At 38.4% G+C, this 69353-nt stretch overlaps 8 protein-coding genes across 10 annotated transcripts; 5 read left to right on the top strand and 3 right to left on the bottom strand.

Annotated features, from left to right (window-relative positions):
- Positions 1–18916: 18916 nt before the first annotated feature.
- cdcp2 (CUB domain containing protein 2) lies at positions 18917–29831 on the top strand. The gene is made up of 7 exons (XM_059345280.1): positions 18917–19030; positions 24114–24285; positions 24540–24887; positions 26045–26386; positions 27969–28322; positions 29194–29372; positions 29502–29831. The coding sequence occupies exons 2-7, from the start codon at positions 24219–24221 to the stop codon at positions 29802–29804; spliced, it is 1593 nt and encodes a 530-aa protein (XP_059201263.1). The 5' UTR covers positions 18917–19030; positions 24114–24218; the 3' UTR covers positions 29805–29831.
- Positions 29832–30229: 398 nt separating this feature from the next.
- On the bottom strand, positions 30230–32305 carry tceanc2 (transcription elongation factor A (SII) N-terminal and central domain containing 2). The gene is made up of 4 exons (XM_059344879.1): positions 31938–32305; positions 31507–31648; positions 31021–31214; positions 30230–30754 (listed from the first exon to the last, which is right to left on the bottom strand). Exons 1-4 carry the CDS (start codon positions 32034–32036, stop codon positions 30566–30568), a joined length of 624 nt encoding a protein of 207 aa, XP_059200862.1. The 5' UTR covers positions 32037–32305; the 3' UTR covers positions 30230–30565.
- A 692-nt stretch (positions 32306–32997) lies between these two features.
- On the top strand, positions 32998–37291 carry tmem59 (transmembrane protein 59). The gene is made up of 8 exons (XM_059344520.1): positions 32998–33210; positions 33440–33545; positions 33743–33837; positions 33926–34078; positions 34188–34260; positions 35083–35203; positions 35323–35440; positions 36545–37291. Exons 1-8 carry the CDS (start codon positions 33055–33057, stop codon positions 36695–36697), a joined length of 975 nt encoding a protein of 324 aa, XP_059200503.1. The 5' UTR covers positions 32998–33054; the 3' UTR covers positions 36698–37291.
- Positions 37292–39261: 1970 nt separating this feature from the next.
- On the bottom strand, positions 39262–41728 carry lrrc42 (leucine rich repeat containing 42). Of its 2 annotated transcripts, none has more exons than XM_059344983.1 (7): positions 40899–41728; positions 40667–40798; positions 40464–40582; positions 40262–40347; positions 40068–40181; positions 39854–39938; positions 39262–39741 (listed from the first exon to the last, which is right to left on the bottom strand). In XM_059344983.1, the coding sequence occupies exons 1-7, from the start codon at positions 41285–41287 to the stop codon at positions 39446–39448; spliced, it is 1221 nt and encodes a 406-aa protein (XP_059200966.1). In that variant the 5' UTR covers positions 41288–41728; the 3' UTR covers positions 39262–39445. The 2 variants fall into 2 exon arrangements, with proteins under 2 accessions (XP_059200966.1, XP_059200965.1); XM_059344982.1 differs by having other exon boundaries at positions 40464–40585; positions 40899–41723.
- A 275-nt stretch (positions 41729–42003) lies between these two features.
- Positions 42004–47694, top strand: yipf1 (Yip1 domain family, member 1). 2 transcript variants are annotated; one of them, XM_059344985.1, is made up of 10 exons: positions 42004–42119; positions 42417–42541; positions 43868–44019; positions 44141–44221; positions 44336–44423; positions 44611–44727; positions 44825–44991; positions 45125–45307; positions 46021–46121; positions 46427–47694. In XM_059344985.1, exons 2-9 carry the CDS (start codon positions 42508–42510, stop codon positions 46099–46101), a joined length of 903 nt encoding a protein of 300 aa, XP_059200968.1. In that variant the 5' UTR covers positions 42004–42119; positions 42417–42507; the 3' UTR covers positions 46102–46121; positions 46427–47694. The 2 variants fall into 2 exon arrangements, with proteins under 2 accessions (XP_059200968.1, XP_059200967.1); XM_059344984.1 differs by having other exon boundaries at positions 46406–47691.
- A 535-nt stretch (positions 47695–48229) lies between these two features.
- zgc:113691 (uncharacterized protein LOC503529 homolog) lies at positions 48230–49221 on the top strand. Its single transcript, XM_059344986.1, has one exon. It carries the CDS (start codon positions 48455–48457, stop codon positions 49205–49207), a length of 753 nt encoding a protein of 250 aa, XP_059200969.1. The 5' UTR covers positions 48230–48454; the 3' UTR covers positions 49208–49221.
- A 334-nt stretch (positions 49222–49555) lies between these two features.
- ndc1 (NDC1 transmembrane nucleoporin) lies at positions 49556–58303 on the top strand. Its single transcript, XM_059345318.1, has 18 exons — positions 49556–49716; positions 50999–51119; positions 51205–51306; positions 51845–52019; positions 52101–52236; positions 52409–52517; positions 52651–52702; positions 52810–52942; positions 53336–53428; positions 53516–53597; positions 53723–53884; positions 53976–54236; positions 54523–54635; positions 55430–55480; positions 56092–56155; positions 56537–56637; positions 57184–57344; positions 57441–58303. The coding sequence occupies exons 1-18, from the start codon at positions 49678–49680 to the stop codon at positions 57502–57504; spliced, it is 2019 nt and encodes a 672-aa protein (XP_059201301.1). The 5' UTR covers positions 49556–49677; the 3' UTR covers positions 57505–58303.
- An 825-nt stretch (positions 58304–59128) lies between these two features.
- Positions 59129–69144, bottom strand: dcaf8 (DDB1 and CUL4 associated factor 8). The gene is made up of 13 exons (XM_059344997.1): positions 68896–69144; positions 68322–68395; positions 68122–68217; positions 67032–67678; positions 66163–66303; positions 65405–65499; positions 64837–64947; positions 64560–64690; positions 63883–63990; positions 63168–63298; positions 62767–62886; positions 62048–62164; positions 59129–61267 (listed from the first exon to the last, which is right to left on the bottom strand). Exons 2-13 carry the CDS (start codon positions 68356–68358, stop codon positions 61160–61162), a joined length of 1842 nt encoding a protein of 613 aa, XP_059200980.1. The 5' UTR covers positions 68359–68395; positions 68896–69144; the 3' UTR covers positions 59129–61159.
- Between the last annotated feature and the right edge of the window lie 209 nt (positions 69145–69353).

Below are 69353 nucleotides of genomic sequence, written 5' to 3'. Positions count from 1 at the left end.
ATTTCAATCCAATTTTGAGGTTAATAAGAAGAAAGCTTCACCCTTAATCCCTCCAACTGCCTTTCCAAAAAGGATTTAAGAATATAAGTTTTACAGCATCACCAGTGAATCACACGTTACAGCCCCAGTTGTCTGGTATAATTTGGCATGGATGGAGATAAGTAGGTGAATGATAAGTGAGATTCTTATCGCCATGTGTCCTTACCCAGGTCCTAGTTTTTGTTAGAGTGATGCCTGAAGGGAAACTGCCGAGGCTGTAAGGGCCCCCTGGTTATTCCTCATTTATGGGTGTTTATGGAGCAGTTTAAGCATGGTGGCTACCTTCCTGTCTCCCTCCACCAAATCCAGGTCTCTCTCCTGTGGCTAGTGATAATATTTAACTGCTGACCTTATCTTCTTTCCCACACATCTCCTCTCTGCCAGCGAATGGGGAGCATGTTAATGTCTGACACAGCTCTACATGTAGCATGCTAATCCATCTGTGGCCTTGGCTGATTAAAGATGAATATCTGTGGGATGGTAAACACAGGCATGCCCCAGGCAGCTTCACCGATGACTACATCTGCACAGGACCATGTAAACGGTTACACTCCAACCAGCATACAATATTACAGATCTTCGGGCCAGATGAATAAATCAAGGGTACCCACTTAAAAGCAAGCAAACAAGGTGCAAACTTTCATTGTCAAGTATGCATGTATGCAAGAAAACCTCACATCCACCACATTTTAACATAATGTTTATGATTGAAGGATCACATATTTTGCTTTTTTTAAAATGCCATTTCACACCGAATCTTATTATTGATAAGAAATAAATAAGAGGTCAAAAAGGCAACATAGATGGAATCACAAATGCTAGGGATGAATTTATTGAGGTAAACAGCTTAAGTTGGTGTTTGAGTAATGAGATGTCTAATGGGACAGCTCAATATAGGAGCATTGCAAAGTGTCTGTTAAATTAAATAAACCATCAAATACATATCAGCTGTGACAGTACAGTTTAAATGAAAACCAGCCATATTTATTTACTTTAATCCCATAAGGGCATGTACTGTGAATATAACACCTGAGCAGCAAGCTGGAAAATATGATGTAGGCTAGCTAAAAGCACTATCTCAATATTATGATGTATACATACATTTATAGAAATGATTTGTATATGTTATATGTTTTTTTTCCATTACAGTAACAGGAGCCCAGTGCAGTATACAATGTATATTTACTACATTACTTTATATTTAATGTAAAAAATCTAGAAAGACTTGTATTCAGTGGGTTGGCACAGAAATGTCTTGTTTTGTGGATCAACATGAATAAATGAATTTGGCCCCTCAGATAATAAAATGCCCTTTATTATTCCTGCATCCTGCTGAAAACTCATTGGTTACAGGATTCTCCAATTTGAGGAGATAAATGCTTATGACTTAAAAAAAAACAGTAGCAGATGAAACTACAGTAAGCCTTTCTTTCATGGTAATTGGATGTTTATTTAAAAGGGACAAGTGCTATATATTTGTCTAGAAAAAAACAGTATTTGTTCCCAGAGCAGCCACAGGTTCATTTGCATGCTGTTTCAAATGTATTTTTCAGCTGACAGAGACAGAATATGTGCCACTTTCAGCTGATCGATAGCGGACCACCTGAGAGTTGGGCACTTTCTCTGTGGGATGACTTGTCACCATTAGGTGGACGAGGAGCACAAAGTGTGGAGAAAAAAAAGATAATGCTGGTAGACATGCTGCAGAAAATACCTTTGAAAACAACAGAAGAGTGTGAAAACTGTGAACGATTCTGTGAAAGTGATGGTTTACTTTATAAATATCATCAGAAGCAATCATTATCTCTGTAGTGCCAGGAGGGAGAGCACAGTGCTCTGCTGGCATCATATCAGGTGTAGTTCTCTTCTCAGACAAGCCTGGGGTTGGCTAGACAGGAGAAACACAGTCTTACTCAACTAGACTACTGATGAATCTAGGGAGTTGTTTGCAATCACCCATATGACTAGTTGAGGCTCATGCCATCATCTTTCCCAACCACACATCATACTTTGCACTACAGAAATGAGACTTTGACAAGCATGCAACCCAAGCAAGACTGAACCTGAGGAGCAAACCTGCAGAATCATGCAGCAAATACTATATTGTATATATTAAATGTTGCTACCACACTGTAAAAAATGTTTGTAGAAATTACAGTAAAACACTATCAAATTACATCAGAAATAGGTCGTAAAATTGAACATTGTACATCACCGTAGTGATACTTTTAATTACTGTAAATCAAAGAATAGCATAAAACTTAACTAAACTAACTAACTAAAACTAAATTCTACTGCCATAAACTGTAGAAAACACACAGTTGTGCTGTAAAAATAAACAATTTTCATGTAAAATGAATGGAGAAATACCATGATGACACAATGATCCTGAAAGTAATGGGATTATTCAGTATAAATTGCAGTTTTTTTGCTGATATTTACATTTACATACACTCACTGTATTTCTTATGGTGAAGTTCTGGCAACCACAGCTGCCGGTACTTTACCGTAAATTAAACTGATTTTTTTTTACAGTGCACTGATATGCCATTATTGTGTACAAGCAAGCCAAAACACACCATGGCCACAATTCAGGCTAAATAAATAAGTACGCCTGCATAAATTGTATTCCTGCAAGATATTTGCACTCGAAAAAAAATCATTTTTCTCGACTGAGTTTGCAAATACTCTGTCAAGACTAGTTTACTCATCTTACATTCAAGGGCAAAACAATTTGACTGACATCTCAAAGCAAGCACAGATGCCGCAGTTTGGGAATTCTTCCAAGGAAACATGTAAAAAGTTCTTCACTACCAATTACCATTGCTGATTTTAAAGACAGCAAATAGTAAGAAACTGAATTACCTTCTCATGACAAAACCCTGAATCCACAAACAGTGTTTTTTAGTTTCAGTGTTTATTGTTTATTTAAAAAACAACTGTGAATTTAACTGTGTTAAATTAAAAAATGTCTTTTGTGGTTTTGTTTTAAGCTCGCTGTAGTGCATAATCCACATCTTATTTGCATCCTCTCCTCATATTTTTAAATTGCAAATAAAATCTCTGACTTAAACCTGTAACCCAAAGGATCTTTAGTGCAGTTTTTCTATGTTCATTGCTGGGTTTATGGGAACACAGAATGGGGGAAAAAAACACTTCCAGACTCACCATATATCATGAACTGAGCAAAGCTGTTCCATTCATCAGGTTTTTAACATTACATTATCAGACTAAAGATAGTCAGAAATTGTAATTTTTCATTTCCGCTGAGACACACATATCACCACAGGGAAAGGGAGGTGTTATACAGTTTTATTTATATGTCACGGACACTCCATATTAATCAACAATAGAATGTACATGTGCCAGAGGTAGCTAATATTAATTCATTGTTATCTGCAGTCTCTTTCCAGAATGTTAAAATGACTACATGAGAAGATGGAGTGTTTCCTATAGGCCTATTAATTGTAGGCAAATGAGCAGATAGGAATGCAGTGTTTCACTTAAAGGTTAGTCAAGTAAACAACATTAGGAGCCTTACTTTGTAATTAAAATGGTAGTTTAGCTCATCAAGTTACACTTCTTCACGCCCCAAGGGTTTTTTTCTGCATTTGTTCCATCCTAGCACAGGGCCAGCTCTTCTCTTTTGGCAGTGACAGCTCCTACTACATTTGTGTTTTCCAAGAGGAGTAAATGTTTGGTTTTGGATGGCAGTAGTGGTAATTTGATTGGTATAGTCTCGTCTCTGTGTAGGCAGGCACAAAAGTTCATAATATCACTTCAGTTCCAACGGCCACACTAGTTACCAGCTGGAGAGCTGATGTTGTTAGCCGTCATGTTGTCCCTTCTGATTTGAGCACTCTGTGTGCATTATTCAGTGAAAATCAAGGGGTAACTTAGACAGTGTGTAGGTTAGAGGATGACAGTCATACTGCATGTTGAGACCAAGCAGCAACCTCTAGGGCTGAAAATGAAGCTGTCATAGAAGTGCCAGAAACTCCAGTTCTTCGAGTGGCTACTTGAGGCTGGCTCCAAAAGCAAGTAAATCCCCATAGACCCCCATGTAAAAACGCTCAACTTTAAAGCAGAAAAAAGTTTACAGTCTGGTGCAAAAAAAAATGCAGTCTGGTGCAAAAAAAAATGTCCTGGTCTTTATAGCTAATTTTCCCATTCATGAAAATTGGATGATTTTAAAAGTTTATACAATTTACAAGTTTAAGATCAAAGTTATGCACAATAAGGCATGTGGCCACGTTGAGTGACAGGTGGTTGCAATCACAGTGAGCCAGTGACCAGGCTTCCAGCTCACACACACTCGACCTTTCTGCCCATTTTTGGATTAGCAGGGGGTTAGGAGGACTCAGGCGGTTGTGGCTCAGTTGGTAGAGTGGTCAATCCCTGACCATGGCAGCCTACATGTTGAAGTATCCTTGGGCAAGATACTGAAACCCAAATTGCTCCCGATGCTGCGTCCGTCGATGTGTGAATGAATTCCTGATGGTGGCACCGATCAGTAGCCTCAGCCACCATATGAGTTGCTGTCTGTCTGTAGTGTAAAACCCTTTCAATGGCCGCAAAGACTAGAATAACACTATGTAAGTGCAATCAATTTACCATTTACTCAGGCACTGCCAAAATGGCGATGGACGGAGCCAATATTACACTTTCTGGGTGGAAGATGGGTTAGCCTTGCTTGCGAACAGTATATTTTTCTGACACAAAAATTAGGAGAATTCCAATTTACAATTAATAATCTTCTTAGAATAAATAGGAGGTTTCTTGAGGAGGGTTACTTTGCTGCTGCCTGTTTGTACAAATGAAAAAACTACGAGCCCCTACAGCGGTACTTTTACAGTTTCCCCTCTACTATGTCCTCTCCATTAATCTAAAAGCAGTCACCCTCCAGATAGCAGCTGGCATCTGGAAGATGTCCTTCTGTTGGTGTTGGCAACCATAGCAGCAGGCTTTTGCTGTTAATTAGCCTCTCCACCACTAGGCCAATGAGCAGCATCCATGGCACAGCATTTGTGCACTCAGAGCAACAGATCACACTGGTCCATTTTCATTTTAGATTTCAGACCCTCCGTTGCCACACATAGGCATGTCAAAAAACCACCAGATGCCAATATCTTCATCCTCAGTTTAGGAGAAGAGGAAGGGGAGCAGCACATTAGCATAAATCAGGATTACTATGCATGACTGTCACTTCAAAGATAATCAAACAAATTAGAAAATTCTTCAAGTGTTCACGAATGTTGGAATGAGTCACAGATAATCCACTTTGCTTTTATTTATTTATTTATTTATTTTGTTTTTTAACCACTCAAGAGCATTTCACATGCTTATGTAACTGAGGCAGGGTACTTATACAGGGCAGCAGCTGCAAGACAGGAAAAATATATAATGAAGAAGGAGTTACAGAGGACAAACGGAAGGCAAGCACAGACAAGAGTCTAGACATAGTAATAGGTATGGTCAGAGCCGATAATCAATACCCTTCCACTGCCTAGTAATCATTATTAACACCTCCAGGTAGACCTCACTCAGAAATAGTTTCTTCAGACTGTGTGAAGATGAAGACAGACATCTTGTCCTCAACTTAAAGGTCAGTTTAATGCTGAAGCAATCGGTAACAGCTGGGCAAATAATCAGATTTCGTATTCAATTATGATTTTTGCTTTTCAAGATAATGAAAACAATATAAGCGAAAGTCCAGTGCAACTCTTTCCTTTACAATACACTTTCTTTTTACTCTTTTGCTCTTCAATCCATCCTTTTTTAAATCTCATTTAAAAATGTATCAAATTATTTTTTTTATATTTTATGTTTATATTAAATATTTAAATTGATATATATTTATAAATTACAAATTTTATATTTATTTTGTATTTGTTGTATTTTTTCTTAATTTATCTAATTTTATCTTTAATTTAATTTAATTTTCCTTGATCAATGACTTAAACAATTAATTGCATATCAAAATTCTGTTTATTTTAGTTTTCTGACAAATAATGGACTAATTGTTTCAGAATTACATGAAAATGAAATAACAAAGCAAACCAAATAAAAGCCAAATATTTATTTTCATCAGCTTCTCAAATGTGAGAATTCAGTGCCGTTTTCTGAATTATATTATTATAAATTAAATATTTTGGGGATTTGGGCTGTTGTTTATAAAAACAAGCAAGATAACCACTCTACCGCTCTGTATCTGAGAAATTGTGATGGACACTTTTTCTTACATTTTAGAGACCAAACAATCGACCAGTAAAAAAAAATGAAAGAAAAGAAAAAAGAAAAAATATCGATAATGAAAAAAATCATTAGTTGAACCACACAGAACTAATCCATTACAGGCAGGGGAAGACTGGAGATCAGAGCGTTATGAAAGATGGGTTTCCGTTAACATTGCTGGAAATAACTGGGTGGGAGAAGTTATTACTGATCCCTCATTCAATAACAGTTAACTGCTTGCCCTGCTGCCCCAATAAAGCCGCTCACTCGACTGTACAACACAGAATTGCTGGGATTTCTGTCAGTGCACATGTGAGTTTAACAGCTAAAGCTTCTGTCACAGCTTCCCCCGGGTTGTCACTGTAGACAACTTTCCCACTAAATGTTTACTGTATATGAAAATGAAGAAAAAAAACTTCCATCCCCCAACACTGTAAACTAATGACATCATATCTAAGAGCCATGGGCCTCATCAAGCTGCCATAAAGTTTAATAAAGCACAATGAAATGTGATTTTCACATTGTGCCATTCATTTCCATAAGCCCTGCCTTTACTACCCTCCCGTGTCGCCTCAGTGTCTCAGTGGGGTTGTAGAAAGTGGGGCTCGAGCAGGAGCGGAACACTTTCACAGCTCCATTTTCATTTAGTATCATTAGAAATTCAATTCCCAGCAAATGACTTTTTAGAATTTCACAGCAGTCCCTTAAGATGTTCTTGCATGACCCACTTTTGTCTCAAGCAGCAGAGCCTTCCCTTCATCACCACAGTTCACTATGTACATGCATATTCCTAAACTCCGTCTCCAAGTCCCAGTGTTCTTGTTTAAGTGTGGGTTTTTCAGACCGCTTGCAAGGACTGCTGGGGTCACTGCAGGGGAAACTGGTCATTTGTTTTAAAACTCCCAGGGTGATTCAGGACCACGGCAGCAGCTGGATATTTTCAGCTCGTACATAATGGCATCTGCAACCTAGTGACTGTGTCAAATATGCCTCCATCGCTTCAGAAAGAGAATATTAACAATGAGAATACAGTACATTTTTCCCCTAGAGTTCAGGTTATACCGATTCCACAGTGGTTTTATATTTCTCTGAAAAATTCCTAATCCCGCTCATACTGAGGTTGATCCATCAAGAGAACAGGGTTATTTTCACCAGTGTATCAACATAAATTCCTCTCTGGTTCTGTTGATTGCTGACTTCAGGTGCAAACACACTGTTCATCAACAGCTAAGCATGGTGAGATTATGTTCTCTGATCTGCCCCATCTGTTAAAAGGCCGCCGATGATAACAGCAGATCTGTCTCAGCTCCCCTTCGGAGTTAAGTAGGAAGTGGGTACAGCTGCCACTTGTAACTTTAAGCGTGAAATGAACACACTCACTTTTCTGTCTGTGCAAACAAGGCTTAATAAAGGTGATGGGCTATGAATCTGGTGCTCCACCTTTTTCAATTTCCTGCTTCACTGAGCATCCTATGGAAGCAAGGGACCACCTATCCCCAGGAAATACCCCTACAAAGTGACATCACATGTCTTGTAATGGGACACATATGAAATGTGTGGAAATAGTGATTTCACACAAAATGATTTGGGACACTGACCAAAAGCAAATTAAATCATGTCATAAAAGCAGATATGGGCCATCAGCTAAAAAGAAAGTTGACTAGTAGGACCCCAGAGGAAAGACTGCACTTCAGGACATTAAGTGAGTGATGATTCCAACAGAAATCGCTCTATTCAGGTCAATGACACTGTTACCCTTTGAAAGTTTAGGCCTAATGGAGCTAATGAATGCTCTACCATTGAGTTTATGAAGCGTACATCCTTGAAGTGAAGTCCACTGCCCCCAAGTTGATCTTAAACATCATCAGTTGTGAGCCTGCTGGCTCTGACAGGTGGTCCTGTGTTGGGGAGCAGGTGACCCCCTCCCCCGCTTCTCCTCACTGCTGTCAGTCACAGTGACAAAGGTGACATTAGGAGCGGATCCTGCCATGATGGAAAGGGCATCTGCACAGCATGTACATCTTTTAATAGCCTCTACCTAGATCAGACAGGCAGATAGAGACGCACGAAAATGTACCCACTTTTGAGTGAGTACACTCACGGTGAGATACAGGGTCCCTCTCTGGTCGGAAAACACACACACGGCACAGAGCTGTAATTTATGAGTACAAGGTGCCCTCCTGAGAAAGAGGACAAATAGTTTGTACTTGATGAAAAGTGATAAAAGTACCACAGGTGGCAGACCGCAATGTCCTCAGATCCCTTTTTTCCCTTGAAAAATAATTCCAGTTTATTACAGCTGACCTTATTTCTTGTACTTTTATATTCTATTTCTATCTGCAATAATAAAATTGCACTTAACAGAACAAGTGGAAACATGGCAATATCACTATAGCAAATAATAGGGCTGCAATTAATGATCCATTTAATCTTTGATTAATCTGTCAAATTATTTTCTTGATAAATGGCTTTGCATATAAAAATGTTTCTCCAGATCCCACAGTGCCAGCTCACCTTCAAATCGATAGATCTGCCTAATGGTGCAAAACCCCAAAATTATTTTATATCTAATGATGTAAGACAAAAAAAGTAACAAATCCTGAGATTTGGTATTTTTGCTGAAAAATGAAAAATAAACAACACATCCGACACAGCAAGGCAGAGTGATGGGACAAATTGTAAACAAGCAAAAGGTTTAGCCAATTTATTTGAAGCACTTTATTTGAAGGTAAAAGCAGAAGTTGTTGCAAGTAAGCAATGACATTTCTTACGAATGTTCACAACCAATAATAAAGGTGCTAAATTTACCTTTGCCTTGATTTTCTCCTCTGAATAAGTTTGGGGGATTGTTATTGGCTAATCTGGTGATTTATCTGAGAAATTGACTTGCCTGTGTTCCTTGTTCTGTCAGACTTTTTTCAAGAATGTGACTGTGTTCCAAGATCTCAGACTTTCCTGTTAGAAGTGATGACAAAAACTAGAAAATAACATCCTGGATGTAATAAACCAGAATCATTCTTTATAATATTACTAGTATGTTCCATTTTTCCTGTTGTTACGTGCCCTCTGCACGGTGTCGAGTACACACATAGAAGCAGAAATAGTGCACGCCAGTAAAGATGGATTGTGTACATGCTGAATCTTTCACAAGCTCGCTCTGAAAATAACAGCGTGCTTTGAGGAAATGTGAAATGGCTGATGTGTTGGGAAGCTCAAGAAGAGTTACTGTGCAAGTCTCCACCGCAAAACAAAATGGTCTCCCCAGAGTAACACTAGAGACAACAGCAATCACTTCCTGCTCTTGTTCTTCCTGTCTTCATACTTCAGATCTGCCACTGCTGAAAACATGCTGTGGGCTGTAATGGATGTCTTATCATCATTGTCTTTGTGCTAATTGAAACAGAATCTGTGGGTAGAGAGGTCCATTTGGTCAGGCTAGGCTTTTAACTCCAGTTAATGTACAGAGCTATTTGACTGAGCATGTGCTGGAATCGAAAATATAGTCACTGACTCAAGGGAGAAGGTTTCTTCAGTCATGGAAAGTGAAGATTCTCCTAAAAAAAAGCATAATAATGAATTTGCTTTAGGGAATATTCATGTTTGTTCTAACTACATTGGCAGACGTGACAAAAACCCAGAACTTTTTACGTTTGGGGACTGTTTTCACCTGAACTAGGGGTCAGAATATAACAGATGTTGGAGTTGTTAAACCCTGAAACGACAAACAGGTTTCATTAAACAGTTTTCAGCCTTGCGGTAATGTCAAATTTGTCTCAAACATATTTTACTTGATTAATACAGCAAAACCTTCCCCAGCAGCTCAGATTAGTGAAATGTGAAAATGGGAAGCAATGAGTGCAGCCCTAGAGAGTCATTTTTTTCCCAATCACGTAGAAAAACACCACAATTAATAAATAATAGATGTTGTCATGTATAAATGATTATTTGTGCATTATTCACCACTAATAATAGTTATAATATTCCACAGGTCCAATGTTTGTCGAGTGCAAATAACAAATCCGGCTGATAAATTTCTATGAATATTTCATAAGAGCAGAGCTGTGTCAATTATTCATGTTTATAGTAACGACGTCTTGACACGAAAGCCCGGACAGGGTGTGTAGAGTTTTTCTTGAATTTGAACCAAAGACTTGGGAAAAAAAATAATCTCTTCAGTAACAGATGTACAACAAAATCAGCTTCAGCAAAGCAAAGACAGGAGAGAGTATATTTACTGAGAAGATTTTTTAATTTAAACCTATAGGACTATACAGTAAAGGCCAAAAGTTTGGACACACCTTCTCATTCAATGTGTTTCCTTTTTTTTCAGGACTATTTACATTGTAGATTCATCAAAGCTATTAATGAACACATGTGGAATTATGTACTTAACAAAAAAGTGTGAAATAACTGAAAACATGTCTTATATTCTAGTAAGCAAAGGGTGGTTACTTTGAGGAATCTAAAATACAAGACATGTTTTCAGTTATTTCACACTTTTTTGTTAAGTACATAATTCCATATGTGTTCATTCATAGTTTTGATGCCGTCAGTGAGAATCTACAATGTAAATAGTCATGAAAATAAAGAAAACGCATTGAATGAGAAGGTGTGTCCAAACTTTTGGCCTGTACTGTATGTAACCACAAAAAATATATACACTACTGGTCAAAAGTTTTAGAACACACCAACTTTTCCAGAATTTATTTGAAAATTATGCAGTTTAATGTCTCAGTGTACTCTGAAATTAATGCACATTTGCAACATTTAGGAAAGGACAAAAAAAAGACACAAAATGACAAAAAAAGACACCAAAAGACACAAAATGACCAAAAAAAGACACAAAATGACTTACAAAGACATGAAAATAATTCAAAATTTGACAAAATAGCCCAAGACTCCATAGAGTTAAGTTGTTAACCCATTTCTTGTTCCCTGAAAAAGGCCTACCGTACTTGTATAATTCTGAAATGTACATTATTTTTCATTTTTGGTAAAGCTTACCTTTTTTTATTTACCTCTGGCAGTTCACCACTTACTTTTGTACCCTTTCAAGCTGTTCATTTGACTTGAACTGCTTGAATTTCAATAAAAAACTGGAAAAATTGGGGTGTTCTAAAACTTTTGACCGGTAGTGTATTCATTTACTCTTGTTCAAAAAATGTTTCAAAAAACTACAAGGTCAAGCAACAATACATTTGAAAAATGTTTATGATGAAGTTTTAGAATTTCATCCTTCTTAGAAAAAAATGGGGTTGGCGCTGAGTGCCACATACAGGGTAGGGAAGTCTGAAAATCATGACAGACAAACCAATGTATTATTGGTTATGGTCTTCCCATTGGATTTGTTGATACTTCAGAAATGAAGAATAATGCCAGCTTTATCTTGAAAGGACCTGCACACACATCAACTTCTAAACTCAAATGACCGGGACATCATCCTCTGGGAATTGATGTAAAATTACACACAATAAAAGGCAAATGTGAATGAAAGAGAAAATAAATGAGGTTCATGACACCCTTATTTTCACTTTTTACTCCCCTATACATGTAATCTCTGGTTCAGATCTTCCCTTCGTCCCAATTTAACCACAGAGGACCAGCTGAGAAAACACATGCGAACCAAGGACATGCACACAAGCTGCCCTGGTGGGAAGTTGATGAATTGGTTATACGATACAGTGAAACATCATCCACACATAAGCTAAAACACATTTCCATATTCCATTCGTGGAGAAAAAACACATTTGAATGAGGAAGGGACACGTGGGGCATTAGATGTAGAGCAGGGAATGGAATAATCTAAGCTCAGTGACCGTACAACCTTTCGAAAATAATAAGGTGACTGGAGTTGTAGGTAGGCAGGGAGGGAGATTCGCAAGATTTTATCACATGAGGGCAGAGGCATATTAATCATAGTCTGGGAACACATGAGCACAACGGTAAGGAAAGAACTCTGGAAAGGTTAATGTGTGGAAACGGGTGTAATAATGTGCGGCGTTGGAATACTAAAATGGTCCGTTCAATATGCAGCAAAGCAATCACTGCACTTTGTCACATGTCATTGTACATAAGGCAATGCTACGCATATATTGCCGGCAAAAAATATCATGAAAAAAATGTACACCATCTGCCAGAGAGCATGAATTTAACAATAAAAACAGAATTGTTTGTGTGTGGGAAGCTCAGCTAGTTAAGGCTGTCAGTTTGAATCTGTCTCAGCCTTTCCCGCATGTCATTCCCCCTTTCTTTCATATTTCCTGCATCTCTGTATAGACAAATAATCTCAAACATCATCTTAATCATCATCATCACCCACACTTTAGGAAAATAATCCTTCACAAAACCTCCTCAGACACAGAGAGACGAAAACATGTTAACTATTTTCGGTTCCATGTCTGACTCATTTATGACCTTGATAATGACAATAAAGAGCCACTGTAGACGGAACAAAAGCAATTCTGGCACAAAGTAAATCCAAACTTGAGTGATTCAGCTCAGCTTCTTTTTGACAGTCCAGCGGGCTACAAGCTTCACATCTCTGTTTCAAATGCAAAATCAAAGCGACTGTGTACTCATCAGCAGGCTACAGAGCCGGCGATCTCCCTCATTGTCTCGCGGCATGGATGTCTTGGCAGCTGGCCCTGGTACTCATGGTGCCATTGCTTTCCACTAATGAATGCAGACAAGAATTCAAAGGCCATATTGAAAGGTAGCAACATAACTCAAGCGTACATTTTTTTAAGACGTTCGATTTTGCTGACACAAACAGCACTAAAAGAGACTGAAAACACTGAGGGGAGCAGGAAGAGAGATCACATGGAGAAAGTTTGTTTTCATCTGGAAAACCGTATCGGTGTCTGATCTCATGAGCTAACCAGTTTTTGCTTTTTCACAGCTTTTCTTTTTAATAGCACCTATCTCTGTCATTTTCATGTGATCAAGGATGTTCTACACAGACATGGAAATTTTCTTGCCGTTTGATCAGTGGCCTTTTGGGTTGCCGGTTTTCATTTCATTCGAAAAAGAAAAAAATAATCTGCTTTTATGTTGTTTCAGTTAGCTTATAAGTGGGATCATAAGGTGACTGGACCTTGACTGTCACAGCTCTCACAGTAACTGCTTAAATCCTTCCAATCAAGCAGGTTTGCAGCATTTCAACCGACACACTGGCTCAAATGTAACCACTTAGCAGCTCTGAATCATCAGAATCAGAGGAGCTTCTGCAGGTTGTCAGTCCGGGTCTAGAACCGTTCCACATGAAAGAACTTAGTTCTTCAAATTCATTCAAGAAACACCCTATTTTCTCAACTTCCACTATTTTCAAAAACATTATTCTTACTCCAAGACATGGTACATTGCAAACAAATTCCTGAAAAGCAGATAATCTAAGACATTCGCTGAGCTCACCATCAATGCAAATCTGAGCCGCACGACAGGATAGTAATTTCCGTTTTTTGCGGTGAAAAGGTGTTGTAATAAGCATGTCGCTGGTTCAGAGCAACAATCCTAGCCTTCCAACACAGTATTGTGCAACATCAATCAGGACTGTGGGTGCTAATGGAGCTTCAGTGGCCATCAGAGAAGGGCAGCTTCTGATAGATGAGGGAACACGGCGCAAACAACCCCGCGTACACACAGAAATACACAAACAGACTCCCATCAGTCTGCATGCAAGTAATGATAATGTCTTATGAGAGGCATTGACGATCTACCCACAACACTGAGATTCACAGATATGGACAGCACAGGAGTGATAAAATATGAGAAAGAACCAGCAGTATCTCCCTGCTGTTTTATTATAGTGAAAACATTCTTCGGGAGTAAGACTATTTAATTAGACCCCTATTAATCACAGTAATTGGCCATTCTACATCCCAGGAGTGTAACTGGCCAATAGCTGTTAACCTCCTGTCTCTATCGCTGCTGTTGTCCCCCAAACTATTAATATACTGGTGGGCATCATTTCCAAACGACTCCTGGGGAGAATTTTCATTGGTTCACAATAAGGGGTTGATTATCTCCAACTGTTTATTCATGCAAGGTGGATTATTCCGAGAGTACTTTGAATTGGTATCTCGCACAAACACACATTTTGTTTTGTCGTAAACGCAAGTATCTCGTGGATTATACTTTTCATTGCTGCATAAAGCTACGTCTAATATTAAAAACAGAAATGTCACGGAATAATTAGGTTGTTCTGTGTTTTTACCACCTTGTTTTGTCAGATTACTGCAACATTATGTAAACTGTTCAGATGGAACACCAGCGACGTGGCCTTTGTCAAGTTCTACGCCTGGTGAAATTGGTTTTCATATTGTGGTGCAATGCAAGACTTCACATTATTTGCAACTAAATATAGTGTGAATGTTGAATTAGAGGTAGAGTGTGAATTTTCTGCATGCGGCCAGGCTGCGCATACAGCTGGTGCCCCCAACAGACCGGGAAATTACTGGTACACTAGGCCATCTGTCAGGAAGCAATGAGCAGATTCAGACCCAAAAGGCCAAGGAGGCCAAAAGGGTCAACAGTAGGGAGGAAAACTGTGGCCAGCGACTGGCCTTTATGCTGTTCATACAATTAAAAACACAGTAGAATGAAAAACACTGCTGCTGAATGTGTGCTTTTGGGTTGTGCTCCAATAAGGCAAGTTATATCAATAGCACAGCAAGGGGGTATTAAATGTTTGACCTTGAGTCACATGTTCTCAGTATGCTGTATTATGCTGCCACAGCAGGATAGTGCCACTTTGTACATATCAAGCAGAAAACACATGGCATGAGTAGTGCACTCAAAGCATGAGTATATTAGGATATTGTTAGCCTCATAGCATATTTGCCTAAGTCGTATTTGAACGTTTCCGGGAAACAAGAAAAAACACAATTTTTAGTAAGCCCATTGGTATTTTTAATTGATATTGTAACAGTAAGTTCAAATAGAAATGTGAACAAGTTTGCATAAAAAATTAAACACATCGATTTCATAACAGATAAAAGTGACTTAGGCAGAATATGCCCTGACTAAGGCAATTTTTCTCTTACATATAAATAATGTAGTTTGGTTTGTATGTAGCGGCAAAAATGCCTAAGTCAAGGAGATGACTAAGGCAGAAAGTGATTTTGGACTCTAACAAGTGTTCTGATAGGTTGAGAACATGGGCAATAAGGCTGAAAGATGCAGCAGTGGTAGGAGAGTAAAGTTAGGCAGATATCACAATTTGGCCAAAAAATGACTTAGGCAATTATGCTATGAGGCTAACGATATGTTCAATAAAGGTTTGGTCAAGTCTAGGGAAACATCTTTATTTGGTTTTGGAACGGTTGTGGTCAGGGTTTGAAGAGACAAAAGTTCGGCAGGAAACAACAACAAACTCGCCCCCCTCCCTCTACAGACTTTGTGGCTCTATTACAACCAAACGCTATTTCATCTCTTTCTCCTGAAGAGACATAACTGCTGCGAGAGGACTTTGTCACTTGTACGCAAACATGTTTCTTTTTGGGCGTCTGCTGAAAGGACCAGTGCTTTCATTTTTTTCCTTGGGAGGACAGTCTCAATATGTTAAACCAACAGATTACAAGATTCACTTCAAAACATCAAAAAATGCAGCACACATAACAACTCTAATATTTTCAAGCCACTGCACTCATATTTGTCATCGAGTAACTGAGCTGTTTTTTGCGTCACTGATTCTTGTCCCCATCCTCTTCATCATTCCATTCCTTTAATTACTTGTGTGAATATTCATGCAAGATCATAGCAAGAGCAATCTTCTGATATAGCTGATGCATTATGAGTCAGATGTTTAGTACCCAGTGAGTAAAGGGTACTAAAACAGCTTAATCAAGTGCTCTTGCTAAGGGCCATAATTGTACTCTGTTTATATGCCAGGGTGCTCTTCTCCCCCACCCCCCTTTGAGTTCCTGTTATCTGGAGTATTTACACTGCAGCATCGCTATGTGAGTGATTAATTAAAAAGCTGTCGCTTTTTGCCCAAAACAACACAGCCGTCTAGACGCCTCAGTTGGAATTGATTTATAGAGCTCAGCTTTGATGCTATACTTTTGTGTGTTTGCTCTATGAAAAGCTGAGATAGATATATATTATCATTATGCAAAAACATTCCACTTGTCACAGATGAAAGTACATCTCAAACTGTGCCTTTCAAAATAACTTGCACAATTAGCAATGCTGAACTGATTAATATTGAAGTCACTGATGTAAACAAACAGCATCAGCAAATACTAGAAACGTGCCTAGTGCTTATGCTTGTCAATCAATTTGAGCAGGGTATCAGGTTCCAACCTGTTGTTTTGGTTTTGATAGAACGGCTGTCATTTAGTTTACAACAGAACTATAAGCAAAATAAAGATGACAGCTTAATTGCAGGGCTAAACTTCACCACAATCAACAGCAAAGATTGGGGAAACTAAATAAAAAATGCATTAAATACTGAACCCAAAGCCAACTATTGCAAGAAATACAATGTGATTTTCTTGTACCCATTGCATAAGCATGTCATTTTGAGCTTGGAGAAAATATTCCTGACCACCTACCCTATGTGTTACAAAGGCCATGTTGATCTTCCAATGACATCGATATTACAGGGAAATAACTATGTGAATGTTCTGTGCGCCAGACAACATGATGTTGAAAGCCAACATACAATTTAACCACCTGAGATGTGGTTTTAAGTAAGCAAAAGGAAAAACAAGCCAAATGAATGGCTTTCTAAATCCACCAATCCATCGCACATGCAGCAGCAAGCTGTCATGTTAGTACCATGTGGTAACGCAGCCCCATTATTTCTTTGAATGAGACTATGTCATTGACCAAGCAGAGTGCAGAGGAAAGGGGCTATAGCAGAAAGACATCCTGTCACATGGCAAAAATGTTCAACCTCACTGGCCAGTTATTTATATGGAAAGCACACTGATGGAAATCTGAATAAGCAATCAGTAGCTTACTCTTATTAAGACAATAGATGAGACCATCATGAGGATATTTCAGAGTTAAACCATCTTTATATCTCAATGTGCTGTAAACTATGGTGTGGTGTTTTGGCATCTAGCCTCCAAACCTTCAAACTCACAAATCTATTACTCAGGCCGACTTTACTGGATCATATTTCATCATCTCGCAGCTACCTGCAGCAACATGCCGTTTTCAATCTGACCACCTAACACTTGAGCTATGCAGCAGGTTTATTATATTGAGCATATAGAAATCAAATCTATTCATATATGGAAGGGGACAATTTAATCTATGAAAGGTGATGGCGGAATGATAAGTAGCATGACCAACATGTACGTCAAAACACATCCACTGTGATATAAAAGCCTCCTATGAAGCCAATATTGCTTGGAAATGATTATGTGAAGAGGCTGTGTGCAAGCTAACAATCATGTTTACATCCCTACAGCAACACAATCTAAGCCTCTAGTAGGACCCAGGTGTAACCTGAGGCAATAGGAAGCAACTTGCACAACCCATCCAATGCATTCTTCATCTTCGAATAAAACAATAGCATGAAACAAAACAAAAATGCACAGCCACATGAGGTAAATAGCTCACAACTGCACATTCATTGCAGCAAAATATCAAGAAACACCATACACATGACACTTTGTGTTAGCAGTGTTGTTACCTGCATTGCACAGAAACAAGACTTTGGCTTAATATGTATGACAACAAGCACTTACCTTAGCTTGGCCATTGTTGGGAAAGAGTCGTCAATGTCGTCCAACGTCTCAGACAGGAAACCCCCACTTGAAGCACATCTTTTTGTTCTTCACAAAGGCGTCCTGAAAGTGATATTTTGGGGCAGTTAACAAGCTAGCTTTCTTAAATGAAATGCTACATGATGAGTTAGCACAGTGGTTCCCAAACTGGGGGGCGTGACCCCTAGGGGGGGCCCAGGGTTAAAAAAAAAAAAGGGGGGGGGGGGGGGGCTAAATTTAGGCTAAATTTAAATAATTTAATTGTTCTCCAATGCTGCACTGTAAAAAATAAAATGTTTAATTTACGGTAACATACCGGCAGCTCACCGTAAAAATTACAGTGAGTGGGTTTTCTACTGTAAATTTAAATGTAAATATCAGCAAAAACTTTAATTTAGACTGAATATTCCAGTTATTTTTAGGGTAATTGTGTCATTCATTCACACATCATGGTATGTCTCCATACAACTTGCATGAAAATGTTATATTTTTACAGAAAAACTGAACTAAAAGTTAAAGTTTTGTGCTATGCTTTGATTAACGGTAATTAAAAGTGTCTAATAGGCCTACGGTGATATACATTTTTTTTTTCTGATGTAATTTGACAGTTTTATTGTTATTTCTATAAACATTTTTTACAGTTTGGTAAAAGCTAAATCAGATCATGACTCTACTCGAAATATTACAAATACAAAAAACAAGGATGAAAAAAAAAGACAAGACCATACTTGCTTGTTGTTTGGAGGGGGGGCTTGAAAGTATTTTTAGATAGAAAAAGGGGGGCCCAGTAGAAACACTTTCGGAACCACTGAGTTAGCAAATTATCAATATAGCAAACCAGGGGCATTGCTCTGACAGCTTAAAACTGCAACTGTTTGTTGTGGCCAACTTGGGGCTGCAAAAGCAATTTGGGAACGCTTCATTGACATGTCATCAGATTTTAAGTTGAAATGGCTGCCTTTTTAGCAGTTGCTCACCTACATATCCAGCAGATATGGAGCAGCATTCATTTGGGTCGTACCTTTGTGTACCTGGCGAATGTAAGTCCAATAATAGCCTACTGCTTTTGGCTTTTTAGCTCTGTTTTTTTTTTTTTTTTTTTTACCTACTCCTAAGGGAAATATCTGGCACTTCAGCCGGCTAGTCGCTAATTTCGTTTGTCTGTTTTTGGTGCTGGTCAGGTAAAACAGCGTAGCCTACTGTGATTAGAGACAGCTAACAGGTGTGCCTAAAAAGTGACAGTCCGCGGGAACGCGCACGTTTAAGCGTTACCGTTTATTACGTCTATTGCTGCTTTATCTGGATCCAGCAGCCATAACCTTCAAATACACATAACTCTAAGTCCGTCGTAACAGTAAAGATGTGTCTTTATCACCGTGTTATCACAACTTAAGAATTGGTAACATAAAATAGCTTTTTCAGGTATGATAGTTAGTGATTATAGAAAATAAGATAGTATTGTTTCATGTGTTTGTATGTGTTTGGTGTCTATATGTGTAATGCCCTTGTTTATATTAGACTACACTTTAAAAATTGTGGTTTTGTATAGTGCACTGAAAAATGCTCACTACCTTCTGTATGAAAAATGTTGCAGATTGTTGTTCATTAACAATGTGTCCTCATAATGCTGGTTTAAAAAACTTTATTTAGGTTATGTTTTTCTCTAAGTTGCTGTGGCCTATAAGTAATATATAAACTTAATTTCTAGGAGATTGAGTTGGGCGATAGGAGATTAAGGGAAAAGTATCAAACTTAACTGTATAATTGTTTTCAATTTTAATTATATAACAGTACTGTTTGTTGATGGAATTAGTCATATTTCTGACTCATCTAATTATCTTTTTGTCAGTTTTGGGGGCTTCAAAGTCAGAGGTGTACTATGTGTTCATTTTCAATTTTGTACTGTTCTATTGTAAGGTATAATTGGGTTAATTAAAATTATTTTTTCTTAGTTGTAACAGTAATGATCAAAATGTGTATAAGATTATCTAATACAGTGCAAAGTTTTGAGGAGAGAAGTCCCAATTATAACAGCTAAATCTTCAGTGTAAGCCTCTGAGCAGTGACTTACAATGTCTCATTATTTGCATTTTACTTTGTTTATGTGGTCATTTTCTGCAATTATTTTGGTACACCCTCACTATATGCCATTAAATGTGTTTTAAGAAGAAAAACAACCAGCAAAATAACACAATGTAGCAGAGTGGAGGTAGTAGTAGAACTTCTCAAGCGAAGTCGATTCTTTCTCCTCTCTGTTGCTTAGCCTAGATAACGGATTTCATTGCCCTCATAACCATAGAGGGAGGCTTAGCTCATTATGGTCCATAATCCAATCTGTGAGCTCTCTGATTTGGAGGTGCAATGACATATCAATATTGTCCTTGGTGGGGAGAGAGGATGGAAAATTTAACAAAGTGGCGAGAAAAAAAATGTTAACAAAATCACTGCAAGGAAGAAAAAACATCTCTGGCTGTAAGTGAGCACCAGCTGGGAATACAAGGTACAAGGTTGTAATGTTTTCTCTGTATTCATGCAGTTTGGCTGCACTCCTGCATAAAATGCCACCACTGCTATAGCAAGTTGATTGTGATGCTGAATACTCTGGGTGTCATTAAGTTGAGATCTGTTGCTACAAAATAAGCTTTTAGTGCAAAAATCCAACCTAAAAAACTGATGAAAAACTGTGCTGTCTGTGTACATCTAAACAGCATACAGCATACATTTATTCAGGGTTATCCTTAGGCACAAATACACCATGCATTAAAAAATATTAAAAGACAAATCATGCTAACCAAGACTCTATATCATCCTGAATACACTTGGAGATGGCATGGAGAGGTTCTGCCAGGCTGCAGGCTGTGTCAGAAACATTAACTTTTTATTGTCCTGTGACATTATGTGCTTATATATTCATATCATTTCCCCCTGACTGTCAGGAGCTTGAGAGAGCATTCGTCAGAGTGAGAAGTTACCAGCAGTCTCTGTAAAGATGTACCAGAATGTATCATAATCTGATTTGATGCGGAAAAAAAATATTTTGTAAACAGATTACGTTTTATTCAAATTTTTACTAAATGCCCACAAATATTAAGATTCCCATCATATGCGTTTGTGCTATTTGGATCAAAAGATGACAGATGCCATTGCTGTCAAGTGTCCCCGCCCACAACAACAACACACATATATAAATACTCCTCTCACTTGCCAACCAGTAAATCCTATCCACCTATGATTCAGTGTTAATAATAGATTTTGTTCAACTGCTGAATATAGCTAATTGTAACAAAATGCTCATTTCATGTGTTTTTGGAGAAAAATCATTCAATTAGGCTCTAAGAGGTATTCCAGTTCAAAAGGCTGCTTTTTGTTTGACTGACATTCTCCTTTATTCTCTTGGAATTTTCTTATACTTTCAGCCTTGTTTGTTTTTTGAGTATTTACTTGCTAATAGGTGATTTAATTGCTCTAAACAAACGATATCTTTCTGAAACACATTTCAGCACTGCCCAGTGCTCACATCCTTGAACAATGACAAGCTTTCAGAGAGGACAGAATTAAAATTCAAAGGCAAGGCGGTTCATTTTAGTTCCAGGAACCGCTGTGTGAAAAACACTTGACTGATTTTAATCACATTCTTATTTATTTCAGCTTAGAGCTCGGCATGGCTTTTTAAAAGCCAGTGGTGATTTTTCACTGTGTTTTCATAGTGCAACAGCACCATCTAGCAGGTCTCTGTGTACATTAGCTCTGCTAACTGAAGCCATTAGATATTCACTCTAAAAGCCCTGGCCTTCACGGCACTGCTGGAATAGCAAACATTCATTTGCAGAATAGGTTCTTTCTAAGAGTACTTTATCTCCCTGTCTATTATACACTCCACTGAGTGAGGATTATTGTTGCTTACATGTGTCTGCACTGTTCAGTTAAAAGACTACCAAACCAGGAGGAATGACTCACAGGATATGACTGGCATTTGGCAAATACAACAAAACGTCTCCGTCTGAGAGTGATTGCAGAATTTATCTAAGAAACAGAAAATAGAGTATAAACAAGCTTGCATCTTATTTTTAGAAATTATATTGTTTTGAAGTCACTATTCAGTGACTTATACTCTCTGTAGCTCAATTGGTTTGTAATGAAGCATTTCAAATTGATATAAGAATGTTTAAAAAATCATTTAAAAGCTTTATTAGATAAAGTAATGGGACAGAGGGGATTAAATTACTGAAAAAAATGTTGGAGTACTGAACTTTAGTTCATAGAACTGTACTTTTTGCTGAAATACATTTATTAGATTGCTGCAAATAGGTACTTTACTGTTAAAAAAGTTTTGTTTGCAAAATATGATGGGCTAATTAGATACCCAGTATGATGCACCACTAAAAATTTAGACAGCCCAGGATGTAGGATGTAATTTTCTTCTACTTAAATGCGATCTGCAGGTGTGAGCCACAGCAGCAACAGAAGCAGGACAGAGGCAGGAAGCATTCCTCGCAGCAGGTGCTTTTGTTTTTGATTACATTAAAATGCAAATGCTTAAACACTTTTACTTAAGCGAGATTTGAATGCAAGATGACTGCTTAAAGTGGAATATTAAAGTGGTGTTGATACTTAAAGGAACAGCAGGTGATACATCATTGGAGAGTTAGATGAGAAGGTCAATAACACTTTGTCCGTTAAATATGAAGCTACTGTTAGGAGACAGTTGGCTTAGGTTAGCATTAGGGGAGACTCGAGGACGCCACTGCTCCTGTACAAGAGATATTTACCCACATAACTCCAACTCCAATTACAATAATTACATGCAACATGTTCATTAGTGGCAGCAGGTTTTTTTTCATCCTTTGGACAACTGCTGCATCCATTTTCCAATTTTTGTGCAGAGCTAAGCTAACAGTCTTCTGGCTGAGGAGTAATGATCTTTTCATCTAACGTTCTCAAAGATAGCAAATAAGCCTATTTCCCCAAATGTTGAGAATTATATGAGGGATTTATGAATGTCTGCATGCACTCTGTTATTTGTATATCTGTTATTTGTCCACTTACTGGTGCATCTCAATGAATTAGAATATCATAGAAAAGTTTATTTATGTCAGTAATTAAATTCAATAAGTGAAAATAACACATTATATAGATCCATTACACACAGAATATAACATTTCATGTCTTAATTTATTTAATTTCTTCTAATTATAATGATTGTGGCTTACATTTAATGAAGACCTAAAATTCAGTGTCTCAAAAAAAAAAATGAATATTACAAAAGACCAATTCTAAAAAGTATGTTTAATATGGAAATGTTGGCCTCTGAAAGTATGTCCATCTATATGACTCAATAATTGGTTGGGGCTGTTTGACTTGATCTACTGGAAATGGACTTTTCCATCATATTCCAATGTATTGAGATGCACCTGTATTAGGTTATTCTGGAACTTTCAACCGCATATCATGGTGTTCCCTCATCTAAAGCAACTCAGAATACATTTTTCTTTTTTTTAATTATTATTTACAAGATCAAAAATGAACTTTTGTTCTCACTTATATGCTGTATTTCTCAGTATGACTCAGTAGTAGCAGCTATTATAACAGCAACATAGCATTTGATGCCACCATCCAATAAACCAGCTAATATTAAGCCTCATCTTTATTTTCATACTCGACACATCTAACGCGCCGGTGCATTTCTCCATAAACTCACATTTCCAATCAAAGTTCAAAAGATGTTGATGTCTTTTTGTGTCGTTCTGAAGCTGCTTTTACACGAGAAAAACAAAGTCTACACCGTGCCCCTTACTCCACAACATCAATAGTTCTGAGTTCTTCTCTTCCTCACGTCGCTCTAATGAAGCCATTTATACTAGTGACAAATGTGATCATTCTCCTCTCTTTCTTCCTGTCTCTCTTATCAACTCCACTTGCAGCTTGTGTGCAGTGTGTGTGTGTGTGACCATCATTAAAAATGTATAGCATCTCTCCAAACAGTGTCCTGACAAGCCACTCACGCTTATTGGATACCAGTCATTAAAATTTAGCGAAGAGGCCAAAGCGCGGCCTATGTAGGTATCAGGTTTCTCATTCAGGCTGGCTGCAGATGAATTTTTCAAAGTCCTATTACCTCTACAGGCTCCGCTGCTGATGTCTCAAGGCTGTGCGCTCTGACACTGCTGTTGTTTGTCTCTGCTGGTATTGTAGCTAAAGCGTGACAAAAGCCGAATCAACAATAACAACATGAGTCTCAGGGTGGCCATACTGACTCATTTACTACTGCTTGTTGACAAGGCTGATTCTAAAAAAGGTGAGTTGCCATTTGTTATCTTGATGGAGCAAAGCTTTAATTTGATGGAAGTGCTTTATCTTGCAGCTACTGTATATATAGAGAAAGTTGGGCCTCAATTGTTCAATGTCAGCTTGTAATACACTTTCAGAGGTAGTCCCAGGTCGCAAGAAAAAAAGTAAAATAAGTAAGAAAGTAAAGAAAGAGCCATCAATCTCATTTGTAATCTTTTTCCACCTGAGTTGTAACTGAGTCTTTGTTTTTGTAATTTTAAGGTGTTAAATGTGGAGGAATCCTCTCAGCTCCATCTGGCAATATCTCCAGTCCAAACTTCCCAGGCCTGTATCCCTACAACATTGACTGTTCCTGGCTAATTGTGGTGGCAGAAGGCTCCTCAGTCCTCCTCACTTTTCACCACTTTGAACTGGAGTACCATGCCAACTGCGCTTACGACTACATCAAGATCTACAATGGCATATCTGCAGATGAGGGCAACCTCCTCGGGACATTTTGCGGTGACATCTCCCCTCCACAGTTCACCTCCTCTTGGAATGTCATGTCCATCATCTTCCATTCGGACCGCTATGTGGCCTACAGGGGCTTCAGTGTTGGCTACAGAAAAGGTAACTCGTTATATTTGATGCAATATGACAGGGGTCAATGAGCTACTGCCAAAAAACTTGAGTTGATTTTTTTTGGCAATGCCAGATTTTCATGGCTTTTCGCTAAAACTTGTTGACCTTAAACTCACTGGTGAACTTAGATCTCACCAAAGCATTATACAGAAACAGGAGTCTGCAGACATGCTAATGCAAGCACATTTAGGTGTTTAGATAATATCCCATATTTGTTATAGATAATGTGGCATTTAAAGTTATTGTGTTAGCATGCAACATTTGTTAGCATTTAGTAGCATTAGCACTTAGTCTCACATAGCCAGACCTAGCCCCACAGTGCTAGAGATGGGTCTGGCTCCACATCTTATTCCGAGAAGAGGGGAAAACACCATCCAGTGTTTGTATTTCTTTAAACCAATCACAATCATCTTCACTGTGGTGCTACGCCCAGGTAGAGTGATGGTGCTCTGCAAAATAGGTAGCTCAGGTAGCAGGCATTTAGTCATGAAGTAAAATATTTAGCAAACATTTCAGTGCTTGATGAAAGGTTACAGTTCATCTTCTGGGGATCATGAATGTGGAAAGCCAATTTCACAGCAATCCCTTCAGTACTTTTAGTAAAAATAACTTAAATGTTAATCTGGAGGAGAAGTATTTATCATCTTGGGAACTTGTATACAGTACAGGCCAAAAGTTTGGACACACCTTCTCATTCAATGTTTTTCCTTTATTTTCATGACTACTGACATTGTAAATTCATCAAAACTATTAATGAACACATGTGGAATTATGTACTTAACAAAAAAGTGTGAAATAACTGAAAACATGTCTTATATTCTAGTAAGCAAAGTTAGTGGCTACATTGAGGAATCTAAAATACATGTTTTCAGTTATTTCACACTTTTTTTGTTAAGTACATAATTCCATATGTGTTTATTCATAGTTTTGATGCCTTCAGTGAGAATCTACAATGTAAATAGTCATGAAAATAAAGAAAAACGCATTGAATGAGAAGGTGTGTCCAAACTTTTGGCCTGTACTGTACCTCTGCAATCTTTACAACCCTCCCTTGAAGATTTTGCACCCATTTACTGCCATCTGTAGTGTTGCTCATTTTCAAAAAACAAAACTGTGAGATGCATGTGGTTTTCCTTGCCCTCTAGATATGTGCGGTGGAGTCCTAACTGGCCTATCAGGTGTGATCTCGAGTCCAGGGTACCCTCAGGAGTACAGCAACGATGCCGACTGCTCTTGGGCAATCCATGTTTCCAACACCAGCGTGGTCACCTTGGTCTTCTTGGACTTCCAGCTAGAAAACAACGAGGGATGTAATTTTGACTTTGTCGCGCTGTTTGATGGCCCAACAGTCACTCATCGCCACCTGGGCAAGTACTGCGGGGCGGATAAACCCCCCATCATAGTCACCACCTCCAACCACCTCCTGGTGATCTTCAAGTCTGACTTCAACATTGGTGGACGTGGGTTCAAGGCTTACTATTACTCAGGTAGGAAAGTTTGATGTAAACAGTTGTATTCCAAACTCTTCACACCAGTGTGCAACATAAACTTCTTTCATTTTTAATAACCCCCTTGCCTTTCCGTGTTTTTTGGTGTAACTGCAGGAATTTGGAAATGTAAAAAGGACACTTATCAACGTGACATGCTATTACTCTGTCAAACTTTTGGGTTTACATAAAGCATCCTTTTCATTCGCCTATTCATAACAGAAAAGCTTCCATGAAATCCAAGGGAGAAGTAAAGAAAAAAACACATTATGTCATACTGAAAGTCTGAAACAAGGCACATGAAAGACCTAGAACTTGACACAAAAGATCCTGTCATCTGATGAAATGAAAATTGAACACCTCTGCTACAATGCAAAGCACTTTCTCTGAATAGAGCAGAGCTCATCACCCGTCTCACACCACCCTTAATACGAACAAGAAAAAATGTACCCAAAGTAAAGTCCTTGAGAGTTCAAGCCGAAGCCCAGACTTGAATCCAATTGAAACACTGCAGAATAACTTTCAGACAGCTGATCACAGACTGTCCCCATTTGACCTTGTTGAGCATAAACCAAATGGCAAGAAGGTGAAAATCCTTGAAAAACACAGTTGCAAAGGAACACTGACACATATTTAATTTTACCATATCATTACTCTGCATTTTTATATGAATAGTGTTTGAAATCCTTAAATGTCATGCTTTTAAAGGAATAGGGGGGTTTATGCTTTTGGGGGAATTTTTTTTGAAGAGTTATATGAGAAAATTGATACAATTCTCATGTCCAATGAATACAGAGAGTTGTTGGTAAGTATAGCTTAGCCTGGCTCTGTCTGAAGATAACAAAATGTGCACCCCTCTCATGCTCGCTACCTCACATTCAATTATATTATTTTGTTTGTTTGATATGTTCAAAACCTTGGATCTAAACCCCCCCACCCCCCAAAAAAACCCACTTTGGTACTTGGCTATTTCTTGGTCTGGTGCAGTAACCAGGCTATCTTTTCCCCCTTTGTTTCTTGTCTTCATTAGATTAGATTAGATTAGATTAGATAAAATTATACTTAATTGATCCCACATTGGGGAAATTTACTCATCACAGCAGCAAAAACAGAAGCAAAAGTTGTGAATATAAATTACAGGGGAAAAAATGAAAGAATTAAAAAGGGCAAACACAACAGACAGAAAAGTCCTTAAACATGTACAATAAACAAAGACAAATAACAAACAAGTGCAAAGACGAGCAATAAGAGTACTAAAACGATGCTAAGATAAGTTAACCAGGTGCAGGCTTATGCTTTATACTTATTGTACACTAATACATTGATTTCAATCCTCTCACCTAACTCTTAACAAGAAAATGAAAAAGCAATTCTCCTAAAATGTAGAGTTTTCCTTTAAATTGTGAAGGAGTTATCTTCTTTTTTGTCCATAACTTCTATAAACATAAACTTTTACTTTTGTCACTTGTATCAAACAGTGAATGCAGCACTCTAATGCTCCTTTACTGCACTGATGCCACTGTAGTGCTCAAATAAAAAAAATAAGTTTGACGTACTTATCTGATGAGCTTTACTTTAACAGGTGAATGCCAGCAGGTCCTGTCAGCGGTAAATGGCAACTTCAGCAGCCCACATTTCCCACGCATCTACCCGAACAACATCAACTGCCACTGGAGCATCACTCTAGCAGCTGGGTACCGCATCAAACTCTACTTCCCTGTCATGGACTTGGAAGACCGCAACAGTTTGTCAGACGAGTGTGACTATGACTCTGTTGCTGTGTACGACGGGGACAGTCAGACGGACACCCTGCTGGGACGCTGGTGTGGCAGGGAGAAGCCTCCCTTTCTCGTCTCAAAGGGCAACAAGTTGCTGGTGGTCCTCAGCACAGACAGAAATGAGGCTCATAGAGGATTCACTGCCTCTTATCTTGGAGGTAAATGTGCCCTATGTAGGCATCTGTTCTCAATTATCTGTCGTACTGTGAATTCTACCATACTACTTTGTGGGCTGGTGGTTTTAAAGGATAGTTTTTTTTTTTTTAAGTGCGGTTGTACAAGGTACTTATCTATAGTCAGTGTCAGAGTCACTGGCACTTAAGCTAAGCAATGTTCCACTGAGGACTGGCAGCAGCAAAACATACAGTATTTTAGATACCTATAAAAACAAGAAAACACTATGAGATTAAATGTACACTGTATTTAGAATAATTTCAGTGCTTTAAAATTATGTCATCTCTATTTCAGTTTGGATGGGAGAAACTGAAGCCATTCTGTGCTATTGTCAAAGCCACCAGACTCCATTAACAAAAACAGTAATTTTAACTCGCAGAACACAGGGATTTCTGGTCTAGTGCTGTGAGACTTTGGATAATCTAACAAAACCCTTTAATAAAACACCAATGTCTAACAATAATAGAAACAAATTCACTGATCGTGGCAGTGGTAAACGGGCAACTTTTCTGCTCTGTGAAGTAAATTTCCTGTTAACGAGAGCACAGATAACAGCTTTTTTTGTTCCCCCTGCTTAAACTTAGAACGGCTGTCTAAGGGCAAGGTAAAAGCTGGAAATATTTTATTTATAGCATTCATTTAAACTGATATTGATTTTTTCAGGTGAACGTCTTCTGTGCTGGTAAAACTGCCTGTTTCTCCCTGATACAACCTCACTTAAAAAAATCCAGACTATCCCTTTAAATCCTGCATCCCCTACTGAATACAATGTTTGGTCTAATTCTCAGCTAAATATTCCATCGATAAGCCCATCACTACCTAAAATGCAGTCTTTTTTTCTCCCCTCAATCCAAGTGGTACCTGTAAACGTGAGCTGCACAAGATCAGAATTCACCATATTGATACCACAGCAGTTCTTACCTCAGCTGGACCGTGAGAGCATCTACCTGGGAGATCCCACCTGTGCAGCCCAGTTGACCACCACCTCATATAAGATTCTTGCACAGTTTGTGAGCTGTGGTACTGTTGGCCAGGTGACTAGCCACAGTCTCTTACCACTTACTGGTACATCATAATAGGCAATGATAGCTGTAAAAGACATCGATTTCTAACAGACATTAGTGACTCAGTTCCTTCTATTAAAACTGCTTATCCCCTTACAGAAACTCCGAAACATCACCATGCTGGTAAACAAACTCTACATTGATTTCTCTGACGGGAAGCAGCAGAATGTGCAAGAATATAAAGTGCAGTGTGATGTCCTGCGGAAGATAGCATCGGTGTCCATCATTTCAGCAGAGGAGCGCCATCTGGAGGAGCAGGCCCAGCAAACTGACAATGATAGTAAAGAGGAGGTAGAAGAAACAATAGTTCCTCATGACCTTAGCGATATTGTCTTCATTGGCATCTGTGTTCTGGCTGTTATTCTCATGGTAATCGCTATTGTTTGGCTGGTGCTGCTTTAATATGTATATTGTACAGTATATACAGTACAGGCCAAAAATTTGGACACACCTTCTCATTCAATGTGTTTCCTTTATTTTCATGACTATTTACATTGTAGATTCATCAAACTATTAATCAACACATGTGGAATTATGTACTTAACAAAAAAGTGTGAAATAACTGAAAACATGTCTTATATTCTAGTAAGCAAAGGGTGGTTACTTTGAGGAATCTAAAATACAAGACATGTTTTCAGTTATTTCACACTTTTTTGTTAAGTACATAATTCCATATGTGTTCATTCATAGTTTTGATGCCGTCAGTGAGAATCTGCAATGTAAATAGTCATGAAAATAAAGAAAACGCATTGAATGAGAAGGTGTGTCCAAACTTTTGGCCTGTACTGTACATATGGTTTTATCCAACAAAGAAAGGACTCAAATGCTGAAGTTGTCATATTTTCAATCATGTTCACCAACAATATAAAAACAGATCATTAAAATTTTAAATCCATGGTTCCAGTACAAAATAATGGCATTATAATCACAACCAATAATAAATTAAATATTACTGACAGTGATTTACATGCATTTATAAAACAGTGTCAGGCTGCTGATGTGCCACGAAATGTAAACATGTTTTATATCTCCTTTATAGAAAATAAAGAAAATTAAAAAAATAAAATGTGTGCATGTATGCTCTAAAAACCTTGACACATTTCAAGTAAAACACCCATAAGTCATTAATATGCAGTGGGAGGCTCAGCCCAATTCATCATCAGTTATTTCTTGTATTTAGAAACCAGCTGGTCCACTGACATTGTGTTGTCCTTCACTTGAGTCCTGATCTCCGGGTTGTGTTTGAAAGCGAACACCAGGGCTCTAACAGTCCGTCTGTATGAGCTGCTGACTAGCCGAGAGCTCTGGTGAAATATTTCTCTCTCAATGTTGTCTATAAGTCCAGAATCCTCCTGTAGGTCAGATTATAGAAGACAAAAAACAAGGATATATGAGCAAACAGATGAAAGATGTCAATCAAATGTCAGCATACATACTCTATGTCTTTGTAACAGTTATTCTAAACATTTTTACTTGTGGTATGGGTTCAAACTCCTCCGTCGCTTTATATTCTCAAACTTTCACAACCAATATGATAATATAGATGTAAATGAAAGGGGGAATAAACAGAATGAGTAGAACAGATTATATTAGTCTTCATTGAGATGCTCTATCTCACCTTGACCTCCAGGGCCTCAGACATTAGTCGTCTAGCATTGCTCCTGAGTCCTTCAGATTGTTTGTCGGAGCGCACTTCAATAGAGGGCTTATTGGAATTCTCCTCAATGAATGTCCTCCAGTCAGTGTAAACCTTTGCCGCCATTGAGCTCACCTCAGGGTCCAGATGCTTCCGCATTTTGTTGACAGTGTGACCTTAGACGAGGGAGAGGTTTTCACAAGGTGGTGAACTAATTTGTGTAATGTGAATTTGATACAAGACCCTGCATGCATACTGTTTGCTCTTTTGAGTAATAATGTTGCTGAAGCAATGCAGTGAAAGCAAACTCTGAACTTGAACTGTTTATAAAGTGAGCTCAAAAATGACTCTTTGATAATATGTGAACTTTACCATACATGTTTATGCTTTTTCCAAAGCAATTGTGCTTTGTGTCAGCATTGCAACGAGCAAATTGTGAAATGCATTTTGAAGTGTTTCTCAGTCTACCTATTTTAGTGGACTTGAGCACCTCCCTGGATGGGATCTTCTTGCTCAGCTCTGTCAGGGCAGTCAGCAGGTTGTCCTTGCTCTGTTCTGGCAGCTCCAACATGGACTTGTAGCGCTGAATATCCTCAATCACAACAACCCTCTATAACAGACACAAGGGAAATTAATTTGAGTAGGTCACACGGTAATACTGGTTTTGCATTATTCACGGATGGATGGATGGATGGATGGATGGATAGATGGATAGATGGATAGATAGATAGATAGATTGATTACTTTATTTATCCCAAGCTGGGAAATTACAGCGTAGCAGCAGCATTACACACAGAGACGATGACAACACAATTTAATAAAAAGAACAACCTAGGCATACTTCAAGCAATAAAATATAAAAATACAATAAAAAATAAAGTATAGGACTAATAGCTCACCCGTAAAGATTCAATTGTAGCTTGCTTGTAAACCTTTTCGTTGCTTCGCGATTTTTTAGGTGTTTCCCCTTTGGGAAGCCGCACTACAAACTTGTCCATTCTTATCTTAACAGATATTCAATTAAAGGGAATTGGTTGCAGTCAGAAGGATGGTCCACACAACCGGTGCTAACTATAGTTAGCAGTTAGCTACCTGATTACTTTAACCCATCAAACTTTGATTTCCGTTTGAAATTGAATATAATAAAGGCATTGCTAGCCTCAAAGAAGTCATTCGTTCATACTTCACGGATTAATGGTTGCCCTTTTAAAAAAATCTGTTTACTAAAGCTAGCTAACTGCAGCTGAAAAGCTAAGGTAAACAGTAGCAACTGATGTTGCTTTTAAGTGTTGTCGGAAGTAATAGAGGCGACCCAACAAGGTGGGAAATGAGAAAATTGTTAAGAAGCCTAGTGCACATGGTACAAAATTCACTCAATAAAATGCATCATATTTATTAATTCAGAAAATAAATAAATAATAATAAAAAACATATATGAAACACCTCATTACAATTTAACGTCTTTTTATCATTGTGTATTTAATCTCTGAGTGAAATATTGCAGTCTTTTGCCTTGTGTTTACCATGCAAGTTGAGATCGTAATGATGATTTAGAAAATAAGAACGATATATTGTGCAGTCCTATTATGTAAACCATTATTGCCTGTCTAATTTTGCTCATATGTTTTATGAATATGCAAAAAAAATAGTGTATCAGTGTATATTCTGCATTGTGCTGCAGCAGAAAGTATTTCTGTACAACTTGAGTTTATATAATGTATGCATATTTAATAATGAAACAACATACAAGATACTTTTCTAATCATACACAAAACTAGGGGGGAAACAACATATGTCTAATAAGAGGGGAATAGTTGGGAAAACAAAATCAAACAATAAGATTACATGTTTGGTTTGATATACTACATTTGAAGAATCAAGGAATTTACGAGGAACACTTAAACTCAGCAAAACATTTTGTAACAGTCTCGCGTGAGCCTAAGTTCCCGCGAGATAACAGGCCGATTAAAGAGGAGGAAGACGAGCGTGTTATTTGTTTAGGTTTGCTTGGACAAAATGGGGACTCTTTCCTGCTTGGTTTGCATGTCTGGGCTATTCGTCCTGCTTGCGTGCACATCAGCATCTTCCGATGTTTTTGATAGTGTTCTTGGAAATACAGCATCCTGCCATAAATCATGTGAAATGACATACAGTTTGCACACGTATCCACGGGTGAGTAGTCCTCTCGATGGGAAAAGTAATGTCTGCTAGCGTTAGCTAACGTTTGGTTAACTTGGCGAGCAAAAGTAGGCCTGCATGCTTCACTTTGTGACAGCTCCTTCTGTTTAGTTAAATGTTGTTTGTGAAGGAGCGCTTATGAGTTCTGTGGAAAGTTAAAAGTGCGCCATAATTCGCGGTTATTTGTCGATGTGATCAACTGGTGTTGTGGTTTGTTTTGTAGGAGGAGGAACTCTATGCCTGTCAGAGAGGCTGCCGTCTGTTCTCCATTTGTCAGTTTGTTCGTGATAGTGAAGATCTGAATCAAACCAAATCTGAGTGTGAATCAAGTAAGCTATGCCCTAAGTCTGTGACCTATTTACTTAACCATATACAGTGTCCACACCTCTGTGTAATCACATTCCGTAAAGCTATAAATGTGTTCCTTTACAAGCCCATCTTCTATAAAATGTGGACATCTGGCACTTCCTTGTTTGTAATCCTGTTTTACCATTTGTCACCTCTCACCACCTACAAACTAACGCAGCCTGTCGTGAAGCCTACACCCAGTCTGATGAGCAGTATGCATGCAACCTGGGCTGTCAGAATCAGCTGCCATTTGCAGAGCAACGCCATGAACAGGTATGAGTACAGACCAATCACCTAATGTCTATAAAGGTACACAAAACAGCAGTGTCCTCAGTATTGTTTGGGCTGTTTTTTTTTCCAGTTGGAGGCTATGATGCCTAGGATTCACCTGTTGCACCCACTGACTCTGGTCAGAGGGTTTTGGGAGGATGTAATGAGTCAGGCTCACAGCTTCATCACCTCCACATGGACATTCTACCTCCAGGCTGATGATGGCAAAGTTGTCATTTTCCAGGTATTATATTGAGTAGAACATGAAAAGAATACTTGGCATTCTGTTGCTGTGCAAATGTATTGAAGATCACTCTTCCAGATCTGATTTTTTTTCTTTTTCTGTCCAATAGACTGAACCACAAGTCAGGTTCTTTTCTCAGCTTGAAGTGGAAAAAGATGAAAACGAGGAGCCACAAGGAAGCTGTAAGTGCTACATTTAAAAAAACAAAACACTGGATAAAGTTGGTGACATTCTCTACATTTTGTTTATTGTAAATACATCTTTAAATAATCAACAATAAAAGCATTAATAAAATTATCGCCTGTATAGTCAGAACCTTATTAAGTGTATTCCTCGGTGACTGCCATTGTTGTCCCAGAAAACGCATTAGTGAGCCATATAGCTGCGAAGGGTGACATGTCCCTTCATTGTGATGAATAGGTTATTTTCAGCCAATCTCACACACCATCCTGCTGCCATCTATACTCACTAGCACACCAAAATTTTAATAATACACGGTTGAAAATGGTCCCCACAAGTGCATTTTTACTGTCATTAAAGTGAGGTTTGCTAAAAACCAGAGTGCCCAGCTCTTTTAGAAAATACTGGGGTTTTTTTTACATAAAATTCTAGATCTATAAACAGTTTGGCATCTTTAGAGGCTGCAAATGGAGTAGAAGCTGGGTTATTTTTGAAAAGGACAACGAAAGGAGAAGGGAAAAGCCGGCCATATTGGCGAGAGAATGTGGGGATGAAGAGGCACATTTTCAGAAATGTGTGCTTATAATGGCCCCTTAAGTGCCACCTATATAGTAATGCAGTGGAAAGTACTGAGACAGATTTTGGTCTTTCACAATGACAAAAATTTAGAGTAATTCCAGACTTTCTTTCAAAATCAGTGTTCATCTTAAAAATGCCTAAATCAAGGCTTTATTTTCACACATTATCTAAATGTAAGATGACACAACAATATTACACAGATCAAATTTGTGCATGTCAATTAACATTAATCTCTTATTTTCTAGTCCCTGGGTTGAGCCCAGTTTACAAAGAATATCACCGCACTTTAATCCAGGAGAGGGACAGAGATCTGACTGGGGACCGCAGCTACGATGATGAATACAACCTCTTCAGCTGTCTTTCAAGGTTGGTTAGCACACATTTATCTCCGTTGTCAAGGGAGTTAAATTGTTTAACTTGCTTCGTAGAGCATGACATTAACAGCACCAGCCACACAAGTTTAATATTTGTACTTTTCTCTTCAGAAATCCTTGGCTACCTGGGTGGATCCTAACCACAACTCTGGTCCTGTCTGTGCTGGTGCTGATCTGGATCTGCTGTGCCACTGTGGCCACTGCTGTAGACCAGTATGTACCTGCTGAGGTAAGTTCTGTGCTGCCTTTTAAGGCATGTTAATGTTTGTTATTATTTTTAAAATGGCAATTGGGATTGTGTCCCGAATAAGTTAAAAGACTAGTTTGACATCTCATGGAAATTCGAGAAGAACTATACGCGTCATGTCTGTAGAGCAAATATGTGGCAGGAGCAAGCAACTGGTTAGCTTAGCTTGGCACAAAGACTGGAAACTGGAAAATGGTCCAAAGGTAACTAAATCCACCTAGTAGCACCTTCGCTGCAAGGTTTAATCTGTGCAAAAGCAGAAGGGTTTCCATTGGTAGTTTAGCATTTCTACACTTACATTTTTGTGCAAATTGAACAAAGGAGAAATAACATTTTGTTACCTTTGGACAGTCATGCTAACTGTTTTTTGTCATTTGTGCTAAGCTAACTGGCCTGAGTGCATTGATCTTCTCATCCACCTCTCAGGGAAAAAGTGAATGGGCGTGTTTCTCAAAATGCTTAAAAATTCTGCAAGGCGTTTGTAATGTGAACCAGACTGTTTGAAATACAGAACATACAAATTTTCTTGTTTTCTATATTTAACATCTTGCTTTATAATAAAGTCGATGATTTTAGTTACAACCCTGATTCCAAAGAAGTTAGGGCACTGTGTAAATTAACACAGAATGCATCATGTTTAGAATGTATATTTACAATTTCAGTTTTAATATTAACCTCTTAAAACTCATCTACCAGGCAAGGGGTGGGATTAGGATTTAATATTGAGCCAAACTTTTTCACAGAAAGGCCAAAAAACATGAATGAAGCTTTGCTTGAAAGGTAACACCTACTAATTTCTGCAATTGTGCTTGACTAGTACAACCAAACCTACATCAGTTTAAAAAAAGGAAAAATATTTTAGGTTTATCCCTTCATCTACCCTTTTATCTTTTGTCCAGTTTTCAATTGACTATGTCAAAAACGATTTGCAAATCATTGCATTGTCTTTTTTATTTATGTTCTAACCAGTGTCCCAACTTTTTGGGTTGTATATTCAAATTATCTTTTACATGGAACAAGTACTATTTGATCAAAAATCTTGATAGGCCAAAACAATATTTCAATAGTTTCATTTTTTTCTTTCAGAAATTGAGCATCTATGGCGACATGGAGTTTGTGAAGGAAAAGAAACTGACTCCGTACCCAGCATCCTCCCTGCTGATCATTACCTCCAAAGGCCCAGAGGAAGAGGCCGGGCCACTCCCCTCCAAAGTCGACCTGGGCCAGTCCGACATCTAGAAGCCAAAGCTGTAGCAGAGAAGGGATTTCCTTTTTTTTAAAGAATAATATTTAGTTGATTTTTATTCTCTGGCACAAGACCTGTGCTTCTTGTGGTATTGGAGTAACTACATGCAGAAGATTTTATATTACTGATATAATGTCTCGTCTCCCTTTTTTGATGCTTTTAAAATTGGAGTGATGAAAAGGTATTTTTTTTTCTGTATATTGGTATAATTGAGGCATTATAGCGTAGCGATGACAAGACAAGTAAAACAAATCTCGGGATTTTTCTTCAATTTCGATGTGCGTATTAGCTCCCTGGTGGTGTGCTTATGTTGTTGAATAATAGTTAAATGAACTATGTGACTTGAAGTGATGCAGGTTTCAACCTATACCCTCAACTTTTGGTTAAATAGATGTGCTAATATTGCAGACTCTCCCCGTTTGTTCTCATGTTTCTACTGCCGTGATTTACAGATGTTGAATTTTACAATAAAGTTCTATGCTCTTAATCTTACTTAATAGTGACGGTACACACAGTAGGTCTTTACTGCTTCACTGTTGTCTTTTAATAATGAATCAGAATTAAAAACTATGGAGTGACGCTATTGACATGTGTGTGCCTTTGCCTTTTTTATTCATTACATTCTGTAGGTAAGATGGAGTCCACTGATAAACAAATGCAACATTACAAAAACCTTCAAGGGGAGATATTTAGAAGAGAGCCCTTTAATTCTTAGTCAAACTACACTGTTCAGGTTACAATGCTTGAAAGTCTTATTTGCATCTCCAGCATTACATTGCTTCATTTTTAACAAGTTCTGATGGAAACTGAGAAACTCAGGAAACCATTTATTGTGAAAATAATTTAAACATATTGTGTATTTACTATAGGCATTATGTAGTTGGATAGTCCATCTGTACTAAAAATGAATTTCCTCAATTTTGGAACAAATCCTTAGACTCAAGGATGAACTGAGTGTAGGACACTGTGCACAAAATATGTTTTGGGCCATATCACAAAAACTCATACACTGACAAAATTCCAAGCAAATATCCACTATTTTCTAATGATGTGATTACATTTTATATTCATAAGGTCAACTTCACTTTGACATAAAAAAAAAAAATCTGCATTCCAACACCAAAAAGGATCAGAATTGGAGATATCTGGTCAGATACTGAATTGGTGACACTAATCTAAGGAGCCCACCTTAATGAATTGTCACACAAGTTGCTTACCACTGGAACTTAATGATGTAATCTTAAAATACACATCTTAATTATACACAGCCTACAAAGACATTTTCCTAGCTTGCCTTGGTGTAAATATCCTCAATTTGTGATCATCTAAATGACGTGGACTGCTCTCAGGTGACGTGTCAAAGAAGCAGCAATTGAACTGTACGTAAAAGATTAAATATATGGCTGAATTAACCTACAAAGCCCCCTATTAACTCCCCCTTTCTTCCACTCTGTGCTATGAACAGTGTTTCTGTTCTTAGAATACCATCTAGCCTCCAGGTTTGCTGTGTGGAAATTTGATTTACAGCAGAACTGCAACAATTTTTACACATCAAAGTCTGTTTACAGGTCTTGGAGAGTATTACTGCAAATGTGAAAAAAAGTTGTATAAAGCCGTGGCCTGAGAAGGAGCTGTCAAAGTGTGATAAATTGCCTCAAGGGGTGTCACTTGCATCAGTTGGGGTTGAGGACCGCAAGTTTGAAAATGAAAACTGAGCTCACCAGACCTCTGCAGCAGGCTGAAACTACAGAGCGAAGACAAGCATTACACACCTGAATCTCAGATTGAATGTTAGTGTTTGAATTGCATTGTGGCTTATGAAGGTGCAGGTTTTGCACAGGAAGAAGAATGTTGAATAAAAAAAAAATGCTATTAATTGTGATAAGTTTTTTCACTGCCCATTATGTGTAAATTATTTTAAAGCAGTCATTTGGAAATGTTGTCTGTTGAACTCAAATGTTACATGTCCCCAAACTAAATATCAATTAAAGCAACTACATTTCTACAATTCTGTACCGTTACTGAAAAGGCAAGCAAGGTTGACTCATTTTTTTTGCCCATGCACCATCACTGTCCCTTTTAGCTTTTAATTTGATCACTTTTTAATTTTTCTTCTCTGATCCTGCCCCTTTATCAGCCCTAACCACAAAATATAACGTAATTCCTGCCCTGCTTCCTTTAAACTTGATTACATCCTACTCACTACAAAAATTGGCCTGGAAAAATGTAAACCTAGGCTCTCCTGGTCTGAATGCCATAAATCATTTTGTCTGAATTTACAGGGAATCGGACCCCAGGACAGGCATTAAGAATAACTATAAACACATAGCCAATCTTCTCGCTTATGGTCTTGTTTGCTTATGTAGGTCATATAGAGGCATCAGTAAAAAAAACAACTGATGGAACCAGTTCACAAACTGAAAGCATTTGTGAACTGGTTCAAGTGTTATTAGTATAAAATTTGCCTACAACACTGTCATATTTGTTCTGATGAGCAGTCTTGTCTCAAAATCAGATGGGGCTGTCAATCTAAAGAACAAAATATCAGGCAAGGAAGTGAACACATAAACAATACTAAACTTTATTTATAAAAATATATAAACATCGACACCTGTATCTAAGAAAAAGTGTTTACAGATCGCCAGTGAAACTATTCTTGTTCCTCTGAAGGTCAATGCTACAGGTTAACAGACAGTCAAGCTTCTCTGTGCTCTTCGAGGAATGCTGCATGGCCACATACCTCAATAGCTGTTCAGTAAATCAATGTCCTCTGCACTAAGAGTTGAAGAGGACAAACGTTTTGTTGGAGGGCTTTGTTGTGAAGGGTCACACCTTTCTGACTGACGCGGCCTCTTTTTGATATTGCTCCAAGAAGGCTTCGCTTCATGATTTGCTGTGGAAGGAGTTTGTTTCTCTGAAATGTGATTGTTTGCTGCGGGTCTGAAGAAATGCAGTCTCTCTCTCTTGGCCTCTTCCTCGCTCTCACATACCAAAGGTGCTGCATTCAGTACTTCTCTGACAAACTTCTGCCTGCCAACTAGAAAACAAAAAACAGAAAACACATCCAAGACTATCTTAGATAAAGTGTCATCGTTTTGACTTTTACAAACAACCCATTACAATGTGAATGCAATTTATGATTAACTTACAAAAGCGAAGTGCTGATGTTCTGGATTCATCAATTTTCTTCTGTTTTGGCATCTGTGAGCTATTTGTTTCCCACTGGTTTACGACCTGAAGATGAAACAATGCATTTATTTATGAGATGTCAAACAGCACTACATCTGCAACAATTACCCTATAAATAAAAAAAACACAGCGCTTAACATATGTTTACTTTTATCAACGTCTGAAAATATTTACCTGCTCTGCCCAACCTTCTGTTTTACATCTTGAGTGATCAAAGGTGTCCAGTGGTTTCTCAGAATAAATGAGCCCCAACTGGTCCCATATGGTTGTCTTCAATCCTGTGCCAAGCTGGAGGTATAAATTACATTTAGCTCTCAGCATCACAATAAGCTGCAGCCAAGTGTGACGCACAACTGCCACTGTCTTACCTTTAAACTGGTCCCAGACACATCAAGATTTCCAAGTTTGGGGAGGCATGTGAGGTATCTTAAAGCCCTCACTGAGATAGGGTTATCTGTACATGAAACAGAACAATTGATCACAATCTTAATGATGGATGTCTTTAGTGGAGGTGGTGTTTTGTTGCACTGCCAATTCAATGCGAGAGCAGATACTGTTTTAGTTACTTACAGGAAACATCAAGCAGCTGAAGGCAGTCCAGTCCCTTCCTCAACATCCGGATAGGGGCCGTCAATCTTTGTAGGCCGACATCTGACAGACTGTTGCCGCCAATGAAAAGATGAATAAGGCTGCTAAAGAAGAAGAAAGGCAAACGTCTTAGTTATGTTGCTTTTTAAATTCTTCACATCATGTCTTTGGGAATCAGGTATTACCTTGCCAATGAGCTGGATGTTAGATGTTGGAATAGCTCATGATCATCACCCAATCTGCAGCCAAAAAGATCCAGAGACTTCAAACTATGAAATGTTTTTATTTCATTCATCCTCTCATGCAAGAGTGGAAATCTGCAACAACAAAGGAATGAAAGGGACAATGAATGGATAATGTTGCTGTTTCTGGCTAACAAAACTGGAAGGCTGAAGATATGTTCGCACTGTAACTTACCTATTTCTCAGACAGAGGGATCCAAGCACCATCTCCCCATATGCGTCACTAAATAACTGCAGGGCTTTTGCAGAAATATCTGCGTTTAAAAATACACGATTCTCCTCTGCTGCTGCAAAAAGTCTGTCACCTATTTGCTCAGGGAAGCCCACCAGAGAGTCCACATGGTGAATATTGTCAGCTACGAATAACAGAGTGATGTCAAAGAGAGATTTTGTGGTGTATCTCAGACTTCCCTCTGCATTGTAGGTGAATATGAAGTGCTCTTTTCTCAGCACAAACGGATTTGTCCTTCTGCATGATGACACTGGCTTTGGCTGTGCCAGGACTATGTCACTGACACGACGAAGGTTTCCTCTTTCTCGGACATAAATTGCACTATTGTTCATACTAAGGTCAAACTTCAGATTTTTCTAGGAGAATGATAGAACTTAAACTCATGCACATTCAGTCAGCTAGCCGGCTAACACCTGAACCCTTACAAAAACTCAAGACAGCTAGCTAGAGAGCAAATCCATGGTCCTTAACTAAGCTAAACCAACACCAAAATGACCCATAAGTCTTAAATAAGACTCTTATATAATATGATATCGTTTCTCATCGGATTCCGCGTATAACATTGGTTATTTACCATTTACACGTCTCTTACAAGTATTTTGAGTTCTTTCTTCTTCTTCTTCTTCTTTGTGTTGTTTTATGGCGGTTGACAAACAACTTTTTGGTGTATTACCGCCACCTACTGATATGGAGTGTGGACCGGGACTTTACACATTCCTGAGTTTAACTAAATAATAATAAAATAATAATAATAAAAATAAATAAATAAATAAATCAAAAAAATAAAATAAAATAAAATAAAATAAATAAAAAAAAAAGAGAAATTTTGAGTTCTTTGTTGTAGCCTTCCGTTCAAGTATCACAGTTTTGGTCTTTGGTTGCTCACTTCAAAATAAGAGTCCGCTGTCAATAGAATCTCGTAACAGAGCTCAAAATACAAAATAAGCAGCAGTATTTGATCCTAAATGTTATCCTAAAAATATGTTATTTTACCCATCATAACATGTTCATTTTACGTGAAATTCCACAAGTTAACGCTCTTACTTTGAAAATGTTTTGGAACAGGAAGAAGTATTGTTTACATGCTAGTAAGTCCTGTTCCAGCTAATGCTAACGTCAAGGAGAGAAGTGAAATGATTTTTCAGGGTGTTGGAAGATAATTTGGTAAGCATGCATTGTTGAATGATAATAAACAAAACTGTGGGCTAAATTTTAAAAAATAAATAAAACTGAGGTTCTTGCTGTTTTTCCCAGTCGTAGAGTTACATTCGTCAGTTAGCTAAAGTTAGCTAATGTTGATGAGTTGACATGTTAGGACTTCGTAGCAAACTAAAGCTGACCTATAACGTTATTTATTTTCCCCCCCTGTATTGCTCATAGTTTATAACGTTATAAACCAACATACGGGAACGGAATAATTATGCCTCGAAGCCTAAAATGTTGTGTTTCTTTCCTCCATAGCATTCTTATTCAGTTGTTGTGTGTGTGGCACATTAACTTGACGATCAGTTCCTGGTTGACGAACCACGTCACGGAGAGTGAATCTGTCTAAATGGCGTCCACAAATGATCCATTCCAGTTTCAAGGTGCGTCCTTTCCTATAGTCTCTATGACAGTAGTTCTCAACCTTTTTGAGTCGCGACCCCCAATTTAACATGCATGTTGTCCGTGACCCCCGCTCACTGAACACAATCTCACACGCACAGTTCAGATCACCCAAAAAAGAAACAAAATGACCAAAAAAGACACAAATTGACCACAAAATGATCAAAACAGACACAAAATTACCAAAAAAGACTCAAAAGGACCAAAAAAAGACACAAAATGACCAAAAAAGACACAAAATGACCAAAAAAGACACAAAAGGACCAATAAAAGACACAAATTGACCAAAAAAAGACACAAACTGACCACAAAATGATCAAAAAAAGACATAAAATGACCTAAAAAGACACAAAATGAACAAAAAAAGACATTAAGTGACCAAAAAGACTAAAACACTTTAACACAGTGGAGACAGAGCTGACTTCCAAAATGATTTGGTGACCCCCAGAAATCATCTCGCGACCCCAATTGGGGTCCCGACCCCAAGGTTGAGAATAGCTGCTCTATGACATATATAAACGCACAACTCTCAGGATCTCTGTGCTGCACAGTGATGCATTACGTCACACTTAAAATAATCGCCTATGGGATTTTTTTTGTCAAAATTGTTTTTTTTCACAGAACATGTGATCATGATACTTGTCATGTCATATTTTTGACAGGCTTGTGTGACTCTTATGTAGACACTTTCATATCTTGCTTCAGTCACAAAGGCATGTTTAAAAAATTGCCTAAGTCATTTATTTCACTTAAGTTACATAATTTACACACAGTGTTATTACTATGCCAATAGCCATCCCTTGTTACATCCTTTTTGAGTGAAATGATCAATAAATGTCATCTGTTATACTTTTGGTGAAGTTTTTTGTGTTTCCTGCAAAACTTGAAAAAATGAGTTAGGCGATTATTTTAACAGGGTGACGATTAGTAACGTGCATCAGGTATGTCCTAATATCAATAATAAATCGAAAGCTTTCAAATTCAATTATCACAAGCAGGATCTACGACTCCCCGATTTTTTTTTATGGGTTAGTGGTATTTACTACATTTTAAATCAATTATTTAGGTACCTTTCTTAAAAAACATCATACCATGTTTTTAAAGAAGAATTTGAAAATGTCATCAAGAGTTTTTGGGGCATAAAACAAATGACCTTAAAATGATTTTTTTCCTTTTAAATTGAATCTTTCATAAGTTTAATAGATTTGGAGAATCATGACATTGCTAGTAGCAATGTGTGCTTCACTCAAAAATCTGTTAAGCATTTTTGGATTAATATTTTCCATTTATCCATGTTATAAAATTAGAATTTGAAGAAGCTGGCCAACTGTTGGAAGCAAACAGAGATGCAACCACCATTAGCATTGAGGATGATAATATCAAACCTGAGAAGCAGAGAAAAGCTGCTGGTTTCAGTCCTGAAGACGAGGACCCACTTGCCAGTGATGACAGGGAAGAGGTATGCACATGATTCACACTTTTTTCCCCAACAGATTCCTGCAAACTATAAAATTGTTGTATAAAATATGTTGGTAATTAATTTTCCTTTCCTCTATTTTTCTGTTTTTTTCCACTTGAAGCTTCTCTCCGGGCAAAAGAAAACTGCTCCTTTCTGGACGTTTGAGTACTACCAAAAGTTTTTCGACATCGAGACCCATCATGTAATATATTTACAACTTAATTTAATGACTTCTGTCCATTGTGATAATTTGTTTTGTGATATAGAGTGGTTCAGAACAATTATAGCCTTGATTTGCTTTGAACATTTAATTTAGGTGAAGGAAAGAATCATTGGATCAATGCTGCCATGGCCTGGAAAGAACTTCATTCAAGTGCACCTTCGTAGAAATCCTGATCTTTATGGTAAGCACTTAAACAGTTTAACATTTATTTAACTAATTAGTTGACTTTTTTTGTTTTGTTCCAGAGAAAAATGTGTCCTGCTCTGTAATGTAGATTACATTTTAAAATATCTGTTATAACTGTTTTCCAAAGAAACCAAATGGGCACAAACAATTAAGTTGCAATAATTAATATTTGTGCTTTTCAGGACCATTCTGGATTTGCACCACTCTTGTGTTTGCCATTGCAATCAGTGGAAACATATCCAACTTTCTGGTGAACCTAGGCAGACCAGACTACAGGTATACGCCAGAGTTTGGAAAAGGTCAGTGCTGTTATACTTTGGTATGTGTGGTTCACTTGTTCAGGTTGAATGTAAGACAAAACTGTACTTTTTGCTTAAATACTTGTTGTTTTTCTAGTGACCATAGCTGCAACAGCAATCTTCATCTATGCTTGGTTGGTGCCCCTTGCCCTATGGGGAATCCTGTTATGGAGAAACAACAAGATCCTGAACTTAGTGTCGTACACTTTCATGGAGATCGTCTGTGTGTATGGATATTCCCTTGCGATTTACATACCAGCCGTGGTAAGACCTGAAATCTATTGCCAAATATTTATTCTCCCCTGTATCATGGATACATTACGAGCATTGAAAGTGTGTAATAATTCTCATAAAACAAGAAACACATTATATGATGCTCTCTTGTTTTCTAAATAAGGTCCTATGGATTATCCCATTCGATTGGCTGAGGTGGTGCACCATCGTTGTGGCTCTGTGCCTCTCCGGCTCGGTTCTCGTGATGACATTCTGGCCTGCAGTCAGGGATGACCACCCAAAAATTATGATAGCAATCATGTCGGCCATTGTTGTGCTCAATGTCCTGCTTGCGGTTGGCTGTAAGGTAATTGTGCTTGCTATAGTCATGATGCTGCTTCTACATTACTTGAATGTTAGGATTAATTACAAATTTGTAAGATATGGAAAATAAATCTGTTTAGGGGAAATAAGATACAACAGTCATTGTCCAGTTTTGGCAAACTACATCTTCATTAATCCAGTTGATTCAAGCTGCCTGTCCATCTTGGTGTAGATAACGGCAATGATTGACTCACTCTCATTTGTCCTCAATGATCTCAGTAGCATGGCCGAGCTTTGACCTAACTTGTCTATGTCAGTCACAGTACATGGGCATTTTTGCGTGGCTCTCCCTGTGTATTTCTGGGAAATGACTATACCTGATAGTGTCAAGTTAACTACCTCTCGAGAGACTCTTTTCATTGGAAACTGTGACCTCATTGGCTAACTGGTGTGAGAATGGGCTGTTAGTGCACTTCTTAATGTGAATACTGTCAGGTGCACAGAGGTGTCATATATCCAGTCACAGTCATGTAATTAGTCTACAAAGTAGGCCCGTGTCTGTAGGTTGAGCAAGACGAATGGATTGCAGGAAATGCTTCATTCTCTCTTGTAACACCGAATATTTGCTGCACACTTACTCCCAGACACACCGGCTTTAGTTCTTGATTGATTAGCAGTTTCTCTTAATACTGTAATGGCTTCTTTGCCGGATTGATTTACACTTGTTTTACTCTCCTTTCCTTGTTGGTTGTTTAGACCTACTTCTTTAGCAGCCTAAAACCAGAAAAGCCACCAGTCCATTCTACTCCAACTGCGGTGACCAAGGCTTCGACATGAAAGCCGTTTATTATCTGAAGGTAAGTAATAGTGACACCAAACCTGTTTAAGCCCCAATCCCTTTGTACAAATACACTAATAACCTGATACATGTAGGTCATATTCCTTCACCTTATGCTTTCTCATGGCTGTTTTTATATCTGTATTATGTCAAGACTGATGACCTTCCCATTGTTGGCCTATTTTAGTGGCTTAGTCTCATGTGTGTGTTTTTTTGACCTGCTAGAGAAGAACATCTGACACCGGACTTCCTTTACATGATTTCTCCTTCCCAGAGCAAGTGTTATTCTTTTTTAAATTGCAGGTTCTCCTGTTGCCTTATTAGAGAGAATCGGGTTGCTGAGGTGACGAAGTCATGTGTCGTCTGGATTTCACCTGCACTTGGACATTCTGGCTCAAGACCTGAAAACCCAGTGTGCATGCTTGGTTCAACTGCATGACCTCTGAAAATGAACACTGGTACCAAGTATGTTATTTCCAATGGGATGGGTTCTAAACTTCCTTAAAGATAAATGGGTAGTGGTGTTACACAGCACAAAATATCTCTTGTAGTCAATGATTTTCTGCTTTATTCTTATGTTGAAATATTAACATAACCATTCTCTGCAGTAACTTTGGTGCCATCAAAAGCATTTTGTATAAACATTTTTTTTATATTTAGTGAATGGGAACTGGCTAATATAGTTTGTGTAAAGAATATTCTGTATGAAGAGCAAAATAAGGTGTTGGTAAGATAATCAAAGTTTGGACTTCAACTGTATAGATAAACTTATTGTATATTTTCTCTAACTGATGCAACCATAAGTGCCCTCAATTAATGCCAAAGACCCATTCTACATGTTTAAGGCATTTAAAACTTGTGTAACTATTTTTTAAATAATTTGTTGTTGTTTTTGTGACATGTATGAAATTCAAATTGTTCATTCCTAATGAGTGTTTCATAGGGAGAAATATATAAATCCTTACCTTTGTGGGCCCCAACCTTTATTAATAAAAAAACATGATTAATAAAGGTAATATTCCAAGGATTTACAATCAACCTGGAGCCTATTTTCAAGCACAAATTAAACTCTTTGAACAGATTATTTGCATACTGTCTTTAACAACATTAAAGAAATTATTAAGACATTATGAGAAATATGCTTAACCGCTTTCACTGTGTTAAAAAGAGTTAATTAGTGAGCTTTAGAGGTGCTCATCGGTGGATTTGCTACCTTTAGACAGCCGGACTAGCAGTTTTCTCTCTATTTTCAGTCATTATGCTAAACTAAGCTAACTGGCTGATCGCCTTAGGATAATAAATTAAGTGGGATCAATCTTGTCATCAAATTAATCTGCAAGAAAGTGATAATACCCATTTTTCCAAAATGTCAAACTATTCCCCCAAGTATCATTGAAATTGTTCTGTCAATTTTTTCACTAAAATCTAAAACATTGAAAACCTGGGCTAAAAACCATCTGAAAAGAAAATCATTCCGCAGTGTTTTTTCATTGGATTCAGCATTTGACATCTGTAATAACAGTGTCTCTACTTCCAAAGTCTTTATAAACATGTCTAATTACATAAATGCTTAAAGTATTATTTACCTTTTCTTTCAGTAAACTTTTAACCTTAAATCACCCCAGCTCCCACACGTGTAGGCAACGTGACTCTTTTCTACCAGCCCCTGACAGCATTAAAAGGCTGCCAGTCCATTTCAACAGTTGGAGATTTTAAATATTTAAGGGAGGAATCCAAACTAATTGGTATAACTTCAACATTTCAAAGAGAGTGTCCAACTTTAAAATTGGACATTTGGCTGCTGCTACTCTTTTTTCCAACTCATCCATCTTAACTGTCGTGTGGTCGAGCAAACTGATAGAATCTACTGTGTCACTGTTTGGATGCACAGATCACCTGCAGTGGAAAATGTTACTTATGTATGTAAAGCCTGTTTCTACAGGCACACAGCATGTGGTCAGCAGCGTACATGCAGGGGGGAACATCTGTTAAGTCTGTGTTTTATGTTCCTGGCGATTAACAGGTGCAAAGTTTTTAGATTAATTAACAAAATAGGGGTAAAAAAAATTGTGTCACTTGAAACGGTGTCAAAGGGATGGTGGCGCCCTAATTAATGGTCATTCTAGCCCCAGCTTTGAGTTACACAGGAGCTGCCTGTCAAACAGATAACCCCGTTAGAAGAATGCCACCTGCCTCAGTCTGCATGCAGTGGCTCGTGCTTGTGAAATGGATTTACTATCACAATGCTCAAGGACTGTTTGAGTAGCTTGTGAGTAATAACTTTGATTGACAGAAAATGGCTTTTTAATATTTACTTTTTTATATATTGTGATTTGGAGATCTTACCGTAGAATGGCCTCTGGGAAAGGTGAAAAAGTGTCCAAATTTGAGACATTGAAACTTTTGGAGAAATGCAGAAAGGAAAGAGATGATGCCATGCACAGAGAAAGTGTTCTCAGAGAGAAACTCAGACAGTATGAGTCGAGGATGCGTTCGACAGAGGCTCTGAAACAGAAACTGAAGACTTTGACGATGGACAACAAGGAGCTGAGGAAACAAATTAAGATTCTTCGTACAGAGATTGGACTTGAGTGCAGCCCTAAGTTCAATGGAAAGACCACAAAGGACATAATCAATGACTTGCATGAAAAGGACCGTGAGTGCAGCTCCCTGATGGAGAAGGCTGGGAAACTGAGTCTGACCATTGATGATTTGACTTCAGAGTTGGCAAACACAGTCACCTCTAAAACACTGTTAGAGGATCAAGTGCAGTCATTGCAGCAAAATCTCAAGGATATGACAAATAATCAACGCCGCCTGCTGAAGCTGTGGGAAGATAAGAAAGTCCAGAGGGAACAGCTCGCCCTCCCTGCAATTGCCCAGAAACCTACACAGAAACCATTCGTCCATAAAGCAGTTCAAACTGAAATGTCTGTCAGTCAATCCCAAAAGCTCCCTGTCAATGCTTTTGAGACCAAACCATTTTCCCGGGAACATGAGAAAAAGACAGTTTTGGATAAACACAGTTTTCCAACGTATGGAAATGGCTATCATCATGATAAGAAAGCTTTCATGCATGATGAAACTAAAGGAATTAAGAATTGAATACACTGGACTGACAAAGTAAAATGGAGAAATGACACATATCTGTAAATAGTAAATAAATAAGTAAAGATAAATATGATTTAAATTGATATAAAGTTGATTTCTTGCTTGTTTTGGTGCCTTGTGTAATTTAATTATGTGACTGTTTAGTTATTTTAGTATTTGTATAACTCAAACCAACTTTATTGATCTGTTTTAGTCATCATTTAACTGAAGCAGCTTTCAACAGCTATTTCAAGCTTGCATTGGCCTGATTGCCTGACTGACATTTTTAAACAAAGCGTATTAGATTTAATTCATGTGGCTGTGATACTGGCAACAGGCAGGAACACGGACAACTTTTTACTCGGGGTCCTTCAGAGGTCCTTTGAATGCATGTGGCGCGATATGGGAAACAGTGGAAAATAGTTTGACAGCAGGAGAGCCGAAGAGGTTATTACCGCCCTTTGTTCTCCATTTACCCAAACAACATGCTGTCTGTAGAGCAAAGTTGTTGGTTTGTCCGTAAGGTGAGTTTTTTTAATTGAGTCTTCATTCATAAAAGAGAAAATGTATCGCGTGTGCTAGCGTGCTAACTTATACTAGCCCGACTGTTTATGCTAGCTTATTTGAAAGTAGCTAACATTTGTTTCAGCTTTTATGTAGCGATACAAAACTACAAAACAAATGGCAGAACATGAAAGTACAATTAAGGCAATGAGTTTGACACTGTATATTAGCATATGAGCAGGGAAAAAGGATCAAGTAAAGAATAAATGATTATCAAGACCAAAATCGCTGTTTTAAAATATAAAACCCGTTAGCATGTAGCAAGAAGTACTTAAAATATATAGACATATACACCTTCGTTTTTCTATTTATCTTCGATATGAATTTTACGTTAAAAGAAATAAATAATAATACATTTTAAAAGGGTCACGCGCATATGATCTATCCAGCATAATAATCAAATTTACAGCCAGAAAGTGAACATGCACTTTTCTTTTGAAGAAAAAAAAGACTTCGTCAACATGTTAAGTGCTTTTTCAACTTTAATTATATTAAATAACTTTCCAGATCTGAATGTCTTTCCAACATATCAACACATTATAAGAACAAATGCTCAACCGTTTTCTATCTCAGGAAGACTTATTGTGATTATTTTAATTATGAATTAATCTGCCGATTGTTTTCTGGATTAATTAAGTAGGCGTTTAGTCTAAAAAAACTTCCAGGATTAAAAAAAACTTCCCTACACAAGTATCTAAACTCATCTGCTTGGAACAATCATTCTGTTGTTTTTCCCCCACAAAAAAGTGTATTAACTTAATATTGTTTTTAAAAAAGTGATATGTAGTCCCTCACCCTCATGGAAAAAAAACAGAATCCTTGAGTGTGTAAATGTTTTTTGTTTCACAGTTTAACTGGAGGAAGTGCAGTGTCTTCCACTTCAGTGTATCTGTGCTGGAGGTTTCAAGTTTCCACATCTCACTTTTATTGGATATTGGTTGGCATACAAACTTGTTCTGATGTCATAAATATATTTTTTTTAAGTTTTTGGTAAACACAGAGGAACCCCCCCCACTCAGCAGATTGATGGGAAAACAGCCTTAAATTGCTGAACAAAACACAAACACATTTTAGTGGGACTGGGATTTTTCATCAAAACTAGTTGAGTCTTACATTTCCTATCACCCAGGTTTACGTCTCGGCTTTTGGCGTCAGACAAGTTGCAACCAAGTTTTGAAGAGAAAAGGTCTGTAAGGTGATTGTGTCTTTATGTGTTTAATAATGACTGACTGCTGTGTCCAGGTGATTTTCTGGAGAGCTGTGGCCAGTATTGCTTGGGCTGTCCTGTTGTTGCCATCCATCACTTCAGTTTTTGTAATCCTCAGCAGGTTCAGTCTCCTCCACCCCATCCAGACGATATCAGGTCAGGCACCATGCTGATTGTGAGATTTGACCCATCGCTGTCTGAACTTGTGTGAAGCTCACTTTGTACTCCTATTTACATGCAGAATGTCTGTCCTTCTTAACGAGTGCCAGTGCAATCTTCTCCTTCATCCTGCTGTGTGGAGTGGTCATCATGGTGGGGTTCCTGAACCTGGAGTATTATACAGGTGAGCTTGCAAATGTGTATTGAAAGTTTTCTCAGGATTGTTGTTGTAATTGACAGGATCCTCCAGTGTAATATGCTGTCAGATTAGTAGAGCAAAGACATATTGCAAAACTTCAGAGTTTATGTACACAAGACAAATCAAAGTCATCATTGTTATCAGTTTATTTATTAAATGTAATAATCAACGCATTGTTTAAAATAGTAAAAAATATATTTTGCGAGTTATTGTTTAAAACGTTTGTTTCTTACTTCATCCACCAGTAAAAGTTCAACTTTATTTACGTTATGAGAGAAAAAAGAAGCTACTCCCATCATTTCAATGTGTAATGAGGTAAATTTGATATTGATAAATGACAAATATTATGGTTTTTAATCAATCATTTTGGCACTGCTTTACAAACATAAGCAATCAATCATCAGTATGACGCATTGCATAATTTGCACCCCTTGTCATGAGTCTACACCTGCACATTTATATGATGCAGAATATTTATTAGTCTTTGGTTGTAACTCTGTTGTTCTGTACTGTTTCTCTTCAGTCATCCCCACTATTGCATGCTCCAAAATTGCCCTGTTGGGTCAGCTGCTGCACCCTCGTCAATTTGTAAATTCCCTGGCCCACTGCATCATGGGAATCATCGTGGCTTGGTGTTGTGCCATCACCATCGGGGGAAGATATGAGGCAGTCGGCTACTCTTGCACACAGGGCGACGGGTAAGCAGCGACCACATAAAACTCATCATGTTGAGCTGTGCCTGCTCCATCCATAGTCTCATTTCCTCAATTTGTTTTCAGCACTGACAGTTCCCCACAGATGTGTCTGAATGAGTATCACCTCATCTTTCTGCTGGCAGGAGCCTTTGTTGGACTCTCTCACAGTCTACTGGGTGTGATTCACAATATGAATTATGTGTCTTTTAACACTGTTCAGGTATGTTTAGAGTTTACTCATTTATTTGACTGATTACGCCAAGATTGAATATTTAAAATGATTTTTGCCTGAATTGCTAATTCTCAAATTCAAAGAATGCCTTTTGTCATCATCTAGAGTCAGCCTATGTTTTATAACTGTTTAAATCTGGTCACTGTTTTTCTTCCTCCAGCAATACAAATACCTTCGCTTTAAGGGCTCCCTACCTTTGGTGGTGAAGTGCAGCGCCACTCAAGCACTTTACTCTGTCAGGAACTACATCGTTGTGTATTTCTTTTTGGGTAAGTGATCTTTGTTTACAGATGAAACTTCAATAATACAGAGCTCCTCAAACAAATTGTTAGAGAAGGATAAACTTTTTGCAGAAGGTCGTAAAAGGTGATTTCGACTAAATATTTGCATTATAATTAACAGGATACATCCCAAAAGCATGGATTTGTAAAACACTGAATCTCCATTTAAACAGGTCAGTATGGATTCTGTGTAATACATGATTTAACAGACATACTTGCAGCCACACAGTGTTGTGTCCTGGACTACATTCATGTATTTGTCTTTGATCCCCACTTCCAGCTCCGTCCACCCTCTTGACAGCATAGCAGGACTGCTGGACCTCTCCCTGCTCTACCACACATGGATCAGTGCCACCTTCCTCCTCTTCACATGGCACATCACACTGCTGCTCTTTAGGATCTTTGTCACAGAGGTATGTGTATCAATAAAAGAAACTGTTCATATTATCACTAATATTGCAAAATCAAAAATCTCATGGTGCTACAGGAGTGAAATTTTTTTTTCCTGTTTCTCTTGTCTTGTAATACATTCTTGTTTTCTTTCTGATCAACAACAACAACTGTCTTAAAAGTAGAGTGTTGTGTTGCAGAGATGACTTCAGTTTGCCTTTTAATTATTTAGAGACACTAGGGGGCAATGTTGTCATTGCTTCGAGTGCTCAAGTACCTGCAGAGCACCAGACTAAACTAAATTGTAATATTGATGATGGTGAACATCCCAGAATTTCTCACAAGATCAATTACATGCGAGGAGGGTGACTTTAAGCCGGGTAATATGTTAACGGATATATTTTTGTTTTCTACAGGTGTTCAGTTTCCCTGTGCAGTCATCTTTTACTGAGGATGCTCACCAGTGTCTTCCTAAAGTTCTTACAGACAAGCAGCCAATGATTGTGAAGGTAGATAAAACACACCATTTTCCCCTTTTGGACTTACTGAGATGCAAATGTGGATATTGTAACATTTATTTTTTCCCAAATATTTAGTTTCTAGCTCTGCAGGACTTGGCTCTGCTGTCTCAACACTCCCCATCAAGACGCTGTGAGGTCTTCAGTCTGAGTCAGCCAGGTTTGTTATGTTGTTTTTTCTTGTGGTAAATAAATCTTGACACGCTTCAAATATTCAGATTGCATTTATAAGTACATGACAACAAACTCAAAATGTATTTACCTTTCCATTCTTGTCTTTCCCAGGGGGCCATGCTCATAACTGGAACGCCATCAGTAAGGAGTGTCTGTCTCTGCTGGCTGATCTGACCCAGAGACTCGTCTCCTATCATGATACTGTTGCAACCAATGGCAGGGCCAAATCCCTGTCTACTGGCAGTGAAAGGAAGACTTCATCTGAGACATCTAGTAGGTTGCTACAAAACTTAAATAAACTGAATAGTTCGTGGCCAGTCTCTTTTATCATTTGTCACTAATTTCTTTGCATGTGTGTTAAAAGTAATCTCGGCTCCGGACAATCTGATGAGCCCAAGGCCCACTTTACTCATGAAAACTCCAGCTTCGGTCTTCGCACGCTCCATCGTTGGTGGCCCACAGAGCCCTCTCACAGCACCATTCACTCCTGACCTGGACAGTCCTTTTGCATCTCCGGCCCTGCGGCGTCTCACTGCGCCTGTGGACCCGTGCTCGCCGTGGTTCGGCACCGTGCAAAGCCCACACATCATGAGGAGAGCCCCGAAACTCTGGTCCACCTCCACAGGTGAGAGGAGAAAAATTGAAAACATCAGGCCACTCAGATTAGAGAGACAATTTCAGCAAGAAAGTGACAAATGCCAGCTTGTTTGATTGACTCTATATAGCTGGGAAATTAAATGACTGAACTGATCGGCTAACTTCAGCTACTGCCAGAGGTCTTTGACATTTTGGTAATCATTAGGTAATTTCAATACGTAGGTTTAGTAGCTGATAGATGAATAGACAGATATCTGATTTATAATGAGCTTTCTTGCTGCTTCCCATTTGTAATTTAGCGTCTCTCTGTGCAGATTCACAGGTCAATGGCAGTCCCCAGGCTTCACCTGCCTCAGTTCCCAGTCCTAAGCAGGAACCATCCAAACCAAGCCTCATGGCTCAGTTCCTCCAGAACAGAAAAGAACAGGTACTTGAGTCTTGTTACAAAACAGTGTCACTATAGATATTTGTTTGTTTATACAGCATTGACAAAAGGCTTTTCACACTTAAGTTTTGTTAACCTCAGTCTAACAGGAATAGTCACATTGGGGTCTGTCTCATCTGATTGGCCAGGATGTGGACAAAGGTGTGAAAATGGACAGAGCTCTCTTTGCTCCACTTTAGTCTTTTCCCTCACTCCCTGCAGAGAGATGAGGCAGCAGGAGTATTAGGGTCACTTATGTCTTTTACCGATGATTACGTCTGCTTAATAAAGTAAAGGTCACATGATCCACCTTTTATTCGGATGGAGTGTGCATCCATCTTAACCCAGTGTCTAGACCGCAACATCACGTCAGCGAGTGCTCGTGTGACAACAGCTGTCATGCAAAACTGGAGCGACTGTCTAAACTGATTCTGTCTTGTCCACAAATTTAAAAGCGCCACACAGTAATGGAGCAGACTCAATTACTGTGCAGTAAATGTACAGTGAAGATCACAGTCCCATGTAGATAAATTTAAATTATTTTTTGGGGGCTTCAACCTCCGCAAATGTTTCGGTATTGTTGGAGCGTAACTGTTTTGTGAGACGTGCGAATGAAAAATGCATCTGATACGCTTGCAGTCTAGACATGGAAAGAGTGAACATATAACAGATTTTAAATTGTTTGGGTGGTCTTAGCCTTAGGTTAAGTGTGAAAAGCCACCATTTCTACTTCTGTGTTACATTTTGTTGTGTAGTTTGAAAGAGAAACAACTTTATACTTAATTTTTCCAATTCAGGTTAAAACTTTCTTGGCAAAGCGCGTGCTGATAATGTATTTGTTTAACAAGGTAAGTAAGTGTGGGATGTGTGCATGCTGTTTGTTTAGACTGGTGAAAACTCTCTGAGGGGCTTTCTGCATGCTCTCGTCTTACACAGTAGATCTTCACGTGTTTGTACTAAATCTAACAACCTCCCCCCCTGCAGGCATCACTAATTTAACTCCTGTGTTTAGGCTTAGTCGTGCACACATTACTAATGTAGCTCTTTTCCATCCACCTAGCCGCTACAATTGTCCTGACTAATTACTTTAAAAGCTTGATGTTAGGAGTTGTGTAACATGCGTGTCTTGTGAGTCACTTGACTACAATAAAACTAGTTTGTACCAATCACATGTTGAGAAATCATGTCCTATTGATCATATCAGTAGTGTGCGGTAGTGAGAACTTTATCACAGTCAGATATCATAGTTGCTTTGCAGTATTTCCTACTTGTAGAAACTAGTTTGGTTAGTGTGCTTTGCTTTCTGAGGTTTATTTATCTTCCTTTGATCAAGCATGCGTGTTGAACCGTAGTCTCACTAAAACCTGCCCTTCTAACATTTTCCTAATTCATCAATCTACTATAAATATTCATGTCTGTATAGTAAAGAAGTCTTATTATTTTACATCGTCTCTTACAGCTTCCAGAAGCTTCCAGTCAAGCTCTGTTTGCAGACAGCCAGGCTCACATCTGGGCTTTAGAAGGTGGGAAGAGATAATGGATTTTCATTTCATGTTGATAGATCATGTACATTACTATTGGAGCTGGGCAATATATTAAAACTGTTATTGATATTCTAATAAGAAACAACATAGCATGTTAGATAGAGCATAAGGCTGTATTACAGTAATGTTTTTTTTTCTGAACTCACACTGTTCCAGCTATTCTGTTCTTTGCATTTTACACTTCTCATATCATATTGCTGTTTAAAACAAATTATTGTGTAAATATTTAGTGAAATATAGTAGCAATTTGCACAATGTGTGTCAATGTTGACGTCAAGATATTTGGGGGAAACTATTATATTTGATTTCCTCCATATGGCTGAGTCCCAATTACTTCATCCTTTAACATCTTCCCTTCAGGGCTGTCTTACCTTGTTCAAGCCTCCTTCTCAGAAGATCAGTTTGGGGTTGTGCAGACTACATTACCCAGCATTCTCAGCTGCATGCTGGTCTTACAAGAGGTGAGAGCACACACTGGTGTCGCCATAAACACATTAACATCAAGTAGAGGCATTCTATTGTTGTGGAGCTTATCCAATAAAATCTATGTATTAATCAACACAAATTCAATTCCAGTGTTTTCCGAAGAGTTTTTCTGTATCTGCAACATTATTGAAACGTTTATGAAATGTACCATTATTGACAATCACTCTATAGTTGCAAGTTAGCAGATATACATTGATTTCTCAAGTGTTGTTTCATGTAGAAGACTACATTTACATTTTAGATAGGGCTAAACGATTTGAAGAAATAACTAATTGTAATTTTTTTGGTTGATATTGCAATATGATTCACAATATCCAAGGGGATTTTTTATTTAAGTCTGTAGAACACAATTTGTAGGCTGGGACATCCCTGCAGCGCCACAAAACTTAAGTCAAAGTGGCATTTTAAAACAGATTTTTACTTTTATATCTACAGTTTGGATTTGGATTGGCAATTTCGATAAAATTACAATTAATTATTCAGACTTTACAGCAGCTGTCCCATCCTCCTTTTTCCTTCAGGCAGTAGATCGACACTTTAAGCTGCCTCATGCCTCCAGTAAGCCTGTGAGGTCAGCTGGCAGCATGGGAGACTCTACTCACAAAACACTGCGCTTTGCTCTCCGGGCCACTCTCAAGACTGCCATCTACAGGATAACAACTACTTTTGGGAATCACTTAAAGTAAGGCCTGTCTTTAAAACTGACTGTCTTTAAATTATTTTTTAAAATTGAGTTAGTATACTAATTTCTTACACATATATATATTTGAATCCTCAGTGCTGTTCAGATGTCTGCAGAGCACCGGAAAAGATTGCAGCAGTTTCTGGAGTACAAGGAATAACACACTTGACACTTGTGCCTTCAGATTCTTATCAGTGTGATGTGTGTGTGTGCGTGCGTGTGTGTGGCAACAAGTGAAAGCCCATGATAGTGCCTCTTTTAATATTTATGTCTGCACTGTGTCATGGCGGATTGTATTTGATCGGCTAGATCACATCTCGTACATGCATGAGGTGTGGGCTTCCTGCCCAACTGACAGACTGAAGCAGGCTGGAAGCCCAACTGTCACCTCCTGTGTCTTTGAGATTTAAACTAGCTCACTGTATAGACAAGCAGCTCATTCCAAAAGATTTGTTTCATTTGTATTACAAGAAAAATCATAAAGTGATCATCTTGACTTTTGTTTATTGGGATGAGTTGTAAAGGGCTATGTGTAAATTATGTAAATGTTCTTTTGGTTTCACTTCATCAGCTGTCTTTTGGAATGACTGTATCCTTTTGATTTCAGAACAGTTTGCATTAGGTGTGATGAGTGAGAGAGATAGTTTATGTGAGAGTGATGAGAAAGAAGTTTGTTCTCACAGGTGTCTGAAATGTGTTCTGGAAATATATTTTCTAAGATCTGGTTTTGTTCTAAACACCAGCCTGAAGAACTAGTTAACTGTGCACATCAGTTCAGGTTCTCCAACTGCAAAATGCAATATATTCAGATTTACAGATCAGACAACCTCTGTTTGTACATGTTAACTGTTTGTTTTGTTCATGTGAAATATGGATCTTTCATGTCGGATCACAGTGTGACTGCTAACAAGTGTTTCCCACTCAGAGACCTGTTGAATAAAAACATTATGTAAATATCATGTCGTCAGGATTTTTTCTTTTCTTGGCTAAAACAAGATACTGCTCCCATAAATTTTTTATCTTGTATATAAAGTTCTAAAAGTGAGCTGCTACTTACATAATGGAAAAATAAATGTGAATGGGATAATAAATTGGATGGGTTTGACTGACCTAAAGGCTCTTGCACACCAAAGTAACTGAGTCCCTGTTGTTAGAAGATTCTTTGTCATAACGATTTTGGTTCTATTGAAATAATCGATATACTCTTATGTACATCCTGTATATAAATGTTATTCACAACAGCTGTAAAATGTATCTCAAAGTGCTTTGTCCTTGAAAAAGGTTTAGGAACTCTGTTTTCTGCAGTGCATTACAACAATACTGAAGTAACACAGAATATTAACCATTAATCTAAAGACATCACTATTAGTTTGAGCTGTCAGAAACTCTCTAAAGCCACCTGCACTGTGAGCAGCTCCATCTATCCCTCACAGCCTCCTCAGTCTCCTGCCATCTGGGAGAAGGTACCGCAGCCTCCACTGCTGCTCCACCAGACTGTGTAACAGCTTCATACATCAGACTGTCTGTCAGGATGCTAAACTCTCCCCTCTGGACAGTAACTTACCCATTCCCACACAGCACCATCCATAAACAGCTCAGCTACTTTTACAGCACACTACAAAAAATGCTACGTACTTATTCTGTGAATGATATATATTACTTGCACATCTTTATTTTGATTTTCTACAGTATTTGATCTATTGTCCCCCCCCTACCCCAGCTCAACCTTGTTTTTAAACCCTTACAGTGTATGGTACAGCACAGAATGAGACCACAAAATAACATCAAGAGCACTGTCTTTGTTTATTGCACGAATCATACATATTTCCAACTTAACTGGTAGAACGCAATATCAGGCAGTGGTGGACAAAAAAATTGTTCATCAAACGCCTTATGTATACAAGATGCCAAAAATAGCCAGTGGGAAAATCTGGATATATCTGTCTCAAATTATGGATTAAGGAAAGGAAATACTGTTTTTTTTTTTCTTGAACGAGAAAGAGAATCAGAACTTTAATACTTGTAATGACAGCGGTTCTGTTCTGTCATTCATAAAAAGAAAAACTGAAGGAAAAATGGTGCCTCAAGTCAACTTTTTTTTCTCTGGATTTTAAAAGTACTTTTTCCTCATATAGAATATAAACCTCTGCATCGATACCAATCAAACGTTTTGACATCTTTTTTTCTCTTTTTTTTAAGTCAAACAGCATTTGCTAAAGTTGATTTTTTTTTTACAGTTTTAATATATATTTATATATGTACATATAAATTCAACTAACTAGAGTTCTCATAGAAAATGAGAAAAGCTGGACTTTATCGCTCTCACACAACAAATGACTGGCAAGCATATTGACCCCGCCCCCTCCCCTGTCCTTCTCTTTGAGCCGTTGTGAATACAGCACAGACTAAAGTTTCCTCAAAAGTGGTGTGCTGGCTACAAACGCGCGACCTGGTTCAAATGTTTGTCTGAAAAAATGCTGATCAGCAAATGATTTGAGAATGTTAGTATCACAGAGGGATTTGATCCAGGTCGGTTCTGGCTCTTTAAAACGAGTTCCTCAGTAGATCCCAACATCAGTCCTTATCCTATGCACATGCGGAACACCATCTAACCTCAACATCTAAGATTTCCTGTCAAAGGTGTGTGTCAGGGTGGAGAGTGAGGGAGGAAGAAGAGGAAGGAAGGAGGAGGAGGAGGAGGAGGAAAAGCTGGTGGAAGCAAAAGAAACCTCCTCTTCCTCAGTCAAAAAACTCTGAAGTGCAAAATATCCCCCCACTCAAACAAAATGACGAAAAAAATCAATAGAAATAAACTAAACTTCACCGTGGGGTTTCCGATGCAGGATACAAGACAACAGCTTTCCCCCCAAAATCACACACTCAGTGCACGTTTTGTCTTTGTCTCAAACTAAAGCTTCCCTGATTCAAAGTGCACTCAGCAGTGAGAGGGAGGAGGGTGGAAGGACGAGGGGAGGGTGTAGCTTGAGGGCAGCATGTCGGGTGATGCAGCATGTAGGGATTTAGTAGTCCTCGGAGAGAAAAATGTGTGAAAAATGCAACAAGCTGCACAAGCCCAGGGCCAGAAATCAGTATGAGACTGGGGCGATGCAGAGAGGGGGCACACTGGGGTTTCCCTCTATGAGTTCAAATCTTAAAGGAAGTCACATTTCGGGGATGGATTGAGGGTACGAGTTGACGTCCTTCCTCCCAGCTGAACCTCCCTTCGTCAGCACAGAGAGCTGGAGAGCAAGAAGTGCGTTACTAAGAGAGAGGGGGATTGTGTGCTGGTGACGTATAGCTTTCTACAGGGTACCGAGAGAGGAGACGCTTGTTGCCACACACGCACAGTACATTGTTCTGGGGCTAGACAGAGCTTATAGATAATGTATGGACAAGCAAGGGGGCCTCCAAGTGGTTTATAGGGATGTAAGCACTCACTAAAACCTCTTTGTACAAGTCTCAAAAACCAGGATTGAGGAAGTGTGTATGCAGTCTGTAGTCGCCATTCGCACACTCACAACTGCTGGGAAACCAGGCGTTAAGCATCTCTGTCACTCTGCTTCAAAAGTATGTTTAAGTAAATGTGTGTTTTTATCTGTGTGAGTTTGTATATGTGTAAAAAAACAAAACAGAAAAACAAGTCTGTGGCTCATCAGTTTTTGAGTGTGCCAGTGTGTCAATAGTGCTTGCCTTTGTGCATCAATTCAAGGGCAATAAAGTGTGTATGTATGTATGTATGCATGTATGTGTGCGTGTGTGTGTGTGTGTGTGTGTGTGTGTGTGTGTGTGTGTGTGTGTGTGTGTGTATGTGTGGCTCAGGAGGACATGCACTGGACGTGGTCTGGACCTCCTTCCTCTTCATCAGAGGAATCTGGAGAGCTCCAGGACTCATCAGTGTCTGCGTCTGCACCCTCACGGCGTGCCTGTATCCACACAAAAAGAAGAGAACAGAAAAAAGTAAGAATCAGACTATTCTGGCTAAACATCTTGCTTTCCTGGTCCTTCATGTAGAAACTGCATTGTAAAAGTGCAAAGTAAACAGTATCCGCACAGGAATAAGGCTTAATTGCCTCCCACAAAAACTGTTATCCAAGTATAAATCCAACTGGAGCCCACAACCTACAGTTGAGTTTGTAAGGTTTTTTTTTTTTTAAAAAAAGACTCATTAAAATGACTCCATATATCTAAGAGTGTTTATCATTGCATTTTCAAATTTCCAATGGTCCATGAATGCATTTTGTGGGATTAACACAGTCAGTCAAAGTAACCACATCTTAAAATAGGGAATCATCATTAAAATCCCTTTATTTTACTAGTCTTGTTTAAAATTTTGCCAAAACAAAAAAACCCCACTTTGCACTAACCAGACCCTCTAAAATACATTAAAGTTAGTGCTCCTTAGCTCAGCTAGAAAACTGTTAAGAACTATGCTGAGACCAACAATGTCCTGAAATTGCTTGGGGTTCAGAATGTTGAAAGGGAAGCCAAGCAATATAGTAAGATAATGAAATACACAGCAGAGAATGAAATATCCTGACACTTAGTATGGGCCAAGCTCCAAAAACTCTGAATCCTTCATTACCCATAATGCAACTTTGTTCATCTCTAATTGCCTGGATGCCGTGCATCTTTTCAACTTCACACCCCAAAACATAATGAACATTTGTCTCATTTGTTTCTTGTTGTAGTGTTTAGCAGCTCACCCTCGGAGGCCGTCTGTTCCTCATGTGTCTCATCAGGAACCACAGCAGCTGGGTGTCGTACTGGTCGCCGTGGCGCACGCTGTCCTCGTCGCGCTCCCGCTTGTTTTTCTTCATCACCTTGACAAAGACAACAAAACAGGTGTGAAAGTGTGGAGGAGTAGCATACATGCACAACAAACAAGTCCTTGATACAAATTCCATGACTTTTCCAGGACTCAAAGTTTCTACAACATAAAGAAATGGAACAAACTAATGTCCCAGTATAATATTTTAAACATAGTCAGTCATTACATAAGAAAATGTCAATGCTTATGTCTTGAACCTTATCTTTTTTATTCAGTTTTTGCCATTGTTCCAACTATTCCAAATTATAACACATTACACATTTTACTCAGCAGCATTACTCAGAGGACCAAAATGACACCAAACAGCCATCTTGAAGAATAACGTGGCTGTTTTGCAGTACAACTGATAGTGACAGTATAATGGACAGTTCAGGAATTTCATTTTCACTTTCACTTTCAAGTTATGTGGTTTAGAAAAAGAAGTTGAACTGGATTTGTCTGTTCCAGCTTTGTTGTGACACCACACAGTTGTAAAAAAAAAGTTTTCAGAGGTGTAACTGCACCCCCATCTCTCTACAAAATAGTGGATAAAATGTTACCATAACCAATAATACAAAAGAAAAATGGAATTTAAAAAAAAGCAGAATAGAATACCTCTTTTAGCCCCTTGAGTCCTGTAGGGGTTTCAGCTGTGGGGGCCCACAGTTTGATATCGTGGTCCAGCCCACTGGTGGCCATACCTGGAAGATGGGGGTGTGGCTCCAAACAGTTCACCTGTAGTTGTGAAGGGAAGAGAAAATGAATAATGATAATGATAATAATAAAATATGTTTTTAATGAGAATATTCTTGGTATGAATGTCCCAGTAGCAAAAAGCTAACTCTACGGAGAAAGAAAAATCAAAACCAGTACATGGTGCAAGTGTATTTTCCTTAAAATAAAATACCTAAAATGTAGTGATTGCAGAAGCACTTCCAACCACCAGTGTTTGTACAGCCTTTACTATGTCATCTTTGAACCCAACAAAAATATATAACAGTATCTCTTTGACTCACCACTCCTCCCCTGTCTCCCTCCATGAACTGGACGATGCGAGCAGAGTACTTGTCCCACAGGTAGATGTGTCCGCAGTCACTGCCGCTGACCACAAACTCACTGCTTGGCCCATAGAAGTTCACCCCCTTCACTGTGAGAAAGAGGGGATGATACAGAGTCAGTCTGTTTGACAGACTACTTTCAGTCCTGCAGTATAAAGTAGGGTCAGGAAAAATTTATGGGCCGATGCAAAGGGCACTACCTTATTACTGTAACTTTAGCTGTGATTAGATAGATAGAGATGGATGGATGGATGGATAGATGGATAGATGGATAGATGGATAGATAGACTTTATTTATCCCAAGCTGGGAAATTACAGTGTAGCAGCAGCATTACACACAGAGACAATGACAACACAATTAAATAAAAAGAACAACCTAGGCATACTTCAAGCAATAAAATATAAAAATACAATACAATGTAATGTAAAAATAAAAATAAAGTGTCTAAAGAAGGAGTATGTATTAAGGAGTAGAATTTCAGTGCAGAATAAATATGAATATGCAGTATAAAAATGTTGGTGCTATGAAACAAATAAGGTGCAATGAACAGTGTGCATAAAAAACACATAAAGTGCATAACGACGGTATGTAATGAACCAGGCTATTTGTTATTGTACAGTGTGATGGCATGTGGCAGGAGAGATTTTTTGTATTAGGGAATGAATATAACACCTGTAGCATTATTGCGGTGTCCCTTGTATCTCCTGCGATAGTCAGCCCCATCGCTGTGGTTTGAGTCAAACAGGTAGATGTCCTCATCATTGTAGCTGGCCAGGAGCTCTGCACAGGCAAATAAAGAGTCAAGTAATCATTAGTTTAGTTTCCTTTAATGCCATAAAGGCAGAAGGTGGTGTGGGCTTTTTATCATGCACGGTAAAAATAGAAATGGGAAGTAAGAAAATTCCTATAACTGGCTCTAAAATCAACCATACTGGTGTTCAGCGAAGATGATTGCACACTGATGCTTTTTTAGAAAAGACCTCATTCTGTTTGAATCTCACTGATATTGCATTGTGGTTGCATCAGTAAGGCTTGGAAGGGCATACATTTTGGCATTTTCAGACATTAAATCAAGGAAGCATCCAGTGCAGGGCTCATTATTTTCAATATTCCGAAAATATATTTATCGCAAAAAGGGGAAATGTGTAAGAATAATCAAATATAAATGTAAAGAAGGATTATGGATATTCTCAGGAAGTTAAATCATGCCATGGGATATTAAATTATTCTCATACATACTACATGCAAACTGTTCCATGTATTTATTTTTGCTGAGCTTATGACAGTTTTTTGAGTATTTTAAAGACTACATTTTCCTTCATTTTAACTTTTCACTCAATTTTTCTTACCTGTACCATCGTGACTGTACACAAGGCAGGTTATGTTGGTTTTGGACTCACTGGATACCAGATGTGAAGGACAAAACTTTTTCAGTACCCCATTGTTATCGTTCTCATTGATCTTCCTCTGGTCATAGATCCTAAAGGAGGGTGAGAAGAAGAGAAAGTGAGAAAAGAATAAAGAAATTAAGAATCAACATCTAAAAAACAGTAAGTAAAAATTAGTATTATACTACTGCATTAAATGTGAATAATAATAAGCATTAGAACTACACATGCTTCATACCTCACATACTGATCTCTTCCGCCCACAGCAAACTGTTGTGTCTTTGCTGGGTTGACAAAGATAGTGTACAGCCCCACTTTTTTATCACCCTCCTTTACAACCACCAGTTTACTGACACACACATTTAAGGAGACACAAAGGAAAAAGCAAGTATTATCTCAAATACTCAAACAAATAAGACGACACATAGCAAAAAGAGGAAAACTAGCAAAGAGGAACATGTTTAAAAAGTGGACATTTACATACAGCGTCTGAAAGACAGGATATTTGCATAAAAGCACTACAAACGATAAAAATAGATTGTGATTGCTTAAACAGAAATCAATCATTAAGAGGCTATTGGGTCATAATCACTTGTACTTGACATAGTAAATGTAATAAATGTATGTTATCATATTAGTAACATGCTATATTATTTTGTTACTGCTAGAGTCATATATTACTGTAATACATTACCTATTAAATCCTTGTAAAACATTACTTCCTACATTGTTCATGGTATATTTTGCACACGAAAATCAAATTCCTAAGGTGACTAAATTTAAACTTTAACAATGGTATCACTCACTTGGCGGGACGGTCAAGACGCAGGTCAATACCAAACACCACAGCATCCTCTCCAGCGGACAGAAAGGAGCAGGGGGAATCTGGCTCAAGTGCCAGCTAGAACCAAAATAGGTCAGAAAGAATTTTTTTTTTAAAAAGACACACACAGATGGGAGACTTAATTATCAGGCTAGAAGAGTCTTTAAAACAGGGGTGTCAAACTCTGGCCCGCGGGCGAAATTTGGCCCGCAGTGTTATTTTATTTGGCCCGCGAGCCAATATCAAATTATTACATAATTATTGTACTATAAAAACTGACCCGCCGGTATGATACGGCGCATGTACCGATAATACTAGATTTATTATTGTTATTTTATTTTTAAATGTATTAACCTGTTGCAAAACTTTATTTTGATATTTAAATCAGAAGGATGCAAATAGAAAAGAGGCATACGATTTTTATTTATTTTTTATTTAATAAATTAATGACATTGATGTGTTTTTTATTTGAAATTTGATTTTGCATGTCTGCACTATTTAGTTATATATTGTATGTTTATAAGCGTTGCTGGTTCCATATTTAATGTTAAAGCAAAACATGTTTGGTATATATTAAAAGGTTTATTTGTTCAATGTTGGCCCGCGAATGTATTGAAGTTTTAAATTTTGGCCCATTGTGTATTTGAGTTTGACACCCCTGCTTTAAAATATTTACCACAGCTGCAATTTATTGCACAAACACTTTCACACTGCATTCACACATACAGCACAAACACTCACCTTGTGTGCTGCCCCTTTATGCTGCGCTACCCGCTTGGTGTTCTTGCAGCGTTGTGTGGCGGAGAGCTCAGCCACTCTGATCTGACCATCTCGAGCACACATGGCCAAGGTGGAGTCGCCACTGTGAGGCAGGAACTTTGCCTGTGCACATTAAGGGTGCAGAGAAGATGCATCTTTTATCACTAACTATTGTTAAATCAAAGTGTGCAACTGTCCTAGCCTTGCCTTTAACTCATAAGAACCCAGACCCAGTTATCCTAGGAAAATTATGGGGGATATACCACAGACCAAGTGGACCACACAGAACACATTTATAATGTTTTTTTTTTTTTTTTAAATTCTACCCCTACATGTCAAAGATCTGTGATGTGACATATGTACGCTACATTGGGCGTTTAGTTTTTTTTATTTTAAAATAAGAAATATCATAAACATAAATAGCATAGACACATTTTCTGCTTACAGAAACACAAATTTGCCCTTTTCTTTGCATCTCCACATCATTTATCAAAATTGTGACATTAATAGTGCTGTTTAACACATTTTTTTCAGATTTGTTTTGAAGTAATAAAATAATTAATAAATAAAAATTTGCATCTCCATAACATATATCAAAATTGTGACTTTAATTTGTTCAGGAAATGTGGTCCGAACAAGTTAAATGCAATACAGGACATTAAAGGGTTAGAATTGTTAAATGGGTTTAAATTTAGCCTCATAACAAAAAAATAAGATGAATATGGGAGATTATAGAAGATTTCAAGTGTTTGTTACACGGGTGTCACCATGGGTTCTTATGGGTTAATGAACTTAAATCCTTGCTCTATCTGCGTCTTTGCTCATAAGAGGTAAAAGATGTTTTCCCTTACCTGAAAGACATTGCTCTTGTGGCCACTGTCGAATTCCAGCTCAGCGCGGCGGACGGCCCAGTCCCAGATCACCACTCGCAGGTCATCACTTCCTGAAGCCAGCCGTGTGCCCGAGGGGTTGAAGTGCAACGTGTTGACGCAGCCCGTGTGCCTCTCCAGTCGTCCTTGGAGCTCTAGCCTCTGCACGAGTCCACGGGCTCCACACACACGCCTCACAAACTGGTGCGAGTCCCTGCCGATCTCCCTGGAGCGCAGCGAGGGGATCGCCCGCCATATAGGGCCACGCAGGTCACGGAGCTCCGCCCCCAGCCACGCCTCCATAGCCTCATCGTCGTCGTCTTCTTCTTCATCTTTGTGTTCTTCTTCTTCGTCCTCGTCATCATCCTCATCTGAGCTGGTGGAGTGATTGGTGCCACCGCCAGGTCTATTCCTCTTCCTAGCTGCCCTTTTCCCACCATCTTTATCCTTTGCCCTCTCACGTCTGCCACCCTCGCTCTCTCTTTCACCATCCTCAGTCAGGGAGTAAAGGCCGCTGCCGTCCATACTGTCTGTGTCTTCTTCCTCCTCTCTCTCTCTGTTTTCCCCCATCTCTCCTTCCACATCTGGCATCGGCTTGTCTCCAGACGCCTCTCCTGTTTCTTTGGGAGCTACAGAAATAGGGAAAGCCAGAGCCATGGAGGATAAGGTTAAAACATCACTGTCTCACTGGGAGATTCAACAAAAGGTGTGCACCTGCTACTGTAGACTATATCAACATGAAGCCCTTGTCATTTTAACCAATTGGACAACCATTGGACTTGGGGGTGGTGGGCTGTAGATTTTGAGGGGTAGAGTACAGAAGATGTCACATAGATGTGGTGTAAACCATCTGAAAGCTGGGAACCTGAAGATTAATTTGAGATACAGCCAACACTGTGTGTTAAGTTGTTCTACTCGTAAATCTCTAATAATAATTAATCAACTATCTTTAAGTCCTATTAGGCTGCAAAATAAAGCATATCAGTGGTAAATATACATGCATTTACATATGAAACATTAAAATGATATTTAAGCGTTTTAAGGAGCTGTGAAACAACAAAAATGTAGTTACCATCTTGAGAAGTAGACTGTGTTTGTCCCTCTTTGCTTCCAGATGCATCTGCCTCCTTGTGTTGATCTTCTCCTGGCTCCTTCTCTTCAGAGCCACCTGGTAAAAACCAAACATGTCCTCTGATTACCTGTCTGTGGCGAGGAACATGTCCGCTCGGACAGTTATGATTAGGAAGTTATTTTCTTGCACTGATCCTTTACCGTTAAGCGCAGTGGATTTGCCGTCAGCCTCAGCCATTCTGTCTCCTTTGTCCTGCGTCGACCCGAGAGAGAACCTTTAGACAAAAAAAACAATCGGGTTGTTTATTAAAGGAAACAACAACAACGGCTCAAAACAAGTTAACAGACAAGTTGCGTCCATAAATCATTGCGGGCATTCGCTTAACTCTGATCAACCACCGACACTGTTGAGTGCCGCGGGGCACAAGTTACCTGTTAGCACGTAGCTACCAAACTTACAGCCAGGCTAATTTTAGTATCTATGTACCAACGACATAAACAAACTAACTCGCTCGGTAGCTCGCTCACAGGCCTGAAAATGGCTTATATTTTAGTGTGATCCCTAACAGTGCATTGTCCTCTGCAGTGCTCGACTGCCTTACACTGTTATTAGCGTGAGCTAATGCTAACTAGCTTGCGTGCGTGCTTGCTAGCGAATATTGAAACTAAACACCGCTGTCAGTCCTGTTTAACAACCAAACAGCTGCTTGTCAAAGAAGGCGAGACAGCAGATAGCATTATGGCTGTAGTGGCTAACGAGCATAGCTTTCGTTACCTCTAGTCGAAGGCCCGACGAGGCGTACTTCTTAGTTTAGTCCTAATCTTTATTGCAGATTTATTTTCTCCACCTCGCTGCTCAGCAATAGAGCTAAGTGCCTCGACTAGGACTTCTCTGATCGTAAATACACGACATTATGAAATCGTGCATAAAGCTTTTTTTTGGTAAAAGAGAGACTATAAAGCAAGCTAACTGCGTTCACACAAGGTTGACTGCTCTGTTTATGTTTTGACGGTTCAGCTTCTTTTTTTTCTGGATTCCATTTCCGGTGTCGTGCTCGCTTCGTTATGTTATTCTCCGGAAGTTTACAAAGTAGAGACGCGAGGCCGAATAATAATAATGACGATGGTAGTAATATTATAAATAAAACGAATAATGATACAACATACAAGATAACAACATCAACAATAATAATACACATTCTGAAATATATCACCTATTTATAAATATGTATT

This window comes from Centropristis striata, chromosome 11 (assembly GCF_030273125.1).
Source record: "Centropristis striata isolate RG_2023a ecotype Rhode Island chromosome 11, C.striata_1.0, whole genome shotgun sequence".
In the NCBI taxonomy this organism is placed as follows: domain Eukaryota; kingdom Metazoa; phylum Chordata; class Actinopteri; order Perciformes; family Serranidae; genus Centropristis; species Centropristis striata.
This window is presented reverse-complemented; position numbering and strand designations above follow the sequence as displayed.

Excerpts from the sequence above, each read along its gene's own strand:
- zgc:113691 (XM_059344986.1), top strand. The coding sequence starts at position 48,455 with ATGGCCTCTGGGAAAGGTGAAAAAGTGTCCAAATTTGAGACATTGAAA.
- lrrc42 (XM_059344982.1), bottom strand. The coding sequence starts at position 41,287 with ATGAACAATAGTGCAATTTATGTCCGAGAAAGAGGAAACCTTCGTCGT. Across the intron at positions 40,586-40,666 it reads ACATCCAGCTCATTGGCAAG|CAGCCTTATTCATCTTTTCA; the intron begins GTAATACCTGAT and ends CTTCTTCTTTAG. Across the intron at positions 40,182-40,261 it reads TGTCTGGGACCAGTTTAAAG|CTTGGCACAGGATTGAAGAC; the intron begins GTAAGACAGTGG and ends TTATACCTCCAG.
- yipf1 (XM_059344985.1), top strand. The coding sequence starts at position 42,508 with ATGGCGTCCACAAATGATCCATTCCAGTTTCAAG. Across the intron at positions 44,424-44,610 it reads TAGAAATCCTGATCTTTATG|GACCATTCTGGATTTGCACC; the intron begins GTAAGCACTTAA and ends TGTGCTTTTCAG. Across the intron at positions 45,308-46,020 it reads TGCTTGCGGTTGGCTGTAAG|ACCTACTTCTTTAGCAGCCT; the intron begins GTAATTGTGCTT and ends TTGGTTGTTTAG.
- tceanc2 (XM_059344879.1), bottom strand. The coding sequence starts at position 32,036 with ATGGACAAGTTTGTAGTGCGGCTTCCCAAAGGGGAAACACCTAAAAAA. Across the intron at positions 31,215-31,506 it reads GCTCAAGTCCACTAAAATAG|GTCACACTGTCAACAAAATG; the intron begins GTAGACTGAGAA and ends CCCTCGTCTAAG. Across the intron at positions 30,755-31,020 it reads CTGAGGCCCTGGAGGTCAAG|GAGGATTCTGGACTTATAGA; the intron begins GTGAGATAGAGC and ends TCTGACCTACAG.
- cdcp2 (XM_059345280.1), top strand. The coding sequence starts at position 24,219 with ATGAGTCTCAGGGTGGCCATACTGACTCATTTACTACTGCTTGTTGAC. Across the intron at positions 24,888-26,044 it reads CAGTGTTGGCTACAGAAAAG|ATATGTGCGGTGGAGTCCTA; the intron begins GTAACTCGTTAT and ends CTTGCCCTCTAG. Across the intron at positions 26,387-27,968 it reads CAAGGCTTACTATTACTCAG|GTGAATGCCAGCAGGTCCTG; the intron begins GTAGGAAAGTTT and ends TTACTTTAACAG.
- tmem59 (XM_059344520.1), top strand. The coding sequence starts at position 33,055 with ATGGGGACTCTTTCCTGCTTGGTTTGCATGTCTGGGCTATTCGTCCTG. Across the intron at positions 33,211-33,439 it reads GTTTGCACACGTATCCACGG|GAGGAGGAACTCTATGCCTG; the intron begins GTGAGTAGTCCT and ends TTTGTTTTGTAG. Across the intron at positions 33,546-33,742 it reads CAAATCTGAGTGTGAATCAA|CCTGTCGTGAAGCCTACACC; the intron begins GTAAGCTATGCC and ends AAACTAACGCAG.
- dcaf8 (XM_059344997.1), bottom strand. The coding sequence starts at position 68,358 with ATGGCTGAGGCTGACGGCAAATCCACTGCGCTTAACG. Across the intron at positions 68,218-68,321 it reads CAAATCCACTGCGCTTAACG|GTGGCTCTGAAGAGAAGGAG; the intron begins GTAAAGGATCAG and ends GGTTTTTACCAG. Across the intron at positions 62,887-63,167 it reads AGGGAGACAGGGGAGGAGTG|GTGAACTGTTTGGAGCCACA; the intron begins GTGAGTCAAAGA and ends TCACAACTACAG.
- ndc1 (XM_059345318.1), top strand. The coding sequence starts at position 49,678 with ATGCTGTCTGTAGAGCAAAGTTGTTGGTTTGTCCGTAAG. Across the intron at positions 52,943-53,335 it reads TTAGGATCTTTGTCACAGAG|GTGTTCAGTTTCCCTGTGCA; the intron begins GTATGTGTATCA and ends TGTTTTCTACAG. Across the intron at positions 53,598-53,722 it reads CTTCAGTCTGAGTCAGCCAG|GGGGCCATGCTCATAACTGG; the intron begins GTTTGTTATGTT and ends TGTCTTTCCCAG.